Raw genomic sequence first — 72089 nt, forward strand, 5'->3', positions numbered from 1 at the left:
GGTGTTGCTACAGTTGTACAGGGCCTTGGTGAGGCCACACCTGGAGTATTGTGTTCAGTTTTGGTCTCCTAACTTGAGGAAGGACATTCTTGCTATTGAGGGAGTGCAGTGAAGATTCACCAGACTGATTCCCGGGATGGTAGGACTGACCTATCAAGAAAGACTGGATCAACTGGGCTTGTATTCACTGGAGTTCAGAAGAATGAGAGGGGACCTCATAGAAACGTTTAAAATTCTGACGGGTTTAGACAGGTTAGATGCAGGAAGAATGTTCCCAATGTTGGGGAAGTCCAGAACCAGGGGTCACAGTCTGAGGATAAGGGGTAAGCCATTTAGGACCGAGATGATGAGAAACTTCTTCACCCAGAGAGTGGTGAACCTGTGGAATTCTCTATCACAGAAAGTAGTTGAGGCCAATTCACTAAGTATATTCAAAAGGGAGTTAGATGAAGTCCTTACTACTCGGAGGATCAAGGGGTATGGCGAGAAAGCAGGAAGGGGGTACTGAAGTTTCATGTTCAACCATGAACTCATTGAATGGCGGTGCAGGCTAGAAGGGCTGAATGGCCTGCTCCTGCACCTATTTTCTATGTTTCTATGTTTCTATGTTTCTAATAAATCAAAAATCAATCTATCGCCACCTTAAATATATTCAATGACCCAACCTCCACAGCTTTATGGGGTAGAGAATTTAAAAGATTCACGACCCTCTGAGAGAAGAAATTGCTCCTCATCTTTGCTTTAAATGGGTGACCCCCTCATCCAAGATTCCCCAGGAGAGGAAACATCTCTGCATCTACCCTGTCAAGCCCCCTCAGAATCTTGTATGTTTCAATAAGATCACCTCTCATTCTTCTAAACTTCAATGAGTATAGGCCCAACCTGCTCAACCTTTATTCATAAGACAACCCCTTCATTTCAGGAATCAACCGTGAACCTTCTCTCAACAGCCTCCAATGCAAGTATATCCCTTCTTAAATAGGGAGACCAAAACTGTATGCAGTACTCCAGGTGTGGTCTCACCAACGCCCTGTACAATTGTAGCAGGACTTCCCTATTTTTATATTCCATCCCTCTTTCAATAAAGACCAACATCCCATTTGCGTTCCTAATTACTTGCTGTATCTGCATGCTAACTTTTTGTGTTTCATGTACAAGGACCACCAGATCCCTCTGTACTGCAGCATTTTGTCGTCTCTCTCCATTTAAATAATAATTTGCTTTTTTATTCTTCTGACCAAAGTGGATAACCTCACATTTTCTCACATTATACTCCATCTGTCAAATTTTTGTCCACTCACTTAACCTATCTATAGCCCTTTGCAGATTCTCTGTTCCTCCTCACAACTTGCTTTCCCATCTATCTTTGTATCATCAGAAAATTTGGCTACAGTACAGTAAAATACATCCAAGTCATTAATATAAATTGTAAGTTGAGGCCCCAGCACTGATCCCTGTGGCACCCCACTAGTTACAGTTTGCTAACCTGAAAATGACCCATATATACTGATTCTCTGTTTTCTGTCAGTTAGCTAATCCTCTATCCATGCTAATATATTACCCCCTACCCCGTGAGCTCTTATCTTGTGCAATAATCTTTTATGCCTTCTGGAAATCTAAATACACTACATCTACTGGTTCACCTGCGTGTTACATCCTCAAAGAACTCTAGCAAATTTGCCAATAATGATTTCCCCTTCATAAAAACCATGCTGACTTTGCTTGATTGTATTATGATTTTCTAACTGCCCTGCTACTACTTCCTTAATAATGGAATCCAGCATTTTCCCAATAACAGATGTTAGGCTAACAGGTCTATAGTTTCTTGCTTTCTGTCTCCCTCCATTCTTGAATGGGGCATTATATTTGCAGTTCTCCAATCCGTGGGGACATAGAAACATAGAAAATAGGTGAAGGAGTAGGCCATTCGGCCCTTCGAGCCTGCAGCACCATTCAATAAGATCATGGCTGATCATTCACCTCAGTACCTCTTTCCTGCTTTTTCTCCATACCCCTTGATCTCTTTAGCTGTAAGGGCCATATCTAACTCCCTCTTGAATATATCCAATGAACTGGCATCAACAACTCTCTGCAGTCGGGAATTCCACAGGTTAACAACTCTCTGAGTGAAGAAGTTTCTCCTCATCTCAGTCTTAAATGGCTTACCCCTTATCCTTAGACTGTGTCCCCTGGATCTGGACATCTCCAACATCGGGAACATTCTTCCTGCATCTAACCTGTCCAGTCGCGTTAGAATTTTATATGTTTCTATGAGATCCCCTCTCATTCTTCTAAACTCCAGTAAATAAAGGCCCAGTCGATCCAGTCTCTCCTCATATGTCAGTCCAGCCATCCCGGGAATCAGTCTGGTGAACCTTCACTGCACCCCCTCAATAGCAAGAACATCCTTCCTCAGATTAAGAGACCAAAACTGAACACAATATTCAAGGTGTGGCCTCACCAAGGCCCTGTACAACTGCAGTAAGACCTCCCTGCTCCTATACTCAAATTCCCTAGCTATGAAGGCCAACATACCATTTGCCTTCTTCACTGCCTGCTGTACCTGCATGCCAACTTTCAATGACTGATGTACCATGACACCCAGGTCTCGTTGCACCTCCCCTTTTCCTAATCTGTCGTCATTCAGATAATATTCTGCCTTCATGCTTTTGCCCCCAAAGTAGATAACCTCATATTTATCCACATTATACTGCATCTGCCATGCATTTGCCCATTCACCTAACCTGTCCAAGTCACTCTGCAGCCTCTTAGCATCCTCCTCACAGCTCACACCACCACCTAGTTTAGTGTCATCTGCAAACTTGGAGATATTACACTCAATTCCTTCATCCAAATCATTAATGTATATTGTAAATAGCTGGGGTCCCAGCACTGAGTCCTGTGGTACCCCACTAGTCATTGCCTGCCATTCTGAAACAGACCCATTTATCCCAACTCTCTGCTTCCTGTCTGCCAACCAGTTCTCCATCCATGTCAGTACATTATCCCCAATATCATGTGCTTTAAGTCCAAATACACCACATCCACTGGTTCTCCCTTGTCCACTCTACTAGTTGCATCCTCAAAAAACTCCAGAAGATTTGTTAAGCATGATTTCCCTTTCATAAATCCATGCTGACTTGGACCAATCCTGTCACTGCTTTCCAAATGCACTGCTATTTCATCTTTAATAATTGATTCCAACATTTTCCCCACTATTGATGTCAGGCTAACCGGTCTACCCATTTTCTCTCTCCCTCCTTTTTTAAAAAGTGGTGTTACATTAGCTACCCTCCACAGGAACTGATCCAGAGTCGACAGACTGTTGGAAAATAATCACCAATGCACCCACTATTTCTAGGGCCACTTCCTTAAGTACTCTGGGATGCAGACTATCAGACCCTGGGGATTTATCGGCCTTCAATCCCATCAATTTCCTTAACACAATTTCCCACCGAATTAGGATATCCTTCAGTTCTCCTTCTCACTTCCCTCAGTCCCCTAGTACTTCCGGATGGTTATTTGTGTCTTCCTTCGTGAAGACAGAACCAAAGTATTTGTTCAACTTGTCTGCCATTTCTTTGCTCCCCATTATAAATTCACCTGAATCTGACTGCAAGGGACCTATGTTCGTCTTCACTAATCTTTTTCTCTTCACATATCTATAGACACTTTTGCAGTCAGTTTTTATGTTCCCGGCAAGCTTCCTCTCATACTCTATTTTCCCCCTCTTAATTAAACCCTTTGTCCTCCTCTGCTGAATTCTAAATTTCTCCCAGTCCTCAGGTTTGCTGCTTTTTCTGGCCAATTTATATGCATCTTCCTTGGATTTAACGCTATCCTTAATTTCCCTTGTTCGCCATGGTTAAGCCAACTTCCCCGTTTTATTTTTACTCCAGACAGGGATGTACAATTGTTGAAGTTCATCCATGTGATCTTTAAATTTCTGCCATTGCCTATCCACCGTCAACCCTTTAAGTATCACTCGCCAGTCTATTTTAGCCAATTCACGCCTCATGCCGTCGAAGTTAGCTTTCCTTAAGTTCAGCACCCTAGTTTCTGATTTAACTGTGTCACTCTCCATCTTAATAAAGAATTCTACCATATTATGGTCACTCTTCCCCAAGGGGCCTCGCACAACAATATTGCTAATTAGTCCTTTCTCATTACACATCACCCAGTCTAGGATGGCCAGCCCTCTAGTTGGTTCCTCGACATATTGGTCCAGAAAACCATACCTAATACACTCCAGGAAATCCTCCTCCATCATATTGCTACCAGTTTGGTTAGCCCAATCTATATGTAGATTAAAGTCGCCCATGATAACTGCTGTACGCATCCCTAATTTCTTGTTTGATGCTGTCCCCAACCTCACTACTACGGTTTGGTGGTCTGTACACAACTCCCACTAGCGTTTTCTGCCCTTTGGTATTCCGCAGCTCCACCCATACCAATTCCACATCATCCAAGCTAATGTCCTTCCTTACTATTGTGTTAGTTTCCTCTTTAACCAGCAATGCTACCCCACCTTCTTTTCCTTTCTGTCTATCCTTCCTGAATGTTGAATATCCCTGGATGTTGAGTTCCCAGCCTTGGTCACCCTGGAGCCTTGTCTCCGTGATGTCAATTATATCATTCTCATTAATTGCTGCCTGTGCAGTTAATTCGTCCACCTTATTACGAATGTTCCTCGCATTGAGGCACGGAGCCTTCAGGCTTGACTTTTTAATATACTTTTCCCTTTTAGAATTTTGCTGCAATGTGGCCCTTTTTGATTTTTGCCTTGGGTTTCTCTGCCCACCACTTTACTTTTCTTCTTTCTATTTTTTGCTTCTGCCCCCATTCTACTTCCCTCTGTCTCCCTGCAAAGGTTCCCATCCCCCTGTTCTATTAGTTTAAATCCTCCCCAACAGCACTAGCAAACACTCCCCTAGGACATTGGTTCCAGTCCTGCCCAGGTGCAGACCGTCCGGTTTGTACTGGTCCCACCTCCCCCAGAACCAGTTCCAATGTCCCAGGAATTTGAATCCCTCCCTTCTGCACCACTCCTCAAGCCACGTGTTCATCTGAGCTATCCTGCGATTTTTACTCTGAATAGCACATGGACCTCTCCAGAATCCAGGAAATTTTGATAGATTACAACCAATGCATCCACTATCTCTGCAGCCACTTCTTTTAAGACCCTAGGATGCAGGCCATCAGGTCGATGGGACTTATCCACTTTTAGTTCCATTATTTTGCCTAGTACTTTTACTCTATTGATCGTGATTATTTTAAGTTTCACCCCCCCTCCCTATAGCCCCTTCATTATCTATTATTATTGGGATGCTTTTAGTGTCTTCTACCATGAAGACCGATACAAAATATTTGTTCAAAGTCTCTGCCATTTCCCTGTTTCCCATTATTAATTCTCCCGTCTCGTCCTCTAAGGGACCAATGTTTACTTTAGCTACTCTCTTCCTTTGTGTATACCTGTAGAAGCTCTTACTGTCAGTTTTTATGTTTCTTGCTAGTTTACTCTTAAAAAAAATAGAGACAGAAGATAGATTATAAGTCGTCCTTTGTTGGTTTTTAACAATTTCCCAATCCTCTGGCCTGCTACTAATCTTTACAACATTGTATGCCTTTGTTTTCAATTTGATACCATCTTTAACTTCCTTAGTTAGCCACGCATGGTTCATCCTTCTCTTAGAGTCTTTCTTTCTCACTGGAATATATCTTTGCTGAGAGATGTGAAATATCTCCTGAAATATCTGCTACTGCTTATCAACCGTCTTACCTTTAATCTATTTTTGCAGTCCAGTTTAGCCAACTCTGTCTTCATACCTTTGTAATTGCCTTTATTTAAGTTCAGGACACTAGTTTGAGACTCAAGTTTCTCATCCTCAAATTGAATTTGAAATTATAATAAGCTATGATCACTCTTCCTTCGAGGATACTTTACTATGAGATCATTAATTAATCCTATCTTATTACACATTACCAGGTCTAAAATAGCCTGCTCCCTGGTTGGCTCCACAATGAAACCATCCTGAATACACACTATGAACTCGTCCTCAAGGCTACCTTTGCCAATTTGATTTGTCCAATCTATATGATGATTAAAATCGCCCATGATTATTGCACTACCTTTCTTACAAAGCCACATTATTTCTTGATTTATACTCTGTCCTACAGTGTAGCTACTGTTAGGGAGCCTATAGACTACCCCTACCAGTGACTTATTTCCCTTATTATTTCTTATCTCCACCCAAACTGATTCTACATTTTGATCTTCTGAGGCAATATCATTTCTCACTACTGCACTGACCTTATCCTTTTTTAACGGAGCTACCTCACCTCCTTTTCCTTTCTGCCTATCTTTCCGAAATGTCAAATACCCCTGAATATTCAGTTCCCATTTATGGTGAGATCGACAATTTATTACTAAACAGCAAGGCCAGATTTTTAAAACGGGCATGGAAAAGACCAGCTGGTCCATTGGGCCTGGCCTATCCAGTCAAGTTGTGGCCAAGCATTATGACCCTCAATGCTCCCCACCCGACAGCAGCTATGTAATCTCCTGGGAGAGGCAAAAAAAACACTTGCCAAATCAGAGAAAAATGAATTCTGAGAAATTCCTCTTTGACCCACTGAAGGCAATTAAAAGGACTTCATTGGCTGTAAAGTGCTTTGGGACATCTTGAATTTGAGAAAGGCACTATATAAATGCAAGTCTTTCTTCTTTCTTTACAGTTGGACTGTTTCATGCATGTGCACAATGGATGTTTAAATGCACCATTGGGTTTTGGACTGACCAAATTGTATTGCTCCATTAACACTAATAATTAAATTACAGTCTAGATGTATCAAAGTTCTTACAGCTGACACAACAGAGTAGAAATTATTGTTGGAGAACGTTATTGTGTGAACCTGCATAGCAACTGTATCAAATTCCTCTCTCCACTATTTTAACAGAGGTATGAATCCGTTTATGTTAAATGGGTTAACACCATTATAGTAGCAGAGTTTACAGTGTCAGCCATGGCTCATGGGAGCACTTTTGCCTCTGAGTCAGAAGGTACCGAGAGAGTGCTGCACTGTCGGAGTTGCCGTCTTTCGTAGGTGATCCCATGGCACTATTTGAAGAACAGGGGAGTTTTCCCTGGTATCCTGGCTAATATTTATCCCTCAACCATTCATTGAATCAGATTATCTGGTCATTGTCTCATTGCTGTTTCTGGGACCTTGCTGTATGCTAATTGGCTGTCGCATTTCCTACATTAGAACTACATTAGACTACACTCCAAAATATTTAACTGTCTGTGAAACACTTTGGGATGTTCTGAGGTTATGAAAGGCACTAAGTAAATGCAGGATGTTTCTTTCTCTTTCAGAGACAGGGATTTGATACAACCCTGTTAACCATCGTACAAAGACACACCTTCTAAAGCACGTTCTATGTATTGGGAATGTGTTTGTTCGGGAGGAGAAAAGACCCAAATGTTGGTGAGAGTTTTATAGTTTGCGGTAAGGAATGCGACTCCTTACTGAGACGTCTATCCTTGGTACAGTTACTTTATTAAAATCAGTAGGGAATCCATGAGCCTGAAGCATTCTCACTAATCATTTCTTGGTTCATGTTCTACTGAGTGAAGGATGCTTCCAGCTTTAACAGAGAAAAACAATGACAAAGTGCGTGTGAATTCCATACCTTTCAGTCACTGAACAGCCAACTAAAATATGAGGTTTCAAGCACAGTCCGTTTTCAAAATGTCCTTGTATTGATCACACATAAATATGCACAGGAAAGAAGGTTGGGAAGTGCAGTCAATCTGCTTCTCCAAAACATGCCCCAAATTTAAATGAGCCTTTGCAAGTTTTCCATATGCACGAAGCATATTAAGGACACAAACCTTCATTTCTAGAAGAAATATGCAAATTGTGACTAATGCAAAATGTAATTGTTGTTAGAATGCAGTTTAATAGCTGCTAGGTTTATTGAGTGGCACCAATGGTGGATTGTTTCTGGTTGATGGTTGAGTTGCTGAGAGTTTTGTGCTGCCCTGTTTTGCTGTTTTCACAAAGTCTTGTGAGTTCTCCAGTTTAAAGAAGAACTATCTGCTAGATATCTTCCTAATTTCTCTCAGTCTCCGGTCAATATTACAACACGATTACAGAACAAGAAAAGCACAAGTCTTCTGCACCCTGTGTATAATTCACCTCGCCATGGACCTCCATTTAATCTTGAGACAAAAGGTGAGTAACTGCAGGTAGAATTTCTGAGGACACACTCTCTCTCCCCTCTCCTACCGAAATTCTCATGGACTGAAATAACAGGGTATCAGTTCAACAATATAACCCACATTATTTAACCTTGGTGGGGGCGTTTTCACTGATCATATTTCCATGATCACAGTAGCACAGGAACTGTCATATTCTATAGTGAGTTAATCCATCTGTACTTAAACAATAGTTCCCTTTTTAACCATTCATTCATTGGTTAGAAAATGGAATCAATCAACACTTTAATTAATGGTCTACTTTTGATGTCAGTGCCTCATAAAGCTAGCAATTGTACCATTAAAAACCTAGCCTCTTTATATAAACCTCAAGTCTAACTTGTGTCTGTCACACTTCAGACACCATATTTCAAACTTTCAAAAGTATATTTGTTTAAAAAAAATAGAGAGCCAGTCATTTCCTGCTTCTTTTCTGACGGTAATAACTTGGCCTTCCTCCAAAGAAGGCAGGTAGTTACAAGCGGCTGTCAATCTAAAGTAACATGCCCTCACCAGCAATTAGCCTCTGGGTGACCACAGGGTACAACTATTTAGACCACTTCATCATGGGGAGGGCCTGAGCACTGGTCTTAACGGGACACAGCTCCATCATATTAGCTAAATGTCACAGCCGAGACCCCGGTACACTCATGGCCTCCAGATGCAAAAGATCAGCTAGTTGTTTTAAAAAAACAGTACATAGACACCTATGTTATTTTATCGCTCTCCTAATCAATGGAATTAAAAGATGAAGGTGCTACTTACCCACCAAACGGTAAGCTTTTTTTCATGTAGTACACTGAAATGATGTGTAAGTAAGAAACATAAACCGGAGTGATGTCGGTTTCAATTCCCTGCTCTGTGAGCTGGGTTGTAATGCAGGTACTTCAGCGTTACTGGGTTATGCAGAACAATACATCGCCCACAGTTCTCGTTCCTTCATCACTACCCCGGTGACCCCTCCCTCACTGCAAACGTGTGGTGACAGATGATGTTAGGGATCCAGATGCCTCCATGGTCACTGTTGGCATTCACCAGCCAGGCTCATGCATGAAGTAATTGGGTGAAGTACGAGCGGACACCTGCAGCCTGCCGTGAGTCACCCCCTCCGGGTAGGGCAGAATGAAACTGAATCAGCTGATGTGCAGTGATATGTGCTTACTATACAGTACAAATGCATGAGACCCATGCTTGAGAGAAGGTCACGCTGTGACCAGCAACTTTTATTCCAACACTGAAGTGATGAAAGAGCTTCCCCTTTTATACCTGAAAGACCAGATTAGGAGTGTCTCCCACAAGTTCACCACCTAGTGGTCAATGTTCTCAGTGTACAACTAATCAGTTTATACATGGGTTACAATGACAGTTAAATACATGACATCACCTCCCCTGCAAAGTCTTATTGGGATCACAGGTTAAGTCTCTCTGGTGGTTTACGCTCCCTTGTAGAGCGCCTGAGTTAGGGCTCCGGTTGTTGGGCGCTGCCTGAGTGTCTGCTGTTTGCGGTGCCTCAGGCCTATCCAGACTGCCCACAGTGACTGGACTCTCCTCCACTTGGTTCCAGTGTTCGACCACCTGTGAAGGAGTGAACTCTACATCGTGTTCTTCCTCTGATTCTTCTATGGGGTTGGGGTTGCTGAACCTCCTTTTTGTTTGATCCACATGTTTGCAGCAAATTTGTCCACTGGTAAGTTTAACTACCAGAATCCTATTTCCCTCTTTGGCCATCACAGTGCCTGCGAGCCATTTAGGCACAGCAGCATAGTTGAGAACAAAGACAGGGTCATTGCCCTCGCATTCCTATCATGATAGTCACATTGTGACTGTGCCTGCTCTCAACAATTTCTTTCATGGTGGGGTGTATAAGGGATAACCTGGTTTTGAGCGTCCTTTTCATTAGCAGCTCTGCGGGTGGAACCCCTGTGAGCATGTGTGGTCGGGATCTATTGGCCAACAGGAGGCGTGATAAGCGGCTTTGTAGGGAACCCCCTTGGATTCTGAGCATCTCCTGTTTGATTATCTGCACTGCTCGTTCCGCCTGGACGTTTGAGGCCGGCTTGAACGGTGCCGTTCTGACATGGTTGATACCATTTCCTGCCATGAAGTCCTGGAATTCAATGCTTGTAAAGCACGGGCCATTGTCACTGACCAAGACGTCAGGTAGACCATGGGCAGCGAATATTGCCCGTAGACTTCCTACCGTGGCAGAGGATGTGCTTAAATTGAGAATGTCACACTCGATCCATTTGGAGTAGGCGTCTACTACAACCAAAAACATATTTCCCATCAAAGAACCTGTGTAGTCCACATGGATGCGTAACCATGGTTTGGCAGGCCAGGACCAGGGGCTAAGGGGGGCTTCCCTGAGCGCATTGCCCAGCTGGGCGCACGTGTTGCACCTGCGAACACAAAGTTCCAGGTCTGCATCTATCCCTGGCCACCAAACGTGTGACCTGGCAATTGCCTTCATCATGACAATGCCCGGGTGCTCATTGTGGAGTTCTCTGATGAACATCTCTCTGCCCATCTGGGGCATGACTACTCAGTTTCCCCATAGTAGGCAATCGGCCTGAATCGAGAGTTCATTCTTGCGCCTGTGAAATGGTTTGAATTCCTCAGGGTATGCCCCGTATGTGGCTGCCCAGTCCCCATTAAGGACACATTTCTTGACTAAAGACAGTAGCGGGTCTCTATTTGTCCAGACTTTGATCTGACGGGCTGTCATGGATGAGCTTTCACTCTCGAAAGCTTCCATAGCCATGACCATCTCAGCAGCATGCTCAGTTGCCTCCTCGGTGGTGGCTAGTGGGAGCCTGCTGAGTGCATCGGCGCAGTATTCAGTGCCCGGTCTGTGCCGAATTGTATAGTCATAGGCGGCTAATGTGAGTGCCCACCTCTGTATGCGGGCTGATGCATTTGCATTTATGGCCTTGTTGTCGGCCAAAAGGGCGTTAGGGGTTTGTGATCTGTCTCCAGCTCAAATTTTCTGCCGAACAGGTACTGGTGCATTTTTTTTACTGCATATACACACGCAAGCGCTTCCTTTTCTACCATCCCGTAGCCCCGTTCTGCCTGGGTCAGACTTCTGGAGGCATAAGCTACCGGCTGTAACTGACCCTTGGCATTAACATGCTGCAACACACACCCAACCCCATAGGACAACGCGTTGCATGTTAAAACAAGTTTCTTACATGGGTCATATAACGTTAACAGATTGTTGGAGCATAACAAATTGCGTGCTCTATCAAAAGTTCTTTCCTGGCTGTCTCCCCAGACACATTCACGACCTTTGCGTAGGAGCATGTGTAGCAGCTCTAACAGCGTGCTCAATTTGGGAAGATAGTTACCAAAATAGTTCAGGAGCCCAAGGAACGAACGCAGCTCCGTCGTGTTACGGGGTCTGGGTGCTCTCTGGATCGCTTCTGTTTAGAATGTAGTAGTTCTGATCCTGTCTGCTGCTACCCTCATCCCCAGGAATTCTACCTCAGGAGCTACAAAGATGCACTTCACCTTTTTCAGTTGCAGACCTACCCCGTCCAGTCTGCGTAGCACCTCCTCCAAGTTGCGGAGGTGTTCTTCACTATCACAATCCGTGATGAGGATATCATCTTGAAAAACCACTGTCCTTGGAATCGACTTGAGGAGGCTTTCCATATTGCGTTGAAAGATCGCGGCGGCTGAGCGAATCCCAAATGGACATCTGTTGTACTCAAACAACCCCTTGTGTGTTGTGATGGTGGTCAGCTTCTTCGACTCACTCGCCAGCTCCTGGTTCATGTAAGCTGTGGTTAGGTCCAATTTTGAAAAAAGTTTGCCACCGGATAGCGTCGCAAAGAGGTCCTCCACTCTCAGTAGCGGGTACTGGTCTTGGAGTGACACCCGATTGATGGTGGCCTTGTAATCACCACATATCCTGACCGACCCATCCGCCTTGAGCACCGGCACGATCGGGCTCGCCCAGTCACTGAATTCGACTGGCGAGATGATGCCTTCCCTCAGCAGGCGGTCCAATTCGCCTTCTATCTTTTCCCACGTCACGTACGGCACCACTCAGGCCTTGTGGTGTACTGGCCTGGCGTCCGGGTTTATGTGAATCACTACCTTGGTCCCCATGAAAGTGCCAATGTCAGGTTGAAATAGTGAGTCAAATTTGTCCAGGACCTGTGAGCATGATATTCGCTCCACAGAAGAAATTGCATTGACATCGCCCCATTTCCAGTTCATGACAGCAAGCCAACTCCTCCCCAGCAGTGCGGGACCGTCCCCCGGGACACTCCAGAGTGGCAACCTGTTCTCCGTATCTTTGTGGGTCACGACTACCGTGGCGCTGCCTAGCACCGGAATGATCTCCTTTGTGTATGTCCGTAGCTGTGCATCAGTTGGCAAAAATTTTGGCCTCCTGACCTTGGGCGACGACAAGTTGTCGAACTGTTTGATACTCATCAGGGATTGGATGGCCCCTGTGTCTAGTTCCATTGATACTGGGATGCCATTGAGGAGCACTTTCATCATTATCGGTGACGTCCTGGTGTATGAACTGTATATGTGCTCCACATGAACTCGCTGAACTTCAGCTTCCAGCGATTTCCCCCAGTGTCCATTTGGCCTCGTAGGGCTTACATCATCCCCTTCCTCCTCGTACATCAACCTGGCTGCAGGCTTCCTGCACATATGCGCCAAGTGACCGCTGACGTTGCAGTTGCTGCAGGTATATCGCTGATACCTGCAAGCTCTGGCTGTATGTTTGCCTCCACACCTCCAACATGAGCCATTGTTGGAAACAAAAGGCCCATTACCAGTCGATCGTTTCTGACTGTCTGTGTAACTGTTTTTAAGCACACCATTAACAGGTGTTGATGGCCCCATTACTGGCCGCATTATCCCTTGCGATGGTGTGAATCGCCATTCAGCTAGCCATTGTCTCTGTTGAATTCTCCCTTTGGATTCGACTACATGCTCGGGCATGTCCGATTGCCACTGTCTGCCTGGGGAACTGTGTGCCGCGTTAACAATGTTGACTACCTGTCCATTTGCTGCATTTAAACCAAGGTTTTTGTCAAACATCATTCTGGTCTCTTCCTCCCCTGAGATAAATGTCTGGGCCATCAAAGCCGCTGTTTTCAGGGTCAAGTCTTTGGTCTCAATCAGTTTTCTGAAATCCCCAGCATGCTCGATGCCCTCAATAAAAAAATCTCGCAGCATCTCACCCTGCATGCATCTGGGAACTTACATAGGCTCGCCAGTCGCCGGAGGTTTGCCACAAAATCTGGAATGCTTTGCCCTTCTCTCTGCCGGTGCATATAAAACCAGTGTCTCGCCATGTGCATGCTGCTCGCCGGTTTAAAGTGTTCCCCGATCAACTTACTGAACTCTTCAAAAGTCTTGTCCACTGGCTTATCTGGCGCTAGAAGGTCCTTCATCAGGGAGTATGTCCTGGACCCACAAACTGTCAGGAGATGAGCCCTGCGTTTGTCGGCCAAATCCTGTCCCAGCCATTCCTTAGTGACGAAGCTTTGCTGTAGTCTCTCAATAAAGTCGTCCCAATTATCACCAACACAGTACCTCTCGTCTGTGCTGCTAGTGGCCATGCTCACGTGGTTTAAATCCCAGTTTCTCGTCACCAATGATATGTGCTTACTATACAGTTTAAATGCAAACGAGGCCCATGCTTGAGAGAAGGTCACTCTATGACCTGCAACTTTTATTCCAGCACTGAAGTGATGAAGGTGGGAGGAGCTTCCCCTTTTATACCTGAAAGACCAGGTTAGGAGTGTCTCCCACAAGTTCACCACCTAGTGGTCAATGTTCTCACAGTGTACAACTAGTCAGTTTATACATGGGTTACAATGACAGTTAAATACATGACATCCAGTGTTCTAGGTTCTTGGTAGCTGGCTGTGGATCCTCCTGATGATAAACAGCCAATGTGAGAAATTATAGCCACACCGAGCAGTAAACTGGCACTACGCCCACGCCCTGATCTCAAAGGCAAGGGAGGCACTGAGCAGAGTGCTGGTGCTACCTTACAAGCTACCAGGCAACCTCCCAAGGTGAAGTTCTAAGGGCCAGGTCAAAGCTCCATTGCCAGAAGTCACATGGCTGGTCACTCAGCTGCAGTCGGTGCTAATTGCAGAAGGAAAGAGGAAGCTTTACCACATTAAGGGAGCCAGAGACAGTGAAGCGAGCAGAGCAAGGGTCCGGCCAATGACAGGACTCATGCGAGACATCAAGGGATGCATGGCTACCCAGACACTACAGGGCAAGAGCCCTGTAAGGTAAGTAGGTGAGTCAAAACTGCTAGTTGCCCTACCACAGTTAATCTCCCACAAATCCTGGGCATAGGAACAGGAAGAGAACCATTCAGCCTCTCGAGCCTGTTCTGCCATTCAATTATACTATGACTAACTAATATGTACCTTAAGTCCATTTACCCGCCTTTGATCCATATTCCTCGATACCCATACCTAACAAAAATCTGTCGATCTCAGATGGACACTACCTAGTTGCAGATGACGCCAAAATGTTCCCTTTGTTTTCCCCCTAAGACACCATATGGTTCTAAAAGTGCCAGCTGCCATCCAGTACTTCACCCAAATGTGTTGAGTCCAGTTGCTGAACATCAGCAGGCTATTCAGTCATGAAGAGCAATGCAGCCAAGCCTGATTGTGTCCTCACCTGACGTCCAAACATGCACCCTTTGCAGCTGTGCCACTGGACAGTGGTCATGAGCAGAGGCCCCAGCTGATTGACCCCTGCCCCCCAGAACATGAGCGCTGGGACCATTCGTGTCACTCTAACTGCTGCCACAGCTGAGGTCAGCTAATTCCCCACAGTGCAGGAACATAGGAACTGGAGCAGGCCATTCAGCCCTTCACGCCTGTTCTATCATTCAATTAGATCATGGCTGATCTGTACCTCAACTCTATTTGCCTGCCTTGGTTCCATATCCCTTAATACCCTTGTCTAACAGAAATCTATCAATCCAATTTTGACATTTTCAATTGACTAAGTCTCAAAAGCTTTATGGGTGAGAGAGTTCCAGATTCCCACCACCCTTTGTGTGAAAAAATGCTTCCTGATATCACCTCTGAACAGCCTGGCTCTAATTTTAAGATTATGGCCCCATGCTCTGGTCTCCCCCACCAGAGAAAATAGTTTCACTCTACCCTATCAAATTCTTTAAATACTACAATCAGGTCACTCTTTAATCTTCTTCTTTTTCTTATCAGTAGGAAACCTTTGTCATTGTTGCCAAATTAAGTAACTTAAGTAATTTAAGGGTTCAGTCATGCCAGTTGAGAACAGCACTGTGCCATGCTCCTCCTGTGCTATGTGGGAAATCAGAGACACTTCCAGTGTCCCTGACTACTATGTGTGCGGGAAGTGTGTCCAGCTGCAGCTCCTGACAAATCGCATTGCGGAAATGGAGCTGCAGGTGGATTCACTCTGGAGCATCGGCGATGCTGAGGATGTCGTGGATAGCACATTTAGAGAGTTGGACACACCGCAGGCAAAGGGTACAAAGGCAGATAGGGAATGGGTGACCATCAGGAAGAGCAGTAGTAGGAAGGTAGTGCAGGAGTCCCCTGCGGTCATCTCCCTCCAAAACAGATATACCACTTTGGATACTGTTGGGGGAGATGGCTCATCAGGGGAAGGTAGCAGCAGCCAAGTTCATGGCACCATGGATAGCTTTGCTGCGCAGGACGGCAGGGAAAAGAGTGGGAGAGCTATAGTGGTAGGGGACTCTATTGTAAGGGGAATAGATAGGCGTTTCTGTGGCCGCAAACGAGACTCCAGGTTGGTATGTTGCCTCCCTGGTGCAAGGGTCAAGGATGTCTCAGAGCAGCTGCAGGACATTCTGGAGGGGGAGGGCAAACAGCCAGTTGCCATAGTGCTTATAAGTACTAACAAAATAGGTAAAAAAATGGGATGAGGTCCTACAAGCTGAATTTAGGGAGCTAGGAGTTAAATTAAAAAGTAGGACCTCAAAGGTAGTAATTTCAGGATTGCTACTAGTGTCACATGCTAGCCAGAGTAGAAATAGCAGGATAGCTAAGATGAATGGTGCAAGAGCGAGGGATTCAAATTCTGGGTACATTGGAACTGATTCTGGGGGAGGTGGGACCAGTACAAACCAGACGGTCTGCACCTGGGCAGGACCGGAACCAATGTCCTAGGAGGGAGTGTTTGCTAGTGCTGTTGGGGAGGAATTAAACTAATATGACAGGGGGATGAGAACCTTTGCAGGGAGGCAGAGGGAAGAAAATGGGGACAGAAGCAAAAGGTTGAAAGAAGAAAAGTAAAAGTGGAGGGCAGAAAAATCAAAGACAAAGATCAAAAAGAGACACATTACAGCATAATTCTAAAAGGACAAAGAGTATTAAAAAAAACAAGCCTGAAGGCTCTGTGTCTCAATGCGAGGAGCATTTGTAATAAGGTGGATGAATTAACTGCACAGATAGCAGTAAACGGATATGATGTAATTGGGATTACGGAGACATAGCTCCAGGGTGACCAAGGCTGGGAACGCAACATCCAAGGGTATTCAATATTCAGGAAGGATAGATAGAAAGGAAAAGGAGGTGGAGTAGCGTTGCTGGTTAAAGAGGAGATTAATGCAATATTAAGGAAGGACATTAGCGTGGATGAGGTGGAATTTGTATATGTAGAGCTGCGGAACACCAAAGCACAGAAAACACTAGTGGGAGTTGTGTACAGACCACCAAACGGTCATAGTGAGGTTGGGGATGGCATCAAACAGGAAATTAGGGATGCGTGCAATAAAAGTACAGCAGTTATCATGGGTGACTTTAATCTACATATAGATTGGGCTAACCAAACTGGTAGCAATACGGTGGAGGATTTCCTGGAGTGTATAAGGGATGGTTTTCTAGACCAATATGTCGAGAAACCAACTAGAGAGCTGGCCATCCTAGACTACGTGTTGTGTAATAAGAGATTAATTAGCAATCTTGTTGTGCGAGGTCCCTTGGGGATAAGTGACCATAATATGATAGAATTCTTCATTAAGATGGAGAGTGACAGTTAATTCAGAGACTAGGGTCCTGAACTCAAAGAAAGGTAACTTCGATGGTATGAGACGTGAATTGGCTAGGATAGACTGGCGAATGATACTTAAAGGGTTGACGGTGGATAGACAATGGCAGACATTTAAAGATCACATGGATGAACTTCAACACTTGTACATCCCTTTCAGGCGTAAAAATAAAATGGGGAAGGTGGCTCAACCGTGGCTTACAAGGGAAATTAGGGATGGTGTTAAATCCAAGGCAGAGGCATATAAATTGGCCATAAAAAGCAGCAAATCTGAGGAATGGGAGAAATTTAGAATTCAGCAGAGAAGGAAAAAGGGTTGAATTAGGAGGGGGAAAATAGAATATGAGAGTAAGCTTGCAGGGAACATAAAAACTGACTGCAAAAGCTTCTACAGATACGTGAAGAGAAAAAGATTAGTGAAGACAAATGTGGGTCCCTTACAGTCAGAATCAGGTGAATTCATAATGGGGAACAAGGAAATGGCAGACCAATTGAACAAATACTTTGGTGCTGTCTTCACTAAGGAAGACACAAATAACCTTCCGGAAATACTAGGGGAATGAGGGTCTAGCGATAAGGAGGAACTGAAGGAAATCCTTATTAGTCAGGAAATTGTGTTAGGGAAATTGATGGGATTGAAGTTCGATAAATCCTCAGGGCCTGATAGTCTGCATCCCAGAGTACTTAAGGAAGTGGCCATAGAAATAGTAGATGCATTGGTGGTCATTTTCCAACATTCTATAGACTCTGGATCGGTTCCTATGGACTGGAGGGTAGCTAATGTAACACCACTTTTTAAAAAAGGAGGGAGAGAGAAAATAGGGAATTATAGATGAGTCAGCCTAATATCGGTGGTGGAGAAAATGTTGGAATTAATTATTAAAGATGCAATAGCAGCACATTTGGAAAGCAGAGACAGGATCGGTCTAAGTCAGCATGGATTTATGAAAAGGAAATTATGTTTGACAAATCTTCTAGAATTTTTTGAGGATGTAACTAGTAGAGTGGACAAGGGAGAGCCAGTGTATGTGGTGTATTTAGACTTTCAAAAGGCTTTTGACAAGGTCCCACATAAGAGATTAGTATGCAAAATTAAAGCATGTGGTATTGGGGGTAATGTACTCACATTGATAGAGAACTGCTTGGCAGACAGGAAGCAGAGAGTAGGAATAAACAGGTCCTTTTCAGAATGGCAGGCAGTAATTACTGGGGTACCGCAAAGTTCAGTGCTGGGACCCCAGCTATTTACAATATAAATTAATTATTTAGATGAAGGAATTGAATGTAATATGTCCAAGTTTGCAGATGACACTAAGCTGGGTGGCAGTGTGAGCTGTGAGGAGGATACTAAGAGACTGCAGAGTGACTTGGACAGGTTAGGTGAGTGGGCAAATACATGGGAAATGCAGTATAATGTGGATAAATGTGAGGTTATCAACTTTGGTGGTAAAAACAGGAGGGCTGATTATTATCTAAATGGTGACAGATTGGTAAAGGGGGAGGTGCAACGAGATCTGGGTGTCATGGTACATCAGTCATTGAAAGTTGGCATGCAGGTGCAGCAGGCGATGAAGAAGGCAAATGGATGTTGGCCTTCATAGCGAGAGGATTCGAGTATAGGAGCAGGGAGGTCTTACTGAAGTTGTACAGGGCCTTGGTGAGGCCTCACCTTGAATATTTTGTACAGTTTTGGTCTCCTAATCTGAGGAAGGACATTCTTGCTATTGAGGGAGTGCAGCGAACGTTCATCAGACTGACATATGAAGAAAGACTGGATCGACTAGGCTTGTATTCAATGGAATTTAGAAGAATGAGAGGGGATCTCATAGAAACATATAAAATTCTGACGGGATTGGACAGGTTAGATGTGGAAGAATGTTTCCGATGTTGGGGAAGTCCAGAACCAGGGGTCACAGTCTAAGGATAAAGGGTAAGTCATTTAGGACCAAGATGAGGAGAAACTTCTTCACTCAGAGAGTTGTGGGCATGTGGAATTCTCTACCACAGAAAGTTGTTGGGGCCAGTTCATTAGTTATATTCAAAAAGGAGTTAGATGTGGCCCTCACGGCTAAAGGGATCAAAGGGTATGGAGAGAAAGCAGGAATGGGGTACTGAAATGCATGATCAGCCATGATCATATTGAATGGTGGTGCAGGCTCGAAGGGTCGAACGACCTAGTCCTGCACCTATTTTCTATGTTTCTATGTTTCTATACTCAAGTGAATACAAGCCTAGTCTATGCAACCTGTGTTCATAATTTAACTCTATTAGCCTCGGTATCATTAGGACCTATTGGTCTCTATGGCTCAGTACTATAGCAAGCAGGATACACAGTGAGAACAGGTCAGTTTTCCATCACTAATAAAGTGGCATGTGCCCCTTTAGGGAGAGAGTGTGCACTCCATATTGTGGAAACAGAAAGTCTACTGGTGTGGATTCTCAGGAGTTGGGTTTGAAGACTTTCCAACATGTTGATGGATTTCCACAAATGTCAAGAATCTTGGCTGTCCCAAAACAAATTCCAATTAACAACAACTTCCATTTATTTAAATAGCCCTCCTATGGCCCTTGGTAGTGAGGCAGTTAGACAATAATGGACACTAAGCTATAGAAGGAGATATTGGGAGGCATGGCCAAAAGCTTGGTCAACGAGCTGTATTTTTAAGGAGAAGAGGGAGATGGAGAGTGAGAGGGATTTAGGGGAGGAACTGCAGAGCTTGGCGCCTAGGTAGCTGAAGCCACCAGCCAACAATGATGGGGTGAACGGCAGGGGAAATGCATAAGAGGGCAGAGTCAGGTGAATGGAGAGCCTGGAATAGTGGACAGGTGCATGGATGAGGGTTTATGCAGCAGATGGGCTGAGGCAAGGGAGGAGACGGGCGATATTACGGAGGTGAAAGTAGGCAGTCTGTGGGATGCAGCGGATACAGGTTCGGAAGCTCACCACAGGGGCAAATAGGATGCCGAGGTTGCAAACAGTCTGGTTAAACCTGAGACAGTGGCCTGGGAGGGGGACGGAAACTGGTAATGAGCCTGGGGTGTAGCTACTGAAAGGCACTCACAATGGTGCTGGGCTAATCTTTGATGTAAATAGACACACAGAACAAGAATGACTCTGACAGCACTGGATTGAACAGTAGTGATTGTCTATGAATTCTTAGCGGTAACATCAATGGAGAACAATAGTGAGATAAAGCTACCATATTAACAGTACAAGTGAATTACAATTTTAAGAGCAAAAGTTCTGAACAAAATCTGGCAATTTAGCAGACAGGCCTTCTGTAAGGGTACATTTGTTGATAGAAGAGGTCATGAGAAGCTAAACTTCCTTGTGCAAAGTGACGCGAATGTTGCTGAATATTTTTCCCAAGGCTTCATAGAAGGGGTCACAGAAGGTGTGAATGCAGAGGGAGTAGATCCTGCTGACGCACTGGATCTCGATCAGGTAGCTCTTGATGCAGGGCACAATGGCCCAGATGTGGCAGAAGGAGAGGCAGGCGAAGTAGAAACCCCAGAGCAGGGACAGGGGGATGCCGAAGATGGCAGATAGGATTCGGTAGCACCAGTACTTGGACACAGTAAAGGTTGTGAAGCTGGCTTTCCACACACCGTCCAGGCTGTTGGTCCCCTCGGGCTCCGCAATCACATCCTCAAAGTCCACCTACAGACACAACCAAAGTCACACTTTCAGACTCAACACCTCAAACACTGAGCCTCCCTTCATCCTTTATTGCTCTACAAATGAACGCTCTGGAAATTTGTGACACTTAATCAGACAGACAACACACAAGATCGGGTTGTTTGTTTTTTAAGTATTTGATGAGTTTTTGTGACAATTAAGATATGGGATGTTAGTTGAGGGAATTGGAACAGTTTTCCTATTTTTGTCACTAGTTAGGGGGAGAAATTTCCCTGGGAAATAGCAGATACTAAAGACCTGGCAATTAAGTTGTGTTTCAAATTTTAAAGTGTTTAAAATATGTAAAGGATTCGATAGATAGATAAAGAAAAATTATTTCCTCTGGTGAGGGAATCCAGAATGAGGCAACATAATAAAATTAGAGCTAGGCCATTTAGGAGTGAAATCAGGAAGCAGTTTTTCACACAAAGGATAATAGAAATCTGGAGCTGTGTAGGGGAGGACGAAAACCCCTCATTTTACCCAGAAGAAAAGGAGCTGTGGGATCTGCCTGTGCTGCAATAAAACAGAAGGCTAGTGTCCTGGAAGGAACAGAGAACCCAGATCCAGGTGTGCGACTGAGACGATGTGGCCTTGGCAGAGCAGTGATTGGATGGGGGAGGACCAATGGTGGGACAGAGTTAGCCCAAAGCAAGGGGCTTCAAGCCAATGGGAGAGCACTTGCTCGAAAACTGTGGGACTGACTCATCACCATTATCGGGCTATTGTCTTCCCCATGTTTACACCATTATTGGGAAATTATGCAGACCTTCAGAAAACTAGGGAACCCAAAACAAACCAAGGGCCCACACAATGGCTACAGGAGGCCCACACCCTGCCAACCCAATCAACACCTACTCAACCCTTGAGTAGGTTAACACTCTGAATGGTCAGTGGAAAAAACCCATGAAATCTAACACTGCTGCATTTTTCAATGAGAAGGATCGATTTCAGCATGAGAGGCGGACTGGATATCTGGCTATAAGAAGGGGGTTCTGACCCAGTGTGTGTGTGTTCTGCTCTCGTGATCCAGCAACCAGCAAGCCTCGCGACATAGAAGGAAGACCAGTGTCCGAAGACACCGAAGACAGAAGAAACAAACCACCAGACTGCAAAAGGCACAGTAGTGAGTACTACCTCTGGTCCCCAGAACTCCCAGCTCAGTTAGGTCAGGAAAGGTGGGAGGTTGGGCATTGTACTGCTAATACTTGTGTAAAAATGTTCGTTGTGTCCATTTAGTGGGATTTAGGGGGATTGTTTTGATGGTGTATTGCTGTGTGTTGAGATACACCTTGTGAAATAAATTGGAAGCTTAAAGTTCCTCTTGGAATCGCCTCGTCTCAGTTCTGTTGTATTACATCTCCTGATCGTGAGTCTTGTGTCAGAACAGTGTAAGGGAAGCCAGGAGCGCTTCAAAAACACTCAACTGTGTGCCACAGGCTAGGGAAGAAAGGGGTTAGGAGTGTTTGACACTCACAGGTGCCTCACAGGCTAGTCATAAGCTGTGGGGACGCACGAGTCTCAAAACCCCCTTCATAAGCTGTGGACACAGTCTCTCCAGGAGTGCTCTTGCAGCACTCAGGGTACCTCACAGGCCTGGCATAAGCTGTGAGGGCAGAAGCCCAGAGAGAGACACCAAAGGCACAATACTCCCTGAGAACCCCTTACAATTGTCTCCCCAAAAAGCTGTGGATGCTGGAGAATAATTGGAGCTTTCAAAGCTGAGATTGATCGATGTTTGTAACGCAAAGGTATTAAGAGCAGAACCAAGGTGGGTAGATGGAGTTAAGATACAGATCAGCAATGATCTAACTGAATGGCGGAACAGGCTCAAATGGCTGGATGGCCCACTCCTGTTCCTATGATCCTAAATTGTGGGACACATGGCTTTGAAACATATGATTTCTCAGAATGTGATTTTATTAGAAGATCACTAATTAGAGAGAAAAACATGCATTAAAAAAGAGTCAGTATCAAACTCTTCCAAATCAGGGATAGATGCAGAATAAATCTCTCTCCACTCTACCTAAATCTTGAGTGCATCCAATTTCCACACCCGTATTTTTTAAGGCCTGATTGAGACTGCCAATTTAACTGCAATTTGCAATAAATCATTAAATTACTGGCAGTGCTGTGCTGTCCTGAGCAAGCAGGAAGAGAGCCCTTCAATTAAAAGTCTAGATGGATTCAAATCCAGGTTCCAGGAGGTGAGAATACACTGTGGTAACCCATGGCCCACCCAGTGCTCTTAGGGGTGATCAAGATTTATTATTACTCATTCTCAGGACGTGGGTGTCACTGGCAAGGCTGGCATTTATTGCTCATCCCTAGTTGCACAGAGAAGGTGCTGGTGGTGAGCCTCCTCTAACTGAGTGGCTTACTAGGCCTCTTCAGGGCAGTTAACAGTCAACCACATTGGTGTGTGACTGGAGTCACATATCGGCCAGACCAGGTAATGGCAGCAGATTTCCTTCCCTAAAGGTCATTTGCCTTTTTACTATAGCTTTGTGCCCATTGTTACTGAAACTAGTTTTTTTATTTCCAGATTTTTTTTAATACAATTCAGATTCTCAATTTAACAGGGTGGGATGTGAATGTATATTCTCTGGATTATTAGCGCAAGCCACTGGACATCTAGTCAAGTAACATAACCACTACACTACTGCACCCCCATACTCCAAACTGGTGAAGCAATGAGGAAGCCACAAGTGGGAATGGGAATGATTTAGAATAAAATTCTTTCCATTTAACGCAGATTGATGCACGCATAGAAGGCAAGACCTCCAATTTGTCATACAAGTTGGCCCTCATCTTTCTTGCAGATGAAAGCTTCTGCATTCTTGAATATCCTTTTCATGGGAAGACAGCATTAAATTCATTAGCATTTATTAGGCCCAAGCACGACACATTTGAGAGCAGCCGTTAATAGTTAGCTTCACAACTGTCAGCTGTGGCACAGTGGTTAGCACTCGCGCCTCTGAGTCAGAAGGTCGTGGGCTCAAGTCCCACTCCAGAGACTTGAGCCTATAATCTAGGCGCATACTCCAGTGCAGTGATGAGGGAGTGCTGCACTGTTGGCGGTGCTGCCTTTTAGATTAAACCGAGGCCCCCGACTGCCCTATCAGGTGGATGTAAAAAATCCCATGGCAGAGGAGTTCTCCTGGTGACCTGACCAATATTTATACCTCAGCCAACAAGCAGGTTATCTGGTGATTTAATTAATTGCTGTTTGTGGGAGCTTGATGCTTAAGAACATAGGAACATGAGAAATAGAAGCTGGAGTAGGCCATTTGGCCTTCAAGCCTGCTCCACCATTTAACAAGATTATGGCTGGTCCTCTACCTCAACTCCGCCTTTCTACACTATCCCCATATCCCTTAATTCCTTTTTTCCCCAAAATGTATCGATCTCTGTCTTGAATATACTCAGCGACGGAGCATCCACAGCCCTCTGGGGTAGACAATTGCAAAGATTTAGAACTCTTTGAGTGAAGAAACGTTTCCTCCTCTCAGTCCTAAATGGCCGACACCTTATGATGAGACTGTGACCCCTGGATCTAGATTCTCCAGTCAGGAGAAACATTTTCTCAACATTAACCCTGTCAAACCCCTTAAGAATTTTATATGTTTCAATTAGATCATCTCTCATTCTTCTAAACTCTAGGGAATATAGGCCTGGTCTACTCAATCTCTCCTCACAGGACTTTCCCCTCATCCCAGGAACCAGTCTAGTGAATCTGTTTTGCACTCCCTCTAAGGCAAGTATGTCTTTCCTTAGGTAAGGAGACCAGAGCTGTACACAATACTCCAGTGTGGCCTCACCAATGCCCTGTATAATCGTAGTAGGAATTCTTTACTCTTGTACTCTAATCCCTTTGTAACAAAAGCTAACATTCCATTTGCTTTCCTAATTTGCTTGCTGTACCTGCATGTTAACTTTCTGTGATTCATGTACAAGGACGCCCAGGTCCCTCTGAATGCAAACATTTCCCAGTCTCTCACCATTCAAAAAATATTCTGCTTTTTTGTTTTTTCTACCAAATTTCTTCAAATTTCCCCGCATTTTATTTGTTTTGCAATGTTCTTGCCCACTCAGTCAACCTGTCTATATCTCTCTGCAGCCTCTTTCCTCACAGCTTATTGTCCCATGTAGAAGTGTTATATCATCAGCAAACTTGGATACGTTACACTCAGTCCCTTCATCGAAGTCATTAATATAGATTGTAAACACCAAGCACTGATCCTTGCAGTACCCCACTAGTTACAGCCTGCCAACCCAAAATAATCCCACTTATTCTTACTCTCTGTTTTCTGTTCATTAACTAATCCTCAATCCATGCCAATATATTACCCCCATGCCCAGGAGTCCTAATATTGCAAACTGGCTGTCACATTTCCTACATTACAACAGTGACTACACTTCAAAAGTACTTCATTGATGGTAAAGTGCCTTGGGACGTCCCATAGTCAAGGAAGGCGCTATAAAAATGCAAGATCTTTCATTCGTGGCTCTGTACAAAAGCAAAACAATCAGAATATGTCAAATCTCCCTCAGATTCTCAATGTGAAGAACCTTTTCAGTTCCATGCAGGGCCTGTAAATGTGTAGGAAGTATCTGAATGCAGCAGGTTTGGAAAGGGAGTAGCAATTCCAGGATGTTATTTCACCGTATGATGAATGTAAAACCATAGTGGTATGCAGGGTCATCCGCTGGGATCATTTTCATTTACGTGAGATCAGTTGCAGTTGTATGAATTGGGTTTAAAATTTAAACAAGCATCTAGGAACATAGGAGTAGGCCATTTAGCCCCTCGATCCTGTTCCGCCATTCAATGAGATCCTGGCTGATCGGTGACCTAACTCCATATACCCATCTTTCTCCCAAATTCCTTAATACCTTTGGTTAATAAAAGTCTGTCAATCGCAGATTTAAAATTAACAGTTCTCAACTGCCATTTGCAGAAGAGAGTTCCAAAAACTTCATTCCCGAAAGGTCTGGCTCTAATTTTTAGACTATGCCCCCTAGACCCCAACCAGCAGAAATAGTTTCTCTCTATAGAAACATAGAAACATAGAAATTTACAGCGCAGAAGGAGGCCCATTTCGCCCCATCGTGTCCACACCGGCCAACAAAAAGCCGCACGGCCCTTGGTCAGCAGCCCTAAGGGTTACACATAAACCTATGAACCATGACGGAAAGGAAAAGAGCACCCAGTCCAACTAGTCTGCCTCACACTATTGCGACACCCCTTATACTGAAACATTCAACACTCCACCCCAACCGGAGCCATGTGATCTCCTGGGAGAGGCAAAAAACAGATAAAAACCCAGGCCAATTTTGGGAGGAAGAATCTGGGAAAATTCCTCTCCGACCCATCCAGGCGATCGAAACTAGTCCAGGAGATTACCCTGGCCGTACCTACCCTATCAGTTCCCCTTAATATCTTGAAAACTTCAATCAATCACCCCTTGATCTTCTAAATTCCAAGGAATGCAACCTAGTTTGTGTATCCTCTCCTCATAACTTATTCCTTGGTGTCCGGGTATCATTCTGGTAAACCTACGCTGCGCTCCCTCCAAGACCAATATATCCTTCCTAAGGTATGGTGCCCAGAACTGCTCACAGTGCTCCAGGTGTGATCTAACCAGGGTTTAGTATAGCTGCAGCATAACTTCTACCCCCTTGTATTCTAGGCCTCTAGATATAAAGGCCAGCATTCCATTAGCTTCTTTGATTATTTTCTGGACCTGTCCATGATTTATACCCGTGGACCCCTTAGTCTCTTTAGACCTCCACTATTTCTAGCATTTCACCATTTAGAAAGTACTCTGTTCTATCCTTGTTAGGTCCAAAGTGGATGACCTCACATTTGACTACATTTAAATCCATTTGCCACAGTTTTGTCCATTCGCTTAATCTTTAAATACCTCTTTGTACTTTTATGCTTCCACCTGCCTGCCCATCGTCCCGACTCTCTGTCACCAGCCGCTCAGCCAAATTCCTAACCAGGTCAATAACTTGCCTTCAATTCCATGGGCTTCAACCTTAGATAACAGTCTCTGACAAGAGACTTTATCAAATGTCTTCTGGAGGTCCATATAAATAACATTCATAGACATTCCCCTGTCCTCTACTTTAGTCACCTTTTCAAAATATTCAATCAGGTTTGACCTATCCCTTGTGATCCTGTGATCAACTGAAAATTTTCAAGTTGTTCAGTAACTCTATCCTTAATTATAGACTCTAGTTATTTTCCGACAATTGATGTTAAGCTAACTGGTCTATAATTTCCTGGTTTACCTCTCTCAGCTTTTGTAAATAGCAGAATGATATATGCAATTATTGAATCTAAAGGAATGGTTCCCAAATGGAGAAAACTTTGGAAGATTATAGGTAGAGCATCTGCAATGTGCTCACCTACTTCCTTTAAAACCCTGGGATGGAAACCATTTGGTCCCGGGGATTTGTCACACTTTAGTACCATTATTTTCTTCATTACTTTATTTTGCTTACCTTAATTTTGGTGAGTTTCCTGCACCCGATTCAACATTAGTTTCCTTGGGATTTTCTCCACTGTTAATACTGACGCAAAGTAATTATTCAACATATCTGCCATTACCTTATGTTCATTACAATATCACCAGTATCAGATTTCAAAGGACCCACATTGCTCCTGACCACACTCTTTTTCCTAATATATTTGTAAAATTATTTGCATTGATTTTGATTCCCTTGCAAGATTCTTATCATACTCCTTTTTGTAGATTTTACTATCTGTTTTGTCAACTTTTGTTGTTCTCTGTATCTTTCCCAGTTACCAGAATCTGTGCCAGTTTTTGCATTTTTGTATGCAATCTTTTAGTTTTATGCTGTCCCTTACCTTTTTAGTCGTCCGGAAATCGGCACAGTCCCGGCTGAAAGACCATCAGCAGGCCGGGGCCACTGTAGAGAGCAGCGTGCGGCAGCATACCACTGCAGGGAACAGCGCGTGCTGCTGCAGGAGGGCGATCCCTGCGAAGCCAGGTCACTGATTGCAGTGCGGGCAGGCACAGCAGGAGGGGTGAAGGAGCAGCAAGAGTTTGTAGAAGGAAGTGACCGGGGACCAGGAGAGGCGTGAATCTGGGGCCCAGAAGAGGCGAGGGCCCAGGGGCAGCACGGGCCAGCCCACACTGCAATATGTGTTTGCGCTCGGTTTGTGCAGCAGAGCTGGTCTCCAGTTGTCTTGGGTAATCCTTGCCACTGGACCAAGACCTAGCTCTGTCAAGCCCATGTGGTGGCTGGTGTGCAACGGCCACCACACGTTAAAAAAATCCACGCACAGGCGTCTCCCACACTTCAAGATGTAGTTTGGGATCTGGAATATTAGGTCCTTCATTGAAACACCTGTGAACTCATCCCTTTTTGACATGGAAGCAAGTCATCCTCGCTTTGTAGGACCGCCTATGATGATGATAGTCGTCCATGGCTGTTTTTTTTGACAAGTAGAGCTCTTGCCCCTTAGGGGTATAAACTGGACTGTATGAAACTAAATTCTATTTTGAACACCTTCCAATGATCTTCTGTTGATTTACCCAGTTTACTGTGAACAGTCTCTGTCTCATCACATTTCTCCTTTTCAAACATTGCGTGGAACTCGATCATATTATAGAAAGAAAGAAATACTTACATTTATATAGCACCATTCATGACCACCGGACGTCTCAAAGCACTTTACAGCCAATGAAGTACTGTTGAAGCGTAGTCACTGTTGTAATGTGGGAAACACAACAGCCAATCTGCGCACAAGCAAGTTCCCACAAACAGCAATGAGATAATGACCAGATAATCTGTTTGTATTATGTTGATTGAGGGATAAATATTGGCCAGGACACCGGGGGATAATTCCCCTGCTCTTCTTCAAAATAGTGCCATGGGATCTTTTATGTCCACCTGAGAGAGCAGACAGGACCACGGTTTAATTCTCATCCTAACGACAGCACCTCCAGCAGTGCAGTGCTCCCTCAGCATTGCACTGGAGTGTCAGCCTAGATATTTTGTGCTCAAGTCCCTGGAGTGGACTTGAACCCACAACCTTCTGACTCAAAGGCAAGGCTGCTACCCACTGAACCACAGGTGACATGCTCGTTGAATGCTATTGGATAAATTTGCATTGTGAGGCTGTTAACTAAATCGGGCTCATTACTAAAGCTAATACATCCTGCCCCTTTGTTGGTTCTAGGACATATTGTTGTAGAAAACGAACCTGAACACACTCAAGAAATTCACAGAATTTCTGACATGAAAGATGTCAGAAAGGTGGTGAATCTAAAATATGGCAGATTTGGATGGACGTTTCACAGTGAGAAATGTAGTCAGACCTTTTTGTTAAAGAGCGAAATTCTACTTACCATGTCACTCCAGTATTGATATATCCGCACGCTCGGTCCTGGACTGGGTTAGACTGAACTGCTGCATGGATGATTCATTGAACTTTGGTGCAATGGGTTTATTAATTCCGCTATTTTTACCTGGAATTCATAACAACTGTGACCCAAAGGTGTTTTGTGGCAAATCAGGTTTCAACCAAATTGATGTTCTAACTCACAGCAAATCCTGTTCCCTCCTCACCCCTGTGCTTGCTGACCTACATTAGCTCCCGGTCCAGCAATGCCTTGATTTTAAAATTCTCATCCTTGTTTTCAAATCCCTCCATGGCCTTGTCCCTCCCTATCTCTGTAATCTCCTCCAGCCTTACAACATAAGAACATAAGAACATAAGAACAACCGTTTGAGATCTCTGCAATCCTCCAATTCTGGACTCTTGTGCATTCCCAATTTTGATCAATCCGTCATTGGCAACCGTGCCTTCAGTTGCATTGGCCTTAAGAACATAAGAACAGGAGTAGGCCATCTAGCCCCTCGAGCCTGCTCCGCCATTCAATAAGATCATGGCTGATCTGGCCATGGACTCAGCTCCACTTACCCGCCCTCTCCCCGTAACCCTTAATTCCCTTATTGCTTAAAAATCTATCTATCTGTGACTTGAATACATTCAATGCGCTAGCCTCAACTGCTTCCTTGGGCAGAGAATTCCACAGATTCACAACCCTCTGGGAGAAGAAATTCTTTCTCAACTCGGTTTTAAATTGGCTCCTCCGTATTTTGAGACTGTGCCCCCTAGTTCTAGTCTCCCCGACCAGTGGAAACAATCTCTCTGCCTCTATCTTGTCTATCCCTTTCATGATTTTAAATGTTTCTATAAGATCACCCCTCATCCTTCTGAACTCCAAGGAGTAAAGACCCAGTCTACTCAATCTATCATCATAAGGTAACCCCCTCATTTCTCGAATCAGCCCAGTGAATCGTCTCTGTACCCCTTCCAAAGCTAGTATATCCTTCCTTAAGTAAGGTGACCAAAACTGCACGCAGTACTCCAGGTGCGGCCTTACCAATACCTTATACAGTTGCAGCAACACATCCCTGCTTTTGTACTCCATCCCTTTCGCAATGAAGGCCATCATTCCATTTGCCTTCAGATTACCTGCTGCACCTGCAAACTAACCTTTTGGGATTCATGCACAAGGACCCCCAGGTCCCTCTGCACCACAGCATGTTGTAATTTCTCCCCATTCAAATAATATTCCCTTTTACTGTTTTTTTTCCCCAAGATGGATGACCTCACACTTTCCGACATTGTATTCCATCTGCCAAACCTTAGCCCATTCGCTTAACCTATCCAAATCTCCTTGCAGCCTCTCCGAGTCCTCTACACAACCCGCTTTCCCACTAATCTTAGTGTCATCTGCAAATTTTATTGCACTACACTCTGTCCCCTCTTCTAGGTCATCTATGTATTTTGTAAACAATTGTGGTCCCAGTACTGATCCCTGTGGCACACCACTAACCACTGATTTCCAACCGGAAAAGGACCCATTTATCCCGACTCTCTGCTTTCTGTTCGCCAGCCAATTCTCTATCCATGCTAATACATTTCCTGACTCCGCGTACCTTTATCTTCTGCAGTAACCTTTTGAGTGGCACCTTTTAGAATGCCTTTTGGAAATCTAAATAAACCACATCCATCGGTACACCTCTATCCACCATGCTCGTTATATCCTCAAAGAATTCCAGTAAATTAGTTAAACATGATTTCCCTTTCATGAATCCATACTGCGTTTGCTTGATTGCACTATTCCTATCCAGATGTCCCGCTATTTCTTCCTTAATGATAGTTTCAAGCATTTTCCCCACTACAGATGTTAAACTAACCAGCTTATAGTTACCTGCCTTTTGCCTGCCCCCTTTTTTAAACAGAGGCGTTACATTAGCTGCTCTCCAATCCGCTGGTACCTCCCCAGAGTCCAGAGAATTTTGGTAGATTATAACAAATGCATCTGCTATAACTTCCGCCATCTCTTTTAATACCCTGGGATGCATTTCATCAGGACCAGGGGACTTGTCTACCTTCAGTCCCATTAGTCTGTCCAGCACTACCTCCCTAGTGATAGTGATCATCTCAAGGTCCTCCCTTCCCACATTCCTATGACCAGCAATAAGTTAATAATTAAGCTCTGGAATTTCCTTCCTAAACCTCTCTGCCTCTCTACCTCTCCCTGTCATCCTTTAAGATGCTCCTTATATCTCCTTATGTGTCCTAATATGCCGCCATTCAGATAATATTCTGCCTTCGTGTTTTTTTCCCCCAAAGTGGATAACCTCACATTTATCCACATTATACGGCATCTGCCATGCGTTTGCCCACTCACCTAACCTGTCCAAGTCACCCAGCAGCTTCTTAGCATCCTCCTCACAGCTCACACCACCACTCAGCTTAGTGTTATCTGCAAACTTAGAGATATTACACTCAATCATTAATGTATATTGTAAAGAGCTGGGGTCACAGCACTGAGCCCTGCAGCACTCCACTAGTCACTGCCTGCCATTCTGAAAAGGACCCGTTTATCCCGACTCTCTGCTTCCTGTCTGCCAACCAGTTCGCTATCCAGGTCAGTACATTACCCCCAATACCATGTGCTTTGATTTTGCACATCAATCTCTTGTGTGGGACCTTGTCAAAAGCCTTTTGAAAGTCCAAATACACCACATCCACTGATTCTCCCTTGTCCACTCTACCAGTTACATCCTCAAAAAATTCCAGAAGATTTGTCAAGCATGATTTATCTTTCATAAATCCATGCTGACTTGGACCGATCCTGACACTGCTTTCCAAAGGCGCTGCTATTTCATCTTTAATAATTGATTCCAACATTTTCCCCACTACTGATGTCAGGCTAACCGGTCTATAATTACCTGTTTTCTCTCTCCCTCCTTTCTTAAAAAGTGATGTTACATTAGCTACCCTCCAGTCCATAGGAACTATCCAGAGTCGATAGACTGTTAGAAAATGATCACCAATGCATCCACTATTTCTTGGGCCACTTCCTTAAGTACTCTGGGATGCAGACTATTAGGCCCCGAGGATTTATCGGCCTTCAATCCCATCAATTTCCCCAACACAATTTCCCATCTAATAAGGATTTCCTTCAGTTCCTCCTTCTCACTCGACCCTCGGTCCCCAATTATTTCCGGAAGGTTATTTGTGTCTTCCTTCGAGAAGACAGAACCAAAGTATTTGTTCAACTGCCTGCCATTTCTTTGTTCCCCATTATAAATTCCCCTCAATCTGACTGCAAGGGACCTACGTTTGTCTTCACTAATCTTTTTCTTTTCACATATCTATAGTAGCTTTTGCGGTCAGTTTTTATGTTCCCAGCAAGCTTCCTCTCATACTCTATTTTCCCCCTCCTAATTAAACCCTTTGTCCTCCTCTGCTAAATTATAAAATTCTCCCAGTCCTCAGGTTTGCTGCTTTTTCTGGCCAATTTATATGCCTCTTCCTTGGATTTAACACTATCCTTAATTTCCCTTGTTAGCCACGGGTGAGCCACCTTCCCCGTTTTATTTTTACTCCAGACAGGGATGTACAATTGTTGAAATTCATCCATGTAATCTTTAAATGTTTGCCATTGCCTCTCCACTGTCAACCCTTTAAGTATCCTTTGCCAGTCTATTCTAGACAATTCACGTCTCATACCATCGAAGTTACCTTTCCTTAAGTTCAGGACCCTAGTCTCTGAATTAACTGTGTCACTCTCCATCTTAATAAAGAATTCTACCATATTATGGTCACTCTTCCCCAAGGGGCCTCGCACAAGATTGCTAATTAGTCCTTTCTCATTTCACATCACCCAGTCTAGGATGGCCAGCCTCCAGTTAGTTCCTCGACATATTGGTCTAGAAAACCATCCCGAATACACTCCAGAAAATTCTCCTTCACCACATTGCTACTAGTTTGGTTAGCCCAATCTATATGCAGATTAAAGTCGCCCATGATAACTGCTGTACCTTTATTGCACGCATCCCTAATTTCTTGTTTGATGCTGTCCCCAACCTCACTACTACTGTTTGGTGGTCTGTACACAACTCCCACTAGCGTTTTCTGCCCTTTGGTATTCCGCAGCTCCACCCATACCAATTCCACATCATCCAAGCTAATGTCCTTCCTTATTATTGCGTTAATTTCCTCTCTAACCAGCAACGCCACCCCACCTCCTTTTCCTTTCTGTCTATCCTTCCTGAATGTTGAATACCCGTGGATGTGGAGTTCCCAGCCTTGGTCACCGTGGAGCCATGTCTCCGTGATGCCAATCATATTATATTCATTATTTGCTGCCTGCACAGTTAATTCATCCACCTTATTACGAATAATCCTCGCATTGAGGCACAGAGCCTTCAGGCTTGTCTTTTTAACACACTTTGCCCCTTTAGAATTTTGCTGTAATGTGGCCCTTTTTGCTTTTTGCCTTGGGTTTCTCTGCTCTCCACTTTTATTTTTCTTCTTTGTATCTTTTGCTTCTGCCCCCATTCTACTCACCTCTATGAAGCACTTTGGAATGTCTTAATAGCTTGAAGGTGCTATATAAATGCAAGTTGTCATTGTTTTTGTCAGGCTGACAGATGGTTGTTAACAGTTTGATCAATTGGAGACGGTATCCATTATTGTTGAGCTCCTCACTGCAACTTTTCTTAAATTGCTGCTATTTTCCACATTGAGTAAAATGTGAGCTGTTATGTGCAGGTTATAAATGTGAGTTGTATGGTCAGATTATTAATGCTGGAGCTTGGCTCAATTACTTTGGGGATCAGGGAGATATTTAACGAAATACCGCGGGCGTTTCGCGGCGGCGGTAACCAGTCATGCCCCACTCCACCTGGTCGCACCCCGCGCCACTGGTACCGGCAATGACAACGGCATCACCGCGTGCAGCGACCCGTTTTCGCATCGGGGCGAAAATTCGATAGCGCTCCGAGGCTGCGCCGGGCGATACCCACGACAGCTTCAGGGACGCGTATCGGGCTGTAGGCCGCTCACGGGGTGAAAATTAGTGGGGAGGTGGGGAATCGAAAAAGAATTGTCCAACTTACCAGTGGTGACCTTCTTCCTTCTCGATCGTGGGGTCCGTGCCGCGATCTTGCAGCCCGGCACTTTGCTTGTGGGGCAGGCTGCTGCCGCAGCACCCCGCTCCCTCGTCATCATCATAGGCAGTCCCACGAATCGAGGAAGACTTGCTTCCACTCTAAAAGTGAGTTCTCAGGTGACTGAACAGTCCAGTACTGGAATTACAGTCTCTGTCACAGGTGGGACAGACAATCGTTGAAGAAAAAGGAGGGTGGGGAGTCTGTTTTGCTACTCTTTCCTTCCGCTGCCTGCGCTTGTTTTATGCACGCTCTCGGCGACGAGACTCGAAGTGCTCAGCGCCCTCAAGGATGCACTTCCTCCACTTAGGGCGGTCTTTGGCCAGGGATTTCCAGGTGTTGGTGGGAATGTTGCACTTTATCAGGGAGGCTTTGAGGGTGTCCTTGAAAGGTTTCATCTGCCCACCTTTGGCTCGTTTGCCATGAAGGAGTTTCGAGTAGAGCCCCGCTCCCTTGTATTCCAGGGATGGCCCCGTTTCTTGGCCACAGATGAAAGGGAGGGCCGGTCTACGCGGCAGCACTACATGCCCCACCGCGCCCCTCTCTACCCCCTCCATGCCGCTCGGGCCCCACTGAGCAAGTCGAGCGCAATATTGTGCGCTCCAATTGCTCTCAAGGGTGCTATCCCCAATATAGGTAGCGGGGCGGGACTTCCACGCCTGCCTCAGGAACTCCCACCTCACGGCTGTTACCGCCCCCAAACGGGGGTGTACGCAATCTCACCCCGTAGATGAACAAAACACCGCACATTAATTTAAATACAGATGCAGAGGGTCGATTCCAGCAGTGCAAGTCGATGGCTGTGCACGTGCAATGATCTTAGATTGCTCCCAAGATTGCACTGTTTGGTGCTGTACAATTCGGGCATTAGCTCCCACTTACATGAATCAAGGACGGCAGCTTTCCTTCCCTAAAGGAGATGAGGAAATCTGTTAGGTTTTTACGACAATCCAACAGCTTCATGGTCACTTATAAGGATACCAATTTTTATTTCCAGAGTTTTTTCCTTAACTGAATTCAAATGCTGAATATAAAATGTATTTTTTTTAATTCGTTCCTGGGATGTGGGTGTCGCTGGCAAGGCCAGCATTTATTGTCCATCCCTAATTGCCCCTGAGAAGGTGGTGGTGAACCCCCTTCTTGAACCGCTGCAGCTTAGGTTCTACTGCATCGTAAGCATAAAGCTGGTTACTCCAAGTGTTGCTTGTTGCTAGGCTCCCCAAACATCAGTGAAAGTGCTGAGCCTCAGCTCCGAAAACAGAAGGTTCACGGGGGTCAAGTTGCAGCTCAGCCAATCAGTGGCTCCCGCCCACCCGGGCTGGACAGGTTCCCTCAGCACTCTGCTATGCCGTTGGGCACGGCACTGTGCATGAGTGAAACATTCCATCAGAGCAAGAGATAATCCTGATCATTTGGCTGACTCTGAACTCTGCCATCTGCCAGGCAATCCCTCTGTGGCATCAATTTGCCTCACCCACCACCCACCCCCAACCCCCCGTGCCCCTCCCCACCCGATAAATGCTGTGCAGAATGCCCCACTGGACATGAAAGATGAGCCTGCCAGTGGATTAAACATTGTGGCCTTCGTGTATTTTTGTCCTGCCTGACATTAGAAGGCACTCGGGTATGGTGGCCTGGTGGTTATGTTACAGGACTAGTAGTAACCGATGTGAAGTCTTGAACTAATAACCCAGAGAATGTGAATTCAAATCCCACTGTGAGGGTTTGGAAATTTGAATTCAGTTTTAAAAAAACATTTGGAAATAAAAAGCCGGTGTTACTAAAAGTGACCATGAAGCTGTTGGATTGTTGTTAAAATCAACTGGTTCACAAATGTCCTTAAGGAAAGGAAACCTGCCGAACTTATCCGGTCTGGTCTATAAGTGACTCCAGTCCCACACCAATATGGTTGAATCTAAACTGCCCTTTGAGGTGGCCTAGCAAGACACTCAGTTGTATCTCCATCTTCTCAGGACAATTAGGGATGAGCAATAAATGCCGGCCTTGCCAGCACTGCCCACATATCGACACTGAATTTTTTTTAAAGTCAGGTTTCAGTAGCAGCCCTCTCATACCTCTCCCACATGATCATAGAATGATATAGCACAGAAGGAGGCCATTCAGCCCATCGAGTCTGTGCAGTCTCTTTGAAAGAGCAATCCAATTAGTCCCATTCCCCCAGCTCTTCCCCCGTAGCCCTGCAATATTTTTTCCTTTTCAAGTATATATCCAATTCCCAGATTGGATCTGCGTCCACCACCCTTTCAGGCTGTGCATTCCAGATCACAACAACATACCTCTAGTGTGAGCCTGGTTAATGATCACCAAGTGACGAATGAGCAATAAAGGCTCAAAATTCAGCGGCTTCCAATAGTGGTTGTTGGACAGGGACAGGGTGTGGAAAGTGTTCTTTTTCTCCTGCCTAACCCAGGGACAACAAGGCCACTGAGAACCCAGACCAGGGACCAACTTGGCCTACATGGCTCAGCATCAGACCACGTGGTGTCTTTATCGAACAAACTTAATTCTCGCATTACAACCATGATTACTGAGGCCGGTCAAGTGTTTCATTTCAGCTGAGGGTTGGGGCAGCATTCGGGCAAAGAGGCTCTCATTGTGTGGATATAATATAAAGGGTCAATTTAACCCCACCCAATGGGTTTCGGGCAGGCGGGGCGAAGTGGGTGGGCAGAGGAGATGTATTCAGTGCAAAACACACTCACTAATCTAAGTTGGTGGCCTGAAGGATTTTAACTCTGGGCCTTGTCTGCACACCGCCAGTCTGATGCACGCCTGAAATGGGCAGATCATCATCATAGGCAGTCCCTCGAAATTGAGGAAGGCTTGCTTCCACTCTAAAAGTGAGTTCTCAGGTGACTGTATAATCCAATATGGGAATTACAGTCTCTGTCACAGGTGGGACAGACAGTGATTGGAGGAAGGGGTGGGTGGGGAGTCTGGTTTGCCGCACGCTCCTTCTGCTGCCTGCACTTGTTTTCTGCATGCTCTCAGCGATGAGACTCGAGGTGCTCAGTGCCCTCCCAGATGAACTTCCTCCACTTAGGGTGATCTTTGGCCAGGGATTCCCAGGTGCCAGTGGGGATGTTGTATTTTATCAAGGAGGCTTTGAGGGTGTCCTTGAAATGTTTCCTCTGCCCACCCGGGAATCGCTTGCCGTGTAGGAGCTCCGAGTAGAGCGCTTGCTTTGGGAGTCTTGTATCAGGCATGCGAACAATGTGGACCGCCCAGCGGAGCGGAGAAATAGGCAGCTGTTCAGCAGGCGGGAGGGGAGGTTTGGGCGGCTGGTCACCGCTGGTCGGTACAAGAGCAAAGCTTGCGGCGAAGAAGTGTGTCCCCAGAAGCGGATATCGGGAGGGCCACAGGGCAGGTGGGGAAAGTGCAGCGCAGGGAAGGTCACCGCTTTCCTTGTGGATCTCGGAGGCTGCAATCATATTCCTCCTGGCTCCACAAATTCAGTTTTTCACTTACCTTAGAGGGCCTCTTCTGTCTACAGACCAGCTGCAGACCTGCTTCAACCTGCATAGCAACAGGAGGAGGCCATGAGCCCCTCAAGCTATTTCAATTAGATCATGGCTGATCGGTATCTTAACTCCATTTACCTGCCTTGGTTCCGTAGCCCTTAATACCCTTACCCAACAAAAATCTGGCAGGAAAGTTGTAGTAGATTCCCTGTTCGTGCCACAGTTAAAATGCAATCGGGGTCCCATTGAAGTCATGAGGCCCCCACCTGCTTTAGGCGTGCTCCACATCCGCCTGCAGAACCCAGCAGTTTAAAATAGGCATCACTGGGAAAGGGTCGGGTTCTGAGCGGGTTAAGTAACTCCCTCTCTCGTGACCATCTGCCCGCCCAGTTTCCGTCAGGCGCGTAGGGTTAAAATCGACCCCACAGCTCTTGAAGTGTTTGCAAGCAAATAAAGGAATGATTTAACAATGCAGTGACACAAATCACATCAGCGAATCATCCTCGTGCAATAAAATTAGCAAAATGGCGCAAGGCAATTGTGCCTTTCTGCAAACCTGACAAACAGCTGCTCACTGCCAGCTTCTCATGGGCAATTAGGGATGGGCAATACTTGCTGGCCTTGCCAATGATGCCCACAGCCTAGAACAAATAACAAAATACTCAGCTGGTCAGGCAGCATCTGCGGAGAGACAAAGGTCAAATCAGTCGATGTTTCAGGCCTCGAGACCCTCCCTCAGGACTCGTGCTTGCCCAAACCAGAAAGGATGCTGAGTACTGCTTCACCAGTCTGTGCCTCTGGTTATTGGATTGTGTGTTCAGATCGACTACACTCATGATCATTTCCAAACAGTATTTGAAAACAATTTACGAAGCATAGATCTAAGTTTTCAGGTTCTCGATTGATGAGTAACCAGTTATTCTACACATTAGCTAGTGTTCATTCCACTCTGTATCCATCAATTCATCCTTAAGCATGTTCAATTCCTTGAATCTGGAATTCAATTCAGACCCCATTGTTGACCCTTCTCCAACTTTTCATCATTGGTGAGCTGCTTGAAATCACAAGTCCTCTTCCAGTGCGGTTATGTACAGTATTCTGGACACCGAGATGCATAAATGGGAGCGGAGCACTGAAGCCAGGCTATTGTGGCTCAGTGGGTAGCACACTTGCCTGAGTCAGAAGGTTGTGGGTAAAGGCCCCATTCCTCAACAGTGACTTGAGCACAACATCGAGTCTGACACTTCAGTGCAGTCCTGAGGGAGTGCTGCACTGTTGGAGTTACTGTTGTTTGGCTGAGATCTTAAACTGAGGTCTCAGGTGGACGTAAAAGACCCACAGTGCTATTCTGAAGAAGAGCAGGAGTCCTAGCTAATATTTATCCCTCAACCAACATCGCTAAAACAAACTATCTGGTCATTATCACATTGCTGTTTGTGGGAGCTTGCTGTGCACAAGTTGGCTACCGTGTTTCCTACATTACAACAGTGACCACACATCAAAAAGTACTTCATTGGCTGTAAAGTGCTTTGAGACATGCTGAGTCTTTATTTGTTTAACCTGAGATGTTTTTTTAAGGCTTATTTTCTGAAATACCTCTCAGGTATCCATTCAATCAGCCAATAGTTTGAGGCCACTGGCACATGTAGGATATTCAATTGAGTTTTTTTTTTACAACTGCGGCCAATATCCAATCTCATACCGTACTACAGTAAGTGCAATTCAACCTAGAATCTGTACATTCATAACAGGTTAAATATAGAGCGGGTATCAACACCTCGGGCTCGGGTTATTTAAAGCAGGGACGCACTTAAAGCGGTAACACTTCCCAAAAAAATGATGGGAGCGGGGAGGAAAACAGACGAGTCAACCAATTGTGCAGTCTAACACTGTGGATTTTTAGCGCATTATTTTTTAGAATTTAAACTAAACTTCAAGGCACGAGTGTGTGATTTAAAAAAATATTTAATGCAGCAACTTTAAATGCCAAAGATGTGGACAGTATAAGGGACGTGGATTATTGGACTGTGAGCATTTTGAGGATAGCTCTACACCGAGTCATTCGTTTTGGTGTTAAAGGGAATAAAACGATCCCACGGCATGCACGTTACAAAAGAAAGGGCGGGGGGGAGTACCTTTACCACATCCTCGTTGATGCGGTTGGGGTCCCGGTTGACCAGATCGATTTCTTTCGTGATTCCGCCTTTGAACTTCTGCTCGGCGCTGTTGGGTTTAGTCTCAGCCATGATCTGCAAAAAGTTTACCACCACTCAAATGACTTGACTGTTCGGCCGCAAGTGACGGGGAATAAAAGGTATTTGTGGTGGTGGGGAAAGCAGATTTCTCAACTTCCCCCAGTGTAGCCACACCCTGGATATCAGTCTGACATGGCAGCAGGCTCCTCTCAAACTACTGTGAGGTCTGAGAGAAATGATCTACAGCCTGCTGTCACACCAGCCCCTGGCATTCCTCACAGCCAGATCCTATATTTCAGAGAGGCATCCATTCCTCTCACGCCACTGACACCATTATAGGACATTCTCTCTCACTGTTTTAATAATAACACTGTAGTCCAAAGGCAGACGTTCAGTCATGGATTCTTCGACTGATGCCTGTCCAGAGCGAAAAGAGGAGCGAGAATACAGCCAGCAAACTACCTCGGGAAATCTATCCCAGAATGGGGAATGTTAGGGGATTGGCTGCTGGGCATTGGGTATTACCTAAGATTATATAGGATATACGGCATAGAAACACACCAGTCCATGCAGGTGTTAGGAGCCTCCTCATCTAAATCTATCCGCATAACCCTCTATTCCCTCTTCCATCATATGCTTCTCTATCCTCCCCTTAAATGCATCTGCACTTGGGTGCTGGTTATTGGGTACTGGGCATTGGGCATGGGTATAGGTTATTGGGCAACGGGTATTGGGCAACGGGTATTGGGCAATGAGTATTGGGCAACGGGTACTGGGCAATGGGCATTGGTCAATGGGTATTGGGCAATGGGTATTGGGCAACAGGTATTGAGCAATGGGTATTTGGCAACAGGTATTGAGCAATGGGTATTGGGCAACAGGTATTGGATGCTAGGTATTGAGCAATGGATATTGGGTGCTGGGTATTGGGCAACAGGTATTGGGCAATGGGTATTGGGTATTGGCAACAGGTATTGGGCAATGGGCATTGGGCAATGGGTATTGGGCAATGGGTATAGGGTAATGGGCACTGTGCAATGGGTATTGGGCAACAGGTATTGGGCAACGGGCATTGGGCAATGGGTATTGAGCAATGGGTATAGGGTAATGGGCATTGTGCAATGGGTATTGGGCAACAGGCATTGGGCAATGGGTATTGAGCAACGGGTATTGGGCAATGGGTACTGGGCAATGGGTAGTGGGCGACGGGTATTGGGCAATGGGTATTGGGCAATGGGTTCTGGTCAACGGGTATTGGGCAACGGGTATTGGGCAATGGATATTGGGCAATGTGAATTGGGCAATGGGTATTGGGGAATGGGTATTGGGGAATGGGTACTGGACAACGGGTATTGGGCAACGGATATTGGGCAATGGGTATTGGGCAATGGGTATTGGGCAACGGGCATTGAGCAATGGGTATTGGGCAATGGGTACTGGGCAACGGGTATTGAGCAATGGGTATTGGGTGCTGGATATTGGGCAACGGGTATTAGTCAACGAGTATTGGGCAATGGTTATTACGCAATGGGTTTTGGGCAATGGATATTGGGCAATGGTTATTGGGTGCTGGGTATTGGATGCTGGGTATTGGGCAATGGCTATTGGACAATGGGTATTGAGCAATGGATATTGGGCAATGGGTATTGGATGCTGGGTACTGGATGCTGGGTATTGGGTACTGGGAATTGGGTGCTGGGTATTGGGCAATGGGTATTGGGTACTGGGTATTGGGTGCTGGGTATTGGGTGCTGGCATTGGGTGCTGGGCATTGGGTACTGGGTATTAGGTGCTGGGTATTGGGTGCTGTGTATTGGGTAACTGGTATTGGATGTTGGGCATTGGGCGCTGTGTATTGGATTCTGGGTATTGGGTGCTGGGTATTGGGCAATGGGTATTGGGTGTTGGGTATTGGGTGCTGGGTATTGGGTGCTGGGCATTGGGTGCTGGGCATTGGGTACTGGGTATTAGGTGCTGGGTATTGGGTGCTGTGTATTGGGTAACTGGTATTGGATGTTGGGTATTGGGCGCTGTGTATTGGATTCTGGGTATTGGGTGCTGGGTATTGGGCAATGGGTATTGGACAATGGGTATTGGGCAATAGGTATTGAGCAATGGGTACTGGGCAACGGGTATTGGGTGCTGGGTATTGGGCAATGTGTACTGGGTAATGGGTATTGGGTGCTGGGTATTGGGCAATGTGTACTGGGTAACGGGTATTGGGTGCTGGGTATTGGGTGCTGGGGATTGGGTGCTGGGTATTAGGTGCTGGGTATTGGGTGCTGGGTATTGGGTGCTGGGTATTGGGTAACTGGTATTGGGCGCTGGGTATTGGGCAATGGGTACTGGGTACTGGGTATTGGGTGCTGGGTATTGGGTGCTGGGCATTGGGTGCTGGGCATTGGGTGCTGGGTATTGGGTGCTGGGTATTGGGTGCTGTGTATTGGCTACTGGGTATTGGGTGCTGGGTATTGGGTAACTGGTATTGGATGTTGGGTATTGGGCGCTGTGTATTGGATTCTGGGTATTGGGTTCTGGGTATTGGGTAACTGGTATTGGATGTTGGGTATTGGGCGCTGTGTATTGGATTCTGGGTATTGGGTGCTGGGTATTGGGCAATGGGTATTGGACAATGGGTATTGGGTGATGGGTATTGGGCAATGGGTATTGGGTAATAGATATTGAGCAATGGGTACTGGGCAACGGGTATTGGGTGCTGGGTATTGGGCAATGTGTACTGGGTAACGGGTATTGGGTGCTGGGTATTGGGCAATGTGTACTGGGTAACGGGTATTGGGTATTGGATGCTAGGTATTGGGTGCTCGGTATTGGGTAACGGGTATTGGGTACTGGGTATTAGGTGCTGGATATTGGGTGCTGTGTATTGGGTGCTGGGTATTGGGTAACTGGTATTGGGCGCTGGGTATTGGGCAATGGGTACTGGGTACTGGGTATTGGGTGCTGGGTATTGGGTGCTGGGCATTGGGTGCTGGGCATTGGGTGCTGGGTATTGGGTGCTGGGTATTGGGTGCTGGGTATTGGGTACTGGATATTGGGTGCTGGGTATTGGGCAACGGGTATTGGATGTTGGGTATTGGGCGCTGTGTATTGGATTCTGGGTATTGGGTGTTGGGTATTGGGCAATGGGTATTGGACAATGGGTATTGAGTGATGGGTATTGGGCAATGGGTATTGGGCAATGGGTATTGAGCAATGGGTACTGGGCAACGGGTATTGGGTGCTGGGTATTGGGCAATGTGTACTGGGTAATGGGTATTGGGTGCTGGGTATTGGGCAATGTGTACTGGGTAACGGGTATTGGGTATTGGATGCTAGGTATTGGGTGCTCGGTATTGGGTAACGGGTATTGGGTACTGGGTATTGGGTGCTGGGTATTGTGCGCTGGGTATTGGGCGCTGGGTATTGGGTAATGGGTATCTAACCCAGCACCAAGCTCATGGTCTACAGAGCAGTAGTGATACCCGCCTAAATGCTTCAGATGCATGGACCATGTACAGCACACACCTCAAAGCATTGGAGAAATACCACCAACATTGCCTCTGCAAGATCCTGCAAATCCATTGGCAGGATAGGTGCACCAACGTCAGTGTTCTTGCTCAACAACATTCCCAGCATCGAAGCATTGACCACACTCGATCAGCTCCAATGGATGGGCCACATCATCCGCATGCCCAATATAAGACTCCCAAAACAAGTTCGCTACTCAGAGCTCCAACACGGCAAGCGAGTCCCAGTTGAGCAGAGGAAACCCTCAAAGCCTCCTTGAAAAAATGCAACATCCCCACCGACACCTGGGAATCCCCGGCCCAAGACCACTCAAAATGGAAGAGAAGCATCTGGGAAGGCACCAAACACCTCGAGTCTCTTCGCCGGGAGCATGCGGAAGCCAAGCACAAACAGTGGAAGGAGCACATGACAACCCAAGCACCCCACCCACCCATCCCTCCAACCATCACCTGCCCCAGCAGTAACAGAGACTGTAGATCCCGCATTGGTCTCATCAGTCACCTGAGAACTCATATTAGCATAGAAGCAAGTCATCCTTGACTCCGGGGAACTGCCTAAGAGAGAAGAAGATTGGGCAATGGTATTGGGCAATGGGTATTGGGTGCTGGGTATTGGGCAATGCGTATTGGGCAATGGGGATTGGGCAATGGGTATTGGGTGCAGTGTATTGGGCAATGGGTATTGGGCAATGGGCATTGGCAATGGGTATTGAGCAATGGGTATTGGGCAATTGGTATTGGATAATGGGTATTGGATGCTGGGTATTGGGTGCTGAGTATGGTATGCTGGGTATTGGGCAACAGGTATTGGGTGCTGGGTATTGGGCAATGGGTAGTGGGCAATGGGTATTGAGTGCTGGGTATTGAGCAATGGGTATTGGGCAATGGGTATTGGGTATTGGGCAACAGGTATTGGTAACGGGCATTGGGCAACGGGTATTGGATGCTCGGTATTGAGCAATGGATATTGGGTGCTGGGTATTGGGAAACAGGTATTGGGCAATGGGTATTGGGTATTGGGCAACAGGTATTGGGTAACGGGCATTGGTCAACGGGTATTGGGCAACGGGTATTGGGGAATGGGTATTGGGGAATGGGTACTGGATAATGGGTATTGGGCAACGGATATTGGGCAATGGGTATTGGGCAACGGATATTGGGCAATGGGTATTGGGCAACGGGTATTGGGCAATGGGTATTGGGCAATGGGTACTGGGCAACGGGTATTGAGCAATGGATATTGAGCAATGGGTATTGGGTGCTGGATATTGGGCAACGGGTATTAGTCAATGAGTATTGGGCAATGGTTATTACGCAATGAGTATTGGGTGCTGGGTATTGGATGCTGGATATTGGGCAATGGCTATTGGACAATGGGTATTGAGCAATGGATATTGGGCAATGGGTATTGGATGCTGGGTACTGGATGCTGGGCATTGGGTGCTGTGTATTGGGTACTGGGTATTGGGTGCTGGGTATTGGGTAACTGGTATTGGATGTTGGGTTTGGGTGCTGTGTATTGGATTCTGGGTATTGGGTGCTGGGTATTGGACAATGGGTATTGGGCAATGGGTATTGGGTGATGGGTATTGGGCAACGGGTATTGGTCAATGGGTATTGAGCAATGGGTACTGGGCAACGGGTATTGGTGCTGGGTATTGGGCAATGTGTACTGGGTAATGGGTATTGGGTGCTGGGTATTGGGCAATGTGTACTGGGTAACGGGTATTGGGTGCTGGGTACTGGAGGCTGGGTATTAGGTGCTGGGTATTGGGTGCTGGGTATTGGGTTCTGGGTATTGGATAACTGGTATTGGGTGCTTGGTATTGGGTGCTGGTTATTGGATAACTGGTATTGGGTGCTGTGTATTGGATGCTAGATATTGGGTGCTCGGTATTGGGTAACGGGTATTGGGTACTGGGTATTGGGTGCTGTGTATTGGATGCTGGGTATTGGGCGCTGGGTATTGGGTAATGGGTATCTAACCCAGCACCAAGCTCATGGTCTACAGAGCAGTAGTGATACCCGCCTATATGCTTCAGATGCATGGACCATGTACAGCACGCACCTCAAAGCATTGGAGAAATACCACCAACATTGCCTCCGCAAGATCCTGCAAATCCATTGGCAGGATAGGTGCACCAATGTCAGTGTTTTCGCTCAACAACATTCCCAGCATCGAAGTATTGACCACACTCGATCAGCTCCAATGGATGGGCCACATCATCCGCATGCCCAATATAAGACTCCCAAAACAAGTTCGCTACTCAGAGCTCCAACACGGCAAGCGAGTCCCAGTTGAGCAGAGGAAACCCTCAAAACCTCCTTGAAAAAATGTGACATCCCCACCGACACATGGGAATCCCCGGCCCAAGACCACTCAAAATGGAAGAGAAGCATCTGGGAAGGCGCCAAACACCTCGAGTCTCTTCGCCGGGAGCATGCGGAAGCCAAGCACAAACAGTGGAAGGAGCACATGACAACCCAAGCACCCCACCCACCCATCCCTCCAACCACCACCTGCCCCAACAGTAACAGAGACTGTAGATCCCGCATTGATCTCATCAGTCATCTGAGAACTCATATTAGCATAGAAGCAAGTCATCCTTGACTCCGGGGAACTGCCTAAGAGAGAAGAAGATTGGGCAATGGTATTGGGCAATGGGTATTGGGTGCTGGGTATTGGGCAATGCGTATTGGGCAATGGGGATTGGGCAATGGGTATTGGGTGCAGTGTATTGGGCAATGGGTATTGGGCAATGGGCATTGGCAATGGGTATTGAGCAATGGGTATTGGGCAATTGGTATTGGGCAATGGGTATTGGGTGCTGGGTATTGGGTGCTGGGTATGGTATGCTGGGTATTGGGCAACGGGTATTGGGTGCTGGGTATTGGGCAATGGGTATTGGGCAATGGGTATTGGGTATTGGGCAACAGGTATTGGGTAACGGGCATTGGGCAACGTGTATTGGGCAATGGGTACTAGTCAACAGGTATTGGGCAACGGGTATTGGGCAACGGATATTGGGCAACGGATATTGGGCAATAGGTATTGGGCAACAGGCATTGGGCAATGGGTACTGGGCAATGGGTACTGGGCAACGGGTATTGAGCAATGGATATTGAGCAATGGGTATTGGGTATTGGGCAACAGGTATTGGGTAACGGCATTGGGCAACGGGTATTGGGCAATGGGTATTGGTCAACGGGTATTGGTCAACGGGTATTGGGCAACGGGTATTGGGCAACGTGAATTGGGCAATGGGTATTGGGGAATGGGTATTGTGGAATGGGTACTGGACAACGGGTATTGGGCAACGGGTATTGGGCAACGGATATTGGGCAACGGATATTGGGCAATAGGTATTGGGCAACAGGCATTGGGCAATGGGTACTGGGCAATGGGTACTGGGCAACGGGTATTGAGCAATGGATATTGAGCAATGGGTATTGGGTGCTGGATATTGGGCAACGGATATTAGTCAATGAGTATTGGGCAATGGTTATTACGCAATGGGTTTTGGGCAATGGATATTGGGCAATGGGTATTGGGTGCTGGGTATTGGATGCTGGGTATTGGGCAATGGATATTGGGCAATGGGTATTGGATGCTGGGTACTGGATGCTGGGTATTGGGTCCTGGGTATTGGGTGCTGGGTATTGGGTGCTGGGTATTGGGCAATGGGTATTGGGTACTGGGTGCTGGGTATTGTGCACTGGGTATTGGGTGCTGGGTATTGGGCAATGGGTATTGGGCAACGGGTATTGGATGCTAGGTATTGGGCAATGGGTATTGGGCAATGTGCATTGGGTGCTGGGTATTGGACAGTGGGCATTGGGCAACAGGTATTGGGCAATGGGTATTGGGCAATGTATATTGGGCAATGGGCATCGGGCAATGGGTATTTGGCAACGGGTATTGAGCAATGGGTTTTGGGCAATGGGTATTGGGCAATGGGTATTGGGTAACAGGGATTGGGCAATAGGTATTGGGCAACAGGGATTGGGCAATGGGTATTGGGCAACAGGGATTGGGCAATGGTTATTGGACAATGGGTATTTGGCAACAATGATTGGACAATAAGTATTGGGCAACAGGGATTGGGCAGCGGGTATTGGGCAATGAACATTGGGCAACGGGCATTGGCCAACCGGTATTGGACAACAGGGATTGGGCAACGGGTATTGGGCAACGGGTATTGGGCAATGGGCATTGGGAAATGAGGATTGGGCAATGGGTATTGGGCAATGGGTATTGGGTGCTAAGTATTGGGTGCTGGGTATTGAATGCAAGGTATAATTGGGTGCCACTTTCTCAACTGGTGCAGTTTCAGAGTTTTGATGTATGCAAAGGGGTCATCGAGAGCTAAAAATTTGATAGCCCCCATAAATGGGTGCAGATACTCACAGTAATGCAGGCAGCAAGCAAACTTTACGCTACCTGCTAATTTAAATGATAGTGACCTACAGCCCAGAATGAAACACACTACTGAATGAATATAAGAACTGAAGAAATAGGAACAGGAGTAGGCCATAAGGCTCCTCGAGCCTGCTCCGCCATTAATAAGATCATGGCTGATCTGATCATGGACTCAGCTCCACTTCCCTGCCCATTCCCCATAACCCCTTATCCCCTTATCGTTTAAGAAACTGTCTAATTCTGTCAAATTTTGTTTAATGTCCCAGCTTCCACAGCTCTCTGAGACAGTGAATTCCAGATTCACAACCCTCTGAGAGAAGAAATTTCTCCTCATCTCTGTTTTAAATGGGTGGCCCCTTATCATGCCCTCTAGTTCTTGTCTCCCCCATCAGTGGAAACATCCTCTCTGCATCCACCCTGTCAAGCCCCCTCATTATCTTATATGTTTCTATAAGATCACCTCTCATTCTTCTGAATTCCAATGAGTAGAGTACTCAACCTTTCCTCATAAGTCAACCCCCTCATCCCCGGGATCAACCTAGTGAACCTTCTCTGAATTGCCTCCACAGCAAGTATATCCTTTCATAAATATGGAAACCAAAAGTGCAGTATTCCAGGTGTGGCCTCACCAATACAGGGTAATCGCTAGACACTCAGCAGGAGGCTCATGTTCATGCAAGGCTAGCACCAATTAAAGCTAGCCTGCACTTCTTAAAGCCAGCCTGCACTTATTAAGGGGGATGTGCAGTTTGACAACACCAGGTTCTGTAAGTAATTGCAGAAGGGAGTTTCACCTGGGAAACATATGGGAATGGCAGAGCAGGCCAGAGAAAGGGCTCCAACGTTCTCAGATGTAGCACCGGAGGCCTTAGTACTGGATGTGGAGAGGAGGAGAGAGGCCCTGTTTCCACTGGGAGCCAGAAGGTCATTCAGACAGACACTGCAAAGGCAGTGGGAGCAGATAGCCACGGAGGTCAATGCCAACCATGTTGCCCCGAGGACCTGGATACAGTGCCGGAAGAGGTTCAATGACCTCACACAAGTGATCAAGATCAGCAAATGCATCTTCAAATGCAATATCCCACAAATTGCATCACTAGCCTCACACAATGCTCAATTGACCACATCCCCATTACTCACCTACCAACAATCGTTATCAATCACGATTCATACCTCATATCCTTCTCACCCGTGCCACTGCTGCAAGCCTCACACCCACATCGCACAGCTTGCACACACTGCCAGCTATTCAACCATGTCAGCTCCATCAACCAAACACATCACACCACACTCACTTACCTCATTCTTGCAGGATGAGGTGGTGCACAATTGTAGGCAGTGGCAGCTAACCACAGTTTGACTGGTACGCCTCCATATTCTGACCCTGCTCGAGGAGATGGTGCTTGCCATAATTGGAGTGGCTGTGACTGAGGCTGTGGCACTGAAACCATTGACGATGCCAACCTTATACCTACTCCTCATTCTCACATCCCACTTCCCCTTCATCCCGCAATCTCTTCTGACATACAAGCTGTGGATGGTGTAAGCATGCACCTCTTGATTTCTCCCCCCACAAACCTTCTCTACAACCCTTATACTTTTCTCATTTCAGAGACCCAAGAAATCCAACCTGGCCAGGCAGTGATGCAGGAGGAAGAGGAAGAGGAGAGTGATGATGAAGAGGAAACACTCAACCTGACACTTGCAGCCACCAGTTCAAATACTGGCACTGTGTGGACCTTAGAGCTCGGGGTGAGTCACCGGGCATGAGTGGGCTGCAGCCAGGGCAGTGGGAAATGGCAGTGCAGGGGCCAGTTCCTCATAGGGCGAGGTCGCTGCACAGGACAGAAGAGGACTTCGATGGGATGGCTTACAGAGCAAAGCTGATAGGTATGCATAACAAAATGCATGGTGCAAGCCTGCCAGAAAGCCCGAATAGAATATCAAGGAACATGGAGGAGTCTAGCTCCAACCTGGCACAGGGATTTGCGCAGAGCTTGGAGATGAGAGCCCATCCTTTCCAGCGTGGAATGGGTGGACAGATCCATTAGCGTACTTGTCAACCCAACCATGCTGCAGCATCTGATGGCCGATGTCTCAGCTTCCATTGCAGCACAAGCAGCAGCCGCCCAACATCTGAGTGATGCAGTGGAAGCTCAGATTGAAGTCATCATAAGCACAGGCTGCTGCCATCATGGCTGGGTTTAAAGTGGTTTGCAGGACGTTACAGCAGTCCAGCAATCTGTCCTCCAACAGATTACGAGGATTGCTGAGACGCCGCCCCGGGGGAGTGGCAGTGTCTCCATGGAGCACCAACCTGCTGTCCGCTCTCATGATGACAACATTTGTCCTCCCACCACTGCCACTCCACCAGTGCCCTTGCTGTTGCTTGTCAGCCAGCCAGCCCAGACTGCTGCCACCCATGCCGGGATCGTGCAGTCTGAAGTCGGGCCTACTGGGCCCAGAGCTGCTCGAGGTCATCCTGCAAGGCCATCTGCAATCTCCCCCACTGCAAGTCAGCAGCCTTCCACCAGCCATGCTGCAGCCCCTGTATGGCTCAGAGACATGGACCATGTACAGAAGACACCTCAAGTCGCTGGAGATATATCACCAACGATGTCTCCGCAAGATCCTGCAAATCCCCTGGGAGGACAGGCGCATCAACATCAGTGTCCTTGTCCAGGCTAACATCCCCAGCATTGAAGCACTGACCACACTCGATCAGCTTCGCTGGGCAGGCCACATAGTTCACATGTCAGACACGAGACTCCCTAAGCAAGTGCTCTATGCGGAGCTCCTTCACGGCAAATGAGCCAAAGGTGGGCAGAGGAAACGTTACAAGGACACCCTCAAAGCCTCCCTGATAAAGTGCGACATCACCACTGACACCTGGGAGTCCCTGGCCGAAGACTGCCCTAGGTGGAGAAAGTGCATTCAGGTGGGCGTTGAGCTCTTCGAATCTCAAACCGAGAGCATGCAGAAATCAAGCAGAAGGAGCGGAAAGAGCATGCAGCAAATCAGTCCCACCCACCCTTTCATAGAAAATAACATAGAAAACATAGAAAATAGGTGCAGGAGCAGGCCATTCAGCCTTTCAAGCCTGCACCACCATTCAATGAGTTCATGGCTGAACATGAAACTTCAGTACCCCCTTCCTGCTTTCTGGCCATACCCCTTGATCCCCCGAGTAGTAAGGACTTCATCTAACTCCCTTTTGAATATATTTAGTGAATTGGCCTCAACTACTTTCTGTAGTAGAGAATTCCACAGGTTCACCACTCTCTGGGTGAAGAAGTTTCTCCTCATCTCGGTCCTAAATGGCTTACCCCTTATCCTTAGACTGTGACCCCTGGTTCTGGACTTCCCCAACATTGGGAACATTCTTCCTGCATCTAACCTGTCTAAACCCGTCAGAATTTGAAACGTTTCTATGAGGTCCCCTCTCATTCTTCTGAACTCCAGTGAATACAAGCCCAGTTGATCCAGTCTTTCTTGATAGGTCAGTCCCACCATCCCGGGAATCAGTCTGGTGAATTTTCGCTGCACTCCCTCAATAGCAAGAATGTCCTTCCTCAAGTTAGGAGACCAAAACTGTACACAATACTCCAGGTGTGGCCTCACCAAAGCCCTGTACAACGGTAGCAACACCTCCCTGCCCCTGTACTCAAATCCACTTGCTATGAAGGCCAACATGCCATTTGCTTTCTTAACCGCCTGCTGTACCTGCATGCCAACCTTCAATGACTGATGTACCATGATGAATGTCTGTCCTACCTGTGACAGAGTCTGTGGCTCTCGTATTGAATTGTTCAGCCACCAAAGAATTCACTTCAGGAGTGGAAGCAAGTCTTCCTCGATACCGAGGGACTGCCTATGATGATGATGATGATGATGACTGTGGTGGAGCACCAGAACAGGCAAAGGCACACGGAGACAAGTGCTAAAGGAATGCACGAGGGTGATTGGTTGACTTTTGCATGAAATATTGTACTGGTATGATTCATAAAATGTGTTTGGAATGTTCATTTTGTGATAGATTTTATTGTAAGCATTGTGGCCAAGAGGAGGCTGTGATGGTCAGTAACAGAGGGAAGGAAAGGTGTGGGACTGTGGTTGAATGGGGAATTGTGGTTGCGTTCACTGGTACCGCAGTTGGATGACTCAATCAAGGACAGCCCAGGCAGAAAGGGCTGTTTGGGTTCCTTTCCGCTTCCTCCTCCTCCTCCTCTTCTTCCTCCCCTCCTCTTCTTCCTCCTCCTCCTCCTCCTCTTCCTCTTCCTCCTCCTCATCTTCCGCTTCCTCCTCTTCTTCCTCCTCCTCTTCTTCCGGCTCCCCTCATCCTCCTCCTCTTCTTCCTCCCCTCCTCCTCTTCCTCCTCCTCCTCCTCCTCCTCTTCCTCCTCCTCATCTTCTGCTTCCTCCTCCTCTTCCTCTTCTCCTTCCTCCTCCATCTCCTCCTCTCCCACTTCCTACTCCTCCTCCACCTCCCGCTTCCTACTCCTCCTCCTCTTCCGCTTGCTCCTCCTCCTCCACTTCCTACTCCTCCTCCTCCTCCCGCTTCCTACTCCTGATCCTCTTCTGCTTGCTCCTCCTCCTCTTCCTCCTCCTCCTAATATACCTCCTCCTCACCTTCAGCAAGTCGGCGTATGCCTGGTGGCAAGGGCTGTGCATTCATGATGGCGAGGTTGTGGAGCATGCTGCAGACCGTGTCGAATCTTGAGACACGGTCTGGTGAGTACTGCAGGACTCCTCCAGAGCGGTCCAGGCAGCGGAAGCATTGTTTAAGGATGCTAATCAGATTCCGTGTGGCAGCATGACTTTCGCTATATGCATGTTGCCCTTGTGTGCGTGGGTTGTGCATCAGAGCCCTGAGCCAGGTGGTCAGCAGATAGCCCTTGTCACACAGTAGCCACTGTAATGTATTTGCTTCATAGGTTCTTTGCTTAAGAATTCATAGCAACACATTGCTATTAAGAACCAGTTGGTTTATTAACAAAAGATTTAACAATCACACTATTCATTACCAGTTCGTCAACCATCTGCCTTATCGTGGATCCCCGAACCCAACTGGTTGGGGTTTTATTCAGTCTTGTGAACATCACATGACTGGCTAAGCCACTCTCAACTCAATAGCTCCACCAACTTGTGAGCATACCCATAGGTGCAGACATTACACTGCTTCCTCTTTTTGTAGAAGCAAGGTATTTATACAATATTTCAAAGAGATTACTTATCATGATTTTACAAATTCTACTGCTCAGCCCTTGTTTAAGCTTTTAGCTTTCTCTTGCTCCGACCTCTATTTCTTTGCAGTTGTTTGGCTATGCCCATTTTCTATCTTCTTACTTGACTCCAGAGACCGTCTTCGGGAATTTTGTGTAGCCCAGGGTTCCTGACCTCTATCTTCCTTTGTCCTCTTGAGTTTCCTTTGAACCCTTACAACCATCCTCGTGTTAGCTTTCTTCCTATGATCTTGATATTCCCAGTTATCGATATCCTAGTCTAGTTGGTTCACGTTTCCTCGCTGATCTTCTCAACTGAACCCTAACTCCACCTCCCACCCCCCCGGAAGATACAGAGTCTCTGCGAGATTGTCCTATACCGGTAGAACCGCCTTCAGTCGGCTACATCTGAGTGGGGATATGGACACTGTGACCGTTGTGTCCATTGAAGTACTTGGACTGGCCAACTGACTCTGATCATCATCCAAATCAGGCTCATAATTACCTACTCGTGGTACTGAAGGTGCATCACTCACTAGCAACACTTGATCCACATGAACCTTCCTACCATATTCACCAATTTTGACCAAGTACTCCTTGGTGCCACATACCCGAATAATTATACCAATGTCCCATTTGCATGGACTTGCCCTTTTCGATGGACTGAGAACTCTGACCTGATCACCCTTCTAAAAGCACCACTCTTTAATACCGGAATGATAATGGCGTTTCTGCACCGATTGTGCCTTCTCTACCTTATCAGACAGGTTTGGTTGCAATAAACTGAGACACGTCCTCAGCCTACACATCATCAATAATTCAGCAGGTTTGTACCCTGTTGTAGAATGAGGCATAGTCCTGTATTTCAAAAGAAAATTCGCTAACCTGTGCTTGATGCTCACCGATGACCCAGTCTGTAGAACTTGTTTCTGCAAAGCCTCCTTGACGATCCTGACCGACCTGTCAGCTGCACCATTCGAAACAGGATGATATGGTGCTACCAACGTGTGTTTCATACCATTGTGTCTGGCAAAATTCGCAAATTGCATGGACCAAAATCACGGCCCATTATCTGACACCATTTCTTCGGGCAGGCCATGTTACGTAATTGATCCAATGTACATTCTGTAGACGTAGATGACCCCATATGCCGTACCTCCGGCCATTTTGAATGGCTATCGATTAGTACCAGAAAATTATTGCTGCCCCTCTCACAAAAATCAATATGTATTCTTTGGGATGGTCACATTGGCCAAGTCCATGTTTGCAGCGGCATTTTAGCTGGCATGGCCCTGCAGTCTTGATAGATAGTAAGTGTACTAAGTCTTTATCCAACCCAGGACAATAAACAAAACTTCAGGCCAGCGCTTTCATGCCTACGATGCCAGTATGCCCATCGTGAAGTTTCGTCAAGACTTTGGCCTGTAGTGCACTGGGAATGACTACTCTCAGGCCCCATTTTAGACATCCCTGCTCACATAGCAGTTCATGCCAACGATGATAAAAGGGCTTTATCCCCTCGTATAAATGGGTCTGATCTTCAGACCACACTCGCAGGGTGTGCTCATAAGCCCACTGTAACGTGGCATCTTTCTGTGTGTGCTCCGCAATAACAGAGATGGTGACTGGAAATTCCTCAACAGTGACATCCAGAGTGAAGATTGACTGTTTGCGGCCAATTTCAGAATCTTCATGAGGCAATCTTGAAAGGGCATCCGCCACTTCTGCTTTGATGATCGAAACTTGATTTTGTAATCGTACTGAGACAATAAAATAGACCATCTTTGCATCCTGGAAGCCCCCATAGATGGAATTGCCGCCTTACTAGGCTAGCTAGTAACGGTTTGTGATTGGCTACTAACGTGAATTGGCGTTCCAAAAGAATCGACACTGTTGTGCAGTATGATTGCCATTGCACCTATGACATCTATTCTTCTTGGTTTCATAACTCTCCCTCCAACTAGGGCTCACCCTCTTCTGCGTTTCTGCAGCCCATGATTGTGAACTGCTACTACAGTTGGCAATGGGTGAAATTCCTTAATATTTTTCTCAGCCATTTCAATGGAGGTGGCTATCTTGCAAGCTTTCTCGTGAAGGAAATGCCACCTAAAATTTGTTCATGAAGAAAATCTCATCTTCGTCGTCATTTTGTAATGTATTTGCTATATGCATGCTGACCTGTATGCATGTGTTGTACAGCGGAGTCATGAGCCAGGTGGTCACCAAATAGCCCTTGTCACACAGTAGCCACTGTAATATATTTGCTTCATGGGTTCTTTGCTTAAGAATTCATATCAACACATTGCTATTAAGAAACAAGTGGTTTATTAACAATTACACTACATATTACCAGTTTATCCACTAGGCTCACAACCATTTGCCTAACTGTGGATCCACGAACCCAACTGGCTGGGGTTTTATTCAGTCTTATGAACATCACGGGACTGGCTAAGCCACTCCCAACTCAACAGCTCCACCAACCTGTGAGCATACTCACAGGTGTATACATTACAGCCACCCTCTGGTTTTTCATGGCGGCTCAAATGCTGATGGTACAGCGGACTGGCGCAGAATGAAGGCATCATGACTACTGCCAGGATATTGCCCTGCATGACGCGCTGAGTGTGGTCGCATATCAGCTGGACGTTGAGGGAGTGGAACCACTTTCGGTTGCGGTACATCTCGTACAGAGAGAAGCAACGTGTGTGCAGTCAGTGGCACCATGCGCCATGGGGAAGTCTGCTATCCTGGCAAAGCCGCTTTCTTGCTCCATGTACTTCTCTCTGGCAAGAGAGAATGAATTGTATTCAGCTCCCTTTGCATAAAGAGCCTCTCGCACCTCCCTTATACAAGAGTGGATGGAGAACTGGGAGATGTTACAGTTGTCACCTGGTCCAGCCTAAAAGTTCAAGACCACGATTGCCTTTACAGCCACTGGCAATGTCATCCTCGCCCTGGACTGAGGCTGCAGGTTTGCCTGCAGTAGGTGGCAGATTTCAGTGAGCACCTCCTTAGTAAAATGGAGACATCGCATCTACTGTTCCTCACTGAGGTTGAGGAAGGAGAATTGCTCCCAGAAGACCCTGGGTGGACTTGGCCTCCTGCTGAGAGCACTCCTCTCCTCCTCCTCCCTCTCCTCGCAGCATGTCCTGGTTGGCAGACAGGAAGCAGAGAGTCGGGATAAAGGGGTCCTTTTCAGAATGGCAGACAGTGACTAGTGGGGTGCCGCAGGGCTCAGTGCTGGGACCCCAGCTATTTACAATATACATTAGAAACATAGAAACATAGAAATATAGAAAATAAGTGCAGGAGAAGGCCATTCGGCCCTTTGTGCCTGCACCACCATTCAATAAGATCATGGCTGATCATTCCCTCAGTAACCCTTTCCTGCTTTCTCTCCATACCCCTTGATCCCCTTAGCCGTAAGGGCCATATCTAACTTCCTCTTGAATATATCCAATGAACTGGCACAACAACTCTCTGCGGTAGGGAATTCCAGAGGTTAGCAACTCTCTGAGTGAAGAAGTTTCTCCTCATCTCAGTCCTAAATGGCCTACCCCTTATCCTAAGACTGTGTCCCCTGGTTCTGGACTTCCCCAACATCGGGAACATTCTACCCGCATCTAACCTGTCCCGTCCCATCAGAATCTTGAATGTTTCTATGAGATCCCCTCTCATCCTTCTAAACCCCAATGTATAAAGGCCCAGTTGATCCAGTCTCTCCTCATATGTCAGTCCAGCCAGGAATCAGACTGGTGAACCTTCGCTGCACTCCCTCAATAGCAAGAACGTCCTTCCTCAGATTAGGAGACCAAAACTGAACACAATATTCCAGGTGAGGCCTCACCAAGGTCCTGTACAACTGCAGTAAGACCTCCCTGCTCCTATACTCAAATTCCCTAGTTATGAAGGCCAACATACCATTTGCCTTCTTCACCGCCTGCTGTACCTGTATGCCAACTTTCAATGACTGATGAAGCATGACACCCAGGTCTTATTGCACCTCCCCTTTTCCTAATCTGCCGTCATTCAGATAATATTCTGTCTTCGCATTTTTGCCCCCAAAGTGGATAACCTCACATTTATCCACATTATACTGCATCTACCATGCATTTGCCCACTCACCGAACCTGTCCAAATCACCCTGCAGCCTCTTAGCATCATCCTCACAGCTCACACCGCCACCCAGTTTAGTGTCATCTGCAAACTTGGAGATATGACACTCAATTCCTTCATCTAAATCATTGATTGTAAAGAGCTGGGGTTCCAGCACTGAGCCCTCTGGCACTCCACTAGTCACTGCCTGCTATTCTGAAAAGGACCCGTTTATCCCGACTCTCTGCTTCCTGTCTGCCAACCAATTCTCAATCCACGTCAGTATATTACCCCCAAATACACCACATCCACTGGTTCTCCCTTGTCCACTCTACTAGTTACATCCTCAACAAATTCCAGAAGATTTGCCAAGCATGATTTCCCCTTCATAAATCCATGCTGACTTGGACCGATCCTGTCACTGCTTTCCAAATGCGCTGCTATTTCATCCTTAATAATTGATTCCAACATTTTCCCCACTACTGATGTCAAGCTAACCTGTCTATAATTCCCAGCTTTCTCTCTCCCTCCCTTTTTAAAAAGTGGTGTTACATTAGCTACCCTCCAGTCCATAGGCACTGATCCAGAGTCGATAGACTATTGGAAAACGATCACCAATGCATCCACTATTTCTCGGGCCACCTCCTTAAGTACTCTGGGATGCAGACTATCAGGCCCCAGGGATTTATCGGCCTTAATCCCATCAATTTCCCCAACATAATTTCCCGCCTAATAAGGATATCCTTCAGTTCGTCCTTCTCACTAGACCCTCGGTCCTCTAGTACTTCCGGAAGTTTATTTGCGTCTTCCTTCGTGAAGACAGAACCAAAGTATTTGTTCAATTGGTCTGCCATTTCTTTGTTCCCCATTATAAATTCACCTGAATCCGACCTACGTTTGTCTTCACTAATCTTTTTCTCTTCACATATCTATAGAAGCTTTTGCAGTCAGTTTTTATGTTCCCGGCAAGCTTCTTCTTATACTCTATTTTTCCCCCTCTTAATTAAACCTTTTGTCCTCCGTTCCTGAATTCTAAATTTCTCCCAGTCCTCCGGTTTGCTGCTTTTTCTGGCCAATTTATTTGCCTCTTCCTTGGATTTAACACTATCCTTAATTTCCCTTGTTAGATTCGATAGACATTAATGATTTAGATGAAGGAATTGAGTGTAATATCTCCAAGTTTGCAGATGACACTAAGCTGCGTGGCGGTGTGAGCTGTGAGGAGGATGCTAAGAGGCTGCAGGGTGACTTGGACAGGTTAGGTGAGTGTGCCAACACATGGCAGATGCAGTATATTGTGGATAAATGTGAGGTTATCCACTTTGGGGGAAAAAACACGAAGGCAGAATATCATCTGAATGACGGCAGATTAGGAAAAGGGGAGGTGCAATGAGACCTGGATGTCATGGTACATCAATCATTGAAAGATCGCATGCAGGTACAGCAGACGGTGAAGAAGGCAAATGGTATGTTGGCCTTCATAGCTAGGGGATTTGAGTATAGGAGCAGGGAGGTCTTACTGCAGTTGTACAGGGCCTTGGCCAGGCCTCACCTGGAATATTGTGTATGGTTTTGGTCTCCTAATCTGAGGAAGGACGTTCTTGCTATTGAGGGAGTGCAGCGAAGGTTCACCAGACTGATTCCTGGGATGGCAGGACTGACATATGAGGAGAAACTGGATCGACTGGGCCTGTATTCATTGAAGTTTAGAAGGATGAGAGGGGATCTCATAGAAACATATAAAATTCTGACGGGACTGGACAGGTTAGATGCAGGAAAAATGTTCCCGATGTTGGGGATGTCCAGAACCAGGGGAAACAGTCTAAGAATAAGGGGTAAGCCATTTAGGGCTGAGATGAGGAGAAACTTCTTCACTCAGAGAATTGTTAACCTGTGGAATTCCCTCCCGCAGAGAGTTGTTAAGGCCAGTTCATTGGATATATTCAACAGGGAATTAGATATGGCCCTTACGGCTAAAGGGATCAAGGGGTATGGAGAGAAAGCAGGAAAGGGGTACTGAGGTGAATGATCGGCCATGATCTTATTGAATGGTGGTGCAGGCTCGAAGGGCCGAATGGCCTACTCCTGTACCTATTTTCTATGTTTCTATGTCCTGCTCTGTGCTGCCTCTGCTCATTCTCCCTGTTATGTTGCAGGCCAAGCAAGGAAACAAACTATTGCACCCATGTCTGGGAGCAACTGGACTGAGCAGACACCTTGCCAGTCAGGACCAAGTCCTTGAGCACATGCCACACCACTCCTTGTAGACATTAGACATATTTAAAGCAGTCTAGAGAGCACCAATCACTTCTACAAGCTCAACAACAGCTAGTAGAAATCAATCTACTAACCTGTCAGTAGGTGATTGTAATATGTGCACCTGTGAGTATGCTCACAGGTTTATAGAGCTGTTGTGCGGTGTCCACCAGTATGCTCGCGGCCTTCCGCGAGAGGTGGGCGTCGGAGAGACTGGAGTGCATCGTTAACCCCAGCAAACAAATTTTAATTTGATTTTATATGTTTTAAAGTTTAATTTGTTTAATTGCCGGATTTTTAGTGTCCCCCCTCCCCTTTTATAGGGGGCACTTGTAAAACATATGGTTTTAATGTCCCCCCCAAAAAAATCACAAAAAAACCCACAAAAAAACAAAAAAAAACTTTTTTAAAAAAGGGGACAGTTAAGTGTCTGGAGTGTCCCCCAGATCTGGGGGCACTTAATCTAACGTGTATTTTGTCCCCCCCCCCCCCCAAAAGGGTTATAGAGCTGTTGCTGCCTTTCAGTTCTGCGCAGAGGGGATTCCTGTATGGGCTGCTCCTGCACACTCTCCATGTTCCCACCCTCATCTGCCATCCGGACACGCCATGGCACACCAACTTGCCGTCCGGAGGAGGCGGGGATCCCCGATGGAGTGCTCTCTACGCGGGAGTCCTCCCACTATTTATTGGGGACTTGGCCTGGAGAGTGGTGCACGGAGCAGTCCTGTGAAATAAGTTTTTAAGTCGGTTCACGGGCTCCCAGGCTGCCTGCAATTCCAGAACACAGGTCTGGAGGAGTCCATGTTCCATGTTTTTATTGAATGTACGAGGTTGCAGCCCCTATTCCATTATTTGAAGGGGCTGCTCCTCAAATTCTGGTTGCACTTCAGTCCCGCACTCCTGATTTTTGGGCACCCTGTGCAGAGGGGAGCGGGCAGGTCGGAAGGCCTCCTCGTAGGACTGCTCCTGGGCAAGGCCAAGGGTCCCATCAGCCGGTCCAGGCAGCGGGCGGTCGAAGGGGTCGTTCAGCCCGACTGCCTGCCTCTCTTCCGCGGTTATATCCGAGCCAGGTTTTCCCTGGAGATAGAGCACGTTGTGTCCACCGGTACGCTCGCGGCCTTCCACGAGAGGTGGGCGCCGGAGGGACTGGAGTGCATCATCACCCCGGCAACCAAATTTTAATTTGATTTTAATGTCTATAGCTTAATTTGTTTACGTTTGTCGGTTTTAGTGCCCCCCCCCCCAATTTTAGCCAGGGGGCACTTGTATAATTTGTGTTTTGGTGCCCTCAGGAAAAAAAACAGTGGGCACCTGAAAAGGTTTTGGAGTGTTACCCCCCCTTTAATCAGGGGGCACTTGATTGTTTTCTACAAAAATAATTATAGAGCTGTTGCATTGTGAGTGGCTTAGCCAGTCACGTGATGTTCACAAGACTCAATAAAACCCCAGTCAATTATGTTCAGGGGATCCACGATGAGGCAGGTGGTTGTGAGCCTAGAGGATGAGCTGGTAATATGTAGTGTGATTGTTAAACCTTTGTAAACCAACAAGTTCTTAATAGCAATGAGTTGCTATGAATTCTTAAGCAAAGAACCCATGAAGCAAATACATCACAGTGATTGTCATGTATGTAACCACAATGTAACACCACTGTATTACTGTATACACTCAACCTAGATGCACACCTTGACCACAAGGGGTCAACTTGTGGGAGACACTCCTTACCTGATCACCCAGGTATAAAAATGGAGGTCCCACGCAGGGTCATCATCTTTGGAGTCCTGTGAATAAAGAGTTAAGGTTACAGAGTGACCTTGTCCCCAGAATGTGCCTCGTGTGGTTTCATACTGCAGAGTAAGGACTTTACATTGGCTTTGAGAAATGGGAATTCACGACCCACGAGAATGACCACCGGTAGCACAGAGGAACGGTACTGTGTTGGGGAAGACTGGGACGATTTTGTCGAGAGGCTTCAGCAAAGCTTCGTTACGAAAGAATGGCTGGGGGATGCAGCGGCCGACAAGCGAAGGGCTCATCTTTTGACCAGCTGCGGACCAAAGACTTACGCGCTCATGAAGGACTTACTAGCACCCGAAAAGCCGACAGACAAAACCTTTGAAGAACTTAGCAAATTGATCGGGGAGCACCTCAAAGCGGCGAGTAGCATACATATGGCCCAACACAGATTCTACACCCACCGAACTCATGAAGGACAGAGCAGATCGGACTTCGTAGCGGACCTCCGGCGTTTGGCCAGCCTCTGTAAGTTCACAGAGGCCTGCAGGGGGGAGATGCTAAGGGACTTCTTTATCGAGGGCAACGGCCATGCGGGAATTTTTCGCAAATTAATTGAGACCAAGGATTTGACCTTGGAAGCGGCGGCGTTGATAGCTCAAACTTTCATGGCGGGGGAGGAAGAGACGAAAATAATAAACGCGCGCAATTCTGCCTCTAACGCGGCGATGGATCAGGGAGTCAACATCATCAATGCGACTCAGAGCCCCGCAGGCCGGCAGGGGCAGTCTGACACTCCCCAGGCAGCAATAGACCCCAGAGTAGGACTTCAACAGAGACAATGGCAGGCTGAACGGACATTCACGCCATCACAGTGGACAATGCGTCCCGGGATGGGGCCATTGACACCCACTAATAGGGTAATTAAGAGCAGTCAAAGGGACAGTCAGCGCGGAATGCCTGGCCATAGTCCCTTTGTTCCCAACATGGGAACTTTAACTCAGGCTGGAGGTGTGGGGGAAACACTCAGCTAGATCTTGCAGATTTCAACAGTTTGTCTGCAAGAATTGCAATCTCAGTGGCCACTTAGCTCGAATGTGCAGGAAGTCTGCAACCAGACTAATATATGAGGCGGATGGACCAGAAGAGGGTTCTTTGAGGCAGGATGACTTTTGGGGCAAATCGATGGATGCCGAGGTTCAGCGGGTCCATGTGACGAATATTCACAGTTCATACACCAAAACGCCACCAATGATGAAGAAGGTTTTATTAAACGGTATCCCAGTACGCATGGAGCTGGACACTGGGGCCAGCCAGTCACTCATGGGCATTCAGCAATTTGAGAAGCTATGGCCACTTAAAGCCAGTAGACCCAAATTAGCACGAATTGAGACACAATTACGGACTTACACTAAAGAAAGCATTCCGGTGCTAGGCAGGGCAATGTTGATTGTCACACACAATGGGTTAGTGAATCGGCTGCCGCTCTGAATTGTCCCAGGCAATAGTCCCGCACTGTTGGGGAGGAGCTGGTTAGCCGAGATGAACTGGAAATGGGAGGATGTTCACGCAATGCCATCTGTGGAGCGAAGTTCATGCTCACAAGTCCTACAACAATTCGAATCACGGTTCCAACCTGGCGTCGGGACTTTCAAAGGCACTAAAGTAGTGATACACATCACCCCGGATGCCAGGCCAGTGCATCACAAAGCCAGAGCGGTGCCCTATGTGATGCAGGAAAAAATCGAGAGCGAATTGGACTGGCTGTTGAGAGAGGGCATCATCTCGCCTGTTGAATTCAGGACTGGGCGAGCCCCATTGTTCCCGTCCTAAAAGCAGATGGCTCTGTCAGGATCTGTGGCGACTACAAGGCCACATCAATCGGGTGTCCCTACAAGATCAATACCTGCTCCCGAGAGCGGAGGACCTCTTCGCCACGCTGGCAGGCAACAAGCTGTTCACCAAGTTGGACCTCACTTCAGCCTATATGACCCAGGAACTGGCCGACGAATCTAAACTACTGACCACCATCACCACGCACAAGGGACTGTTTGTTTATAACAGGTGCCCGTTTGGCATTCGATCAGCGACCGCGATTTTTCAACGAAACATGGAAAGCCTGCTTAAATCCATTCCTGGAACGATCATATTCCAGGACAACATCCTCATCACGGGTCGAGATACCGAGGAACACCTCCACAACGTGGAGGAGGTGTAATGCCGACTGGTCCAGGTAGGCCTGCGACTCAAGAAGTCTAAATGTGTGTTCTTAGCTCCTGAGGATGAGTTTCTGGGCAGGAGGGTTGCTGCAGATGGGTTTCGGCCCACCGAATCCAAAACAGAGACGATTCGACGAGCACCCAGGCCCTGCAACACATCAGAGTTGCGTTCATTCCTGGGACTGTTGAACTATTTCGGGAACTTTCTGCCGAACTTGAGCATGTTGTTGGAGCCGCTACACGTGCTCCTGCGTAAGGGTTGCGATTGGTTTTGGCGGGACTGTCATGAACAGGCTTTTGATCGGGCGCGAAACCTACTTTGTTCAAACAAGTTGTTGACCCTGTACGACCCCTGTAAAAAATTGGTTCTGACATGTGATGCATCGTCCTATGGGGTTGGGTGCGTGATGCAGCAGGGCAATGCCAAGGGTCAACTACAACCTGTGGCTTATGCCTCCAGGTCGCGCTCTCAAGCAGAACGTGAATATGGGATGGTCGAGAAGGAAGCGCTTGCATGTGTCTATGGTGTTAAAAAAATTGCATCGGTTTGGAGTCCTGTGAATAAAGAGTTAAGGTCACAGAGTGACCTTGTCCCCAGAATGTGCCTCTTGTGTTACTGTAGAGTAAGGACCTTACATTGGCGACGAGGATGGGATGGTCGAGAAGGAAGCGCTTGCATGTGTCTATGGTTTAAAAAAAATGCATCAGTACCTCTTTGGTCGGAAGTTTGAATTAGAGATGGACCACAAGCCATTAACATCCCTGTTGTCAGACAGCAAGGCTGTCAATGCCAACGCATCAGCTCGCATACAGCGATGGGCTCTCACGCTGGCTGCTTATGACTACTCCATCCAGCACCGGCCCGGCACTGAAAATTGCGCTGACGCGCTCAGCAAGCTTCCACTGGCCACCACTGAGGGGGCAGCGGAGCAAAGCGCTGAGATGGTCATGGCTGTCGATGCCTTTGACAGCGCAGGCTCCCCCATCACAGCCCGCCAGATCAAAATCTGGACAAACAGAGATCCCATCCTATCCCTGATTAAGAAATGTGTCCTGACTGGGGATTGGGCGCCCGCACACAGAGCATGCCCTGAGGAGGTCAGACCGTTCCATAGACGGTTGGATGAGCTGTCCATCCAAGCCGACTGCCTACTATGGGGCAGCTGGGTAGTTATGCCCCAGAGGGGCAGAGAGGCATTCATCAGGGAACTCCACAGCAAGCACCCAGGCATCGTGCTGATGAAGGCCATTGCCCGGTCACACGTTTGGTGGCCTGGAATTGATTCAGACCTGGAACACTGTGTTCGCAGGTGCACGACGTGTGCCCAGCTGGGTAATGCCCCCAGTGAGGCCCTGCTCAGCCCGTGGCCCTGGCCCACCAGGCCATGGTCACGCATTCATGTTGACTACGTGGGCCCATTCATGGGAAAGATGTTCCTTATTGTGGTAGATGCGTACTCGAAATGGATCGAGTGCATCATTTTGAATTCATGCATGTCATCCACCACCGTGGAAAGCCTACGTGCGATCTTTGCAACCCATGGCTTGCCGGTCATCCTGGTTAGTGATAATGGCCCATGTTTCACAAGCTACAAATTCCAGGAGTTTATGTCGTGCAATGGCATCAACCACGTCAGGACTGCACCGTTCAAGCCGGCCTCCAATGGCCAGGCGGAACGTGCGGTCCAAATCAATAAGCAAGGTATGCTCAGGATTCAAGGACCCTCCCTACAATGCCGCCTATCACGTCTCCTGCTGGCCTATAGATCCCGACCGCACTCGCTCACGGGGGTCCCGCCTGCAGAGCTACTAATGAAACGGACACTCAAAACTCGGTTGTCCCTCATTCACCCAGTCCTGACCGACATAGTTGAGGGCAAGCGCAAGTCACAAAACGAGTACCATGACCGTAATTCGAGGGGGAGATGTATAGAAATAAATGATCCTGTATTCATCCTCAATCATGCCATGGGGCCCAAATGGCTTGAGGGCACTGTAATTGACAAAGAGGGGAATAGGGTCATCGTGGTAAAACTCAACAATGGTCAGATATGCCGTAAGCATCTGGACCAAGTAAAAAAAAAGTTCAGCATCGACATGGAGGAACCTGAAGAAGGCCATGAGATGGAGCTCACACCACCAGTGAACGAGCAACAAGAGCAATCAGAAGAATGCACAGCCCCTGCGGTCAGCCCGGACAGGCCGGAGTCACCACAGGTGACAGACACTCACGACAGTGTCCAACAACCAGAGCCCCAACTGCAGCGTTCCACAAGGGAGTGTAGACCACCTGAAAGACTAAACCTATGAACCCAATAAGACTTTGGGGGGGAGGTGATGTCATGTATGTAACCACAATGTAACACCACTGTATTACTGTATACACTCAACCTAGATGCACACCTTGACCACAAGGGGTGAACTTGTGGGAGGCACTCCTTACCTGATCACACAGGTATAAAAAGGGAGGTCCCATGCAGGGTCATGGTCTTTGGAGTCCTGTGAATAAAGAGTTAAGGTCACAGAGTGACCTTGTCCCCAGAATGTGCCTCGTGTGGTTTCATACTGTAGAGTAAGGACTTTACCGTGATGATCCCTGTATATCGCGTTGGCAGGTGTTCTTCCTGTTGCTGAACGCATGTTCAGCTGTGCGAGGTTAAGGGAGGGCGTTCGCTCCAGCATTGAGGTAAAAAATGGCAGCGCTGATCTACGTCACGATAGGCGTACTCTGCACACTTCCACAATACGTTCCCAGCCCTGCTATCGCCCTGACCAAAATGGCATCCTGCACAGCCCACACCAGAAGTGTGAACATCACGTGACTGGCTAATCCACTCACAATGCAACTCGACACCATTTTCAAGCCAAATCAGTATCCAAAAAACGGGCGCTACACACCCGAATATTTAACCCTCAATCTTTGTTGTGATGAAATTATTTAGATAAAACACCACCGAGCCAATGTGTTTCCGTCAACAACTTACATACCCCAATAATCTCTGCTATTTTGCTAGTTTTAACATACCCGTTATTTTAAATATATTCACATACCTGTTAAACCTAACCCACAGAGTACCAGGGATCATGTTTGCCTAAAAGCTTTCTCGATGTAATTCAATTAACGTTTAAAACAGAGATGAAATTTTGAAAGAGCAACTGATTAGTATATGAAACAGAATGGAAAATAAAATGTGTTCAGCTTGCTGTATTAATTAGAGAACGGGTGCAGAATATGATCGGTATGTCTTGTTCATTCAACTGAAATAGATTAGGGCGTGGGAGGCTACCATAGTTAAAGTGTTTATATTATCTAGCTATGAAATGCTGTCTCAATCCCCCGACCCCATATGAGCTTCTAATTAAAATCATTGCGTAAGAGTAGAAAATGTCCCATGGCAATTTACGGGCAGGGCAAAGAAGACGAATAAAACAGACAAAGTATCAAGCACCAAGCCATGGTGGTAGAATTAGGGGAGTGTTTCATTTAAAGTAATATTCTGAATTTCTTCCATACCAATGTGTATCTCTGCAGTATCACTTCTCAGCTGTCTCCTTTACAAACTGGAAAGCTCAAGGCTCTCCACTCTTTCCTCAGACCTCTGACACTATGGATCAGCCTCGTGTCTCTACTCTGCACTGCCCCCAGAGCTGGAATAATTTCCTTGTTTCTTCGAAACCAAAAACGAACACAATGCTCAAGGTGTGGCATGACCAGAGCTCTGTATAGTTTGGTCATGACTTCCATTCACTTGTATTCTACTGTTTTGTCATTGTACTTTTAAATTCTATTGGCTTTGTTGACCGCTGCTATGCATTGGTTGGACATATTGAGTGTAGGGTCATTGAGAACTGCTAGGTCTCCTTCAACCTCAACTTTAGGCATCTCAACATCATTCATAGAGTACGTGCGTCACCCATTTTCCTTCCTATGTGCCATACTCTATATTTGCATTAAATTTCACCCACCATTGTTCAACCCACTCACATACTGAGGGCGATTCTCTGCCTCACCACCTGAATGGTAATTTGACGGAGCGGAACATTTGCTGGTAGAACTCACCCAATCAACAGAACGGAAATTGTGCAGATTCTATAAAGGGCGGATGATCTACTCTTCTGGGTTACCACTCAGGGGACAATGTTTAAAATGACCCCTGTTGTATTCGGAATAACTCCAGAAAACTGTATGCTGTAAGCTCAAACCGTTGTGACCTTGGTCTCTTTAATGTAACTCCAGAGTGAGGAAGCAGCATGGTGGACTGCCTTTCATACCTGCAGGGTGTGCAGGTGACCCTTGGGTCTCCTAGAGGTGTGCCCCTGGTAGCAAGTCTTACACACTAGTAAAGTTTACATACATAACATCACTCCCCCCCAAAGTCTTAGATACAAGTTATTTACAAGTTGAGGCGATCCGGGGCTCTACATTCCTGGGTTGATCGCCTGAGTTGAAGTCCTGGTATGGGTGAGTTGGTCAGATCATTGCTGCACTGCAGCGCGGCTGGTCTGATCGGACTGTGGGGCATGGTAGGTTCATCCTCGTGGTTGACCGCGAGGTCGATTGCTGGTTGGATGTGTGTGTTAGTGGATCAATGATGGTAATGTCCTCTTCAAACTGTTCTTGGTTATCAGTGAATCGCAGTTTGGTCTGAATCAAATGCTTTCTGCACGTTTGTCCATTCAAAAGTTTGAAAACAAAACACTCTATTCCCCTCCATGGCTAAAACAGTGCCAGCAACCCATTTGGGACCATGACTGTAATTAAGAACAAACACTGGGTCATTAACCTCAATATCACGCGATACAGCCACATGATTGTGGTACTCGTTATGCCGGTGCTGCCAGGTTTCTACATGATCATTGAGATCCGGATGGACTAAGGAGAGCCTGGTTTTGAGTGCTCTCTTCATTAACAATTCTGCAGGGGGAACACCAGTAAGCGAGTGGGGTCGCGTCCGGTAGCTGAGCAGAATCCGAGATAACCGGGTCTGCAGGAAACCGTCCGTCACACGTTTCAAGCTCTGCTTGATAGTTTGGACTGCCCATTTCGCTTGACCATTGGATGCGGGCTTAAACTGGGCAGACCTGACATGCTTGATGCCATTGAAGGTCATCAACTCGTTAAATTCCGAGCTGGTGAAACATGGTCCATTGTCACAAACAAGGACGTCGGGCAAGCCATGGGTGGTGAACATGGCCCGCAGGCTTTCAATGGTGGCAGTGGACGTACATGATGACATTATTATACATTCAATCCATTTAGAGTAAGCATCCACTGCTACTAGGAACATCTTTCCTAGAAAGGGGCCAACGAAATCTACGTGGACCCTGGACCACGGTTTGGAGGGCCATGACCACAGACTCAGTGGTGCCTCCCTTGGTGCATTGCTCAACTATGAGCAAGTGTTACATTGGTGTACGCATGACTCCAATTCCGACTCAATGCTGGGCCACCAAATGTGCCTCCTGGCAATAACCTCCATCATGACTATGCCTGGGTGGGTACTGTGTAGGTCGCGTATAAATGTTTCCCTGCCTTTTTTTGGCAAAACCACGCAATTCCCCCAGAGGAGACAATCCGAATGGATGGACATTTTATCCTTGCGTCGGTAAAACGGCTTAATTTCGACTTGCATTTCCCCGGGAACCACTGGCCAGCTCCCATTAAGGATGCAGCTTTTTACTAGTGATAGCACAGGGTCCTGGCTAGTCCAGGTCCTGATCTGGCGAGCTGTAACGGGTGACCCTTCGCTCTTAAAAGCATCCATTACAAGAAGCAAGTCTGCGGGTTGCGCCATTTCCACCCCGGTGGTGGACAATGGTTGCTGACTGAGGGCATCAGCACAGTTCTCAGTGGCTGGTCTGTGGCGGATTACATAACCATACGCAGATAACGTTAGTGCCCATCTTTGGATGTGGGACGAAGCATTAGTGTCAATACCTTTGCTTTCTGAGAACAGCGAAATGAGCGGTTTGTGGTCGGTTTCGAGCTCGAACCGCAGTCCAAATAGGTATTGGTGCATTTTCTTGAACCCGTATACGCATGCTAATGCTTCTTTCTCAACCATACCGTAGGCTCTTTCAGCCTTAGATAAACTTCTGGATGCATATGCAGCTGGTTGCAGTTTGCCTGACACATTGGCTTGCTGTAACACCCAACCGACCCCGTAAGAAGATGCATCACAAGCTGGTACTAAACGTTTACACAGGTCATACAATATAAGTAAATTGTTAGAACATAGCAGGTTTCTGGCCTTATTAAAGGCTGTCTCTTGAGATTTACCCCAAGCCTTGCATAGAAATAAATGTAAGGGTTCCAGCAAAGTGCTCAATCCCGGTAGAAAGTTACCAAAATAGTTGAGGAGTCCCAGGAATGAACGCAGCTCCGTCACATTCTGTGGTCTGGATGCATTCTTGATGGCCTCCGTCTTGGAGTCCGTGGGTCTGATGCCGTCTGCCACAATCTTTCTCCCCAGAAATTCGACCTCTGGCACCAGGAAAACACACTTGGAGCGTTTCAGCCTGAATCCCACTCTGTCCAGTCGCTTTAGAACCTCTTCCAGGTTGTGCAAGTGTTCGGTGGTGTTGCAGCCCGTGATCAGGATGTCGTCTTGAAACATCACAGTGTGCGGAACCGATTTGAGCAGACTCTCCATGTTCCTCTGGAAGATGGCCGCAGCCGAGCGAATCCCAAAAGGGCACCTGTGGTACAGGCAAGTCTCGATTATCCCGACACGGATCGAACGGAGAACCCGCTGCAATGGCACTTTTAAAATCTGTGATAGTGCCCCGTGTACAGCTGGACCGAGATGGACATTTCACTGTTTTTCTAATCTCAGCACCGGAAAACAAGCCGATCCCAACTGCAACAGAAAGCAACGCAAAGCTCCTGTCCAAATTACTCATTTTTGGTCTTTAACGCGCTCTTACACACAACCATTAAACCCACTCCACACACAGTCCTGCGCTGACCACTTTCTGCACCGTCCACTGTTTGCACGAAAGCGCTGACATCAGTGAGTAACTGCAGCCCTGGGTGCAATGAATTATTTATTGAATGTTCCCACTCCAGAGAGTTTAAAAATATCAACTTCCAATAAAATAGGGTTCACCGTGTCCTTGCCCACGTTTTTACCTTTCTCTCCACGTCAAATTTGGGACCCAAACATTCTCGCCAAGTACGTGCACTCGCCCTAGCGGCAAAATCGTTTACCCGGAATAGCCCGATCCCCGAGGGACCCGGATAATCGAGAGTTGCCTGTATATGAACGGTCCTTTGTGCGTGTTGATGCACGTAAATTTTTTCGCAGGTTCAGCCAGCTCCTGTGTCATGTAAACAGAGGTTAGATCCAGCTTGGTGAACGACTTGCCCCCTGCTAGCATTGCGAACAGGTCATCCGCTTTGGGTAGTGGGTACTGGTCCTGTAACGAGACTCGGTTGATCATTACCTTGTAGTCCCCGCAGATTCTGACCGTCCCATCACTTTTCAACACCGGAACAATTGGACTGGCCCACTCGTTGAACTCTATTGGCGATATGATCCCCTCTCGTTGTAATCTGTCCAGCTCAATCTCGGCTTTCTCTCGCATCATATATGGAATCGCACGGACCTTGTGAGGAACAGGTCATGCATCAGGGACTAGATGGATCTGCACTTTGGCGCCTGTGAAGTTGCCGATGTCTGGCTCAAATAACGACGGCAATTTGTTTCGCACTTGGGCGCACGAGGCGTCATCCACTGAAGACAGTGCTTTGATGTCATCCCAGTTCCATCGGATCTTTCCTAGCCAACTTCTACCGAACAGCATTGGGCCGTCACCTGATACAATCCACAGTGGTAAATCATGCACCATTCCATTGTACGATACTTTCACTGCCGCACTGCCAATAACTGGTATGAGCTCTTTGGTGTAAGTGCGCAGCTTGGTGGAACCGGGCTTAGTTTTGGCCTTTGTGCCTTGTTGCCCCACAGTTTCTCAAAAAGCCTTCTGGCTCATCATTGATTGACTCACCCCGGTGTCCAATTCCATGGAAACTGGAATGCCATTTAATTTGACTTCCAACATTATCGGAGGGCTTTTTGTGGTGAAGTTGTGTACCCCATACACTTCCTCTTCAGCCTCGGGTTGAGTTGCCTCTCTTACTCGTTTAGCGTGATCCGCGCCGGATTGGTCATCTTCTGCCGACTCTGCCATGTGGTGAGTCGCAGCACGTTTGCACATTCGCTGGAGGTGCCCCATTGTTCCGCAGCCTTTGCACACATAGTGCTTGAATCGGCATTGATGGGCCCGAAGATTACCCCCGCAGCGCCAACATGGTGTTAATGGATTCACATTCATGCCCCACAGCGGACTCTGAGTCATCCTAGGTCTGGCCTCTGCAGGCGTGTAGACCCTGCCATGAACAGTTCTGCCAGCTGAAGGCGTT

At 46.7% G+C, this 72089-nt stretch overlaps 1 protein-coding gene across 1 annotated transcript; it reads right to left on the reverse strand.

Annotated features, from left to right (window-relative positions):
* Nucleotides 1-13930: 13930 nt before the first annotated feature.
* On the reverse strand, nucleotides 13931-40807 carry cav3 (caveolin 3). The gene is made up of 2 exons (XM_070895751.1): nucleotides 40133-40807; nucleotides 13931-20982 (listed from the first exon to the last, which is right to left on the reverse strand). Exons 1-2 carry the CDS (start codon nucleotides 40241-40243, stop codon nucleotides 20641-20643), a joined length of 453 nt encoding a protein of 150 aa, XP_070751852.1. The 5' UTR covers nucleotides 40244-40807; the 3' UTR covers nucleotides 13931-20640.
* Between the last annotated feature and the right edge of the window lie 31282 nt (nucleotides 40808-72089).

This window comes from Pristiophorus japonicus, chromosome 12 (genome assembly GCF_044704955.1).
Source record: "Pristiophorus japonicus isolate sPriJap1 chromosome 12, sPriJap1.hap1, whole genome shotgun sequence".
Classification (NCBI taxonomy): domain Eukaryota; kingdom Metazoa; phylum Chordata; class Chondrichthyes; family Pristiophoridae; genus Pristiophorus; species Pristiophorus japonicus.

What these genes read in the sequence shown, in the direction of transcription:
- cav3 (XM_070895751.1), bottom strand. Translation starts at nt 40,243, where the DNA reads ATGGCTGAGACTAAACCCAACAGCGCCGAGCAGAAGTTCAAAGGCGGA. An exon ending in TCAACGAGGATGTGGTAAAG is followed by an intron (nt 20,983 to 40,132) that starts GTACTCCCCCCC and finishes TTGTGTCTGTAG; the next exon opens with GTGGACTTTGAGGATGTGAT.